The sequence below is a fragment of the Rhinolophus sinicus genome, linkage group LG07, assembly GCF_036562045.2.
Source record: "Rhinolophus sinicus isolate RSC01 linkage group LG07, ASM3656204v1, whole genome shotgun sequence".
Lineage (NCBI taxonomy): Eukaryota > Metazoa > Chordata > Mammalia > Chiroptera > Rhinolophidae > Rhinolophus > Rhinolophus sinicus.
Genome location: NC_133757.1, coordinates 18,063,909 through 18,135,997, shown reverse-complemented (window position 1 = coordinate 18,135,997; position 72,089 = coordinate 18,063,909). Strand labels below are relative to the sequence as shown.

The 72,089-nt window shown below is 38.0% G+C and overlaps 1 protein-coding gene across 1 annotated transcript; it reads right to left on the bottom strand.

Annotated features, from left to right (window-relative positions):
- Positions 1-22,194: 22,194 nt before the first annotated feature.
- LOC141572785 (uncharacterized) lies at positions 22,195-64,802 on the bottom strand. Its single transcript, XM_074338667.1, has 3 exons — positions 64,727-64,802; positions 35,063-35,768; positions 22,195-22,863 (listed from the first exon to the last, which is right to left on the bottom strand). The coding sequence occupies exons 1-3, from the start codon at positions 64,800-64,802 to the stop codon at positions 22,770-22,772; spliced, it is 876 nt and encodes a 291-aa protein (XP_074194768.1). The 3' UTR covers positions 22,195-22,769.
- Positions 64,803-72,089: the final 7,287 nt, after the last annotated feature.

The following is a 72,089-nucleotide window of genomic DNA, read 5'->3' as shown; positions in this document are numbered from 1 at the left end:
ACGCTTCTTTATAAACAAAAATTCAAATGGGATTCTCAATGATTTAAACAAACATGAGACATTGTCATTTTACTAGTAGTCAGATAGTTTCAAATTAAAACAGCATGATGTCATTTTATAACAAATAAATTGGCAAAATATATTTCTCAATGATGACACTCCATGAAGGGACAAAACTTATCCTGACCCTATTGGAGAGCTGGGATTGCAAGGCAACTGATAAAAACAAAAACAAAAACAACACACACACACACACACACACACACACACACACATAAATGCTTTTCTTGCTTCTCCTCTCTCCTCCGATGGGGTCTTACCCTCATCTTCACACTGGATGCTGCAGTTTAAGTGGAGAACACTCACAACGATAAAACCTTAGTGCCTGGGAGAGATCCAGTGAACATTCATCAGAAGAGGAAATCCTGCAGAGCATCTGATAGAATTCTAATCTGGAAGTGACCAGCTTTCTTGCTTAATTCTACCCCATCAGAATGTCCACATCAGTCTGTGGATCCTTCTAATCTTATGTTGTCAAATGCAGTCTCGGAGTATCAATGTCTTCTTGGAACCCCCACCATATTCCAGATCTTCCACATTTATCTCTCCCACAAAGCTCCCCTGGCCCTCCCACACTTTGCCTCAGGCAGGTTGAGGGACCCATCTAAGGATGCCCTGCTATAAAGTCGTAGGGCTCAGATTTGAACAAAGTTCTCTCCAACTGACTTCAAAGTCCATCCATGCTCTTAATTTCCTCAAATAGAAATAACTCTCTGACTCTTCCCCAGTAGGAGGTGGAGTTGCAAATCCTAATCCAAATCATCGAGGTGCAGCGTCCACACCCTTAATGACTTCATTCCTGGGGCTTGCAGTCAGCATGTTGGGGTGGGTGGTCCACCTACTTTCACATAGGGCCCCCTTGTCAGCCCAGATTCATTGAAACAGTGAAGCTAAGTGAGGAATACTGTGGAGAAGATTTGAAAAATAAAAATAATCTGGGCACCACACAGTAATGATCAACTGGTGGCTTTATTGGCAGCTTCAAACCAACGTTTTGGACGTGTCCCAAGCAAGCAATTACTATAAAGTGAGATTCAAAATTCAATCAAATTTATGAGGCAGTTTACACTTTAACTTCTCTGTGGTATGGTTGTGTGAAAAAAGCACGACAAAAACAGCTTCATTTATTTCTGGCAAATGTTAGCTTTTTCTCATGGAAGGCACAAGATGCTAGAAGATCCTTCTTCAACAGAAATTCCAATTCCTTCTCTGCTTAGAGTAACTAACTTATTCCACTGGGCCTAACCCAGGGTCAAAGCACATTTTAAATCACAATCTACACAAGTTATTTTCATCTGTATGCACCTCATAAGGTTGTCAACTATGACTTTTTTTCAGATTAAAAAACAACTAAATTGAGGATTTCAACAATGTACTTAGAAACATCATTTGGAATTTGGTAATGTCACTACCATCAGATTTAGCTGTTTCATGGGAAAAAGACAGAGCAGAAAATTTGCATAATACTATTCACATAATCCTCACCAATCCTCCAGCACCATTTCTCTTAATCCTTACTGTAACACCCCATGCATCTATTAATTAACCTTTAGAAGAATTAGAGTGGCCCAAGGATATTTTTAAATTAAAATTTTATGGATCAAACCGGCCTTCTCAGTGGAGAATTGTAGCTTAGTATTCCAACTGTACTGTTTCCTTTCCACTTTTCTCCAAAGCCTTCTCGCTCCTTATAGTCCAGTTCACAGGTTCCCTTCCACTCTCTGGAAGGAATTCCCTCCTCTTCTACAGCATTTATAATCTGCCTTGCTTCAGAGACACTTACTCTAACAGACTGTAAATTCCATGGGAATGTATTCATCTTTGTGGCCTCCACCATGTCTAGAAAGAAACTACTAATTATATTGAAATGTAATTATATTGAGACAGAAGTAATTAAATATAATCTCACTAAATGAGAATATGTTCAACACGCAGTACAGTGATAGCCAGCAACATTTAGGACATCAAACAAAACCTAAACAGTGAATAATAAAAGCACAAGCTTTAATATCAGGCACCTTAGACTTAGGTTCCAGCTTTGACAATAGTTTACATTCTATAAGTCTTGGGGTTTTTGTTTTTTTATTTATTTTATTTTTTTTAGGATGTGAGAAGGGCTTTATTTTGTTGCACTCATGTGCGGTAACTTTTACAAAAAGGGGTTGAAAGACATTTGAAGGAAACAAATATGCAAAATTTCATAACTTGAATAGGTATTTTCTTTTTCCTACTCAGGTTTTTTCTTAAACTATAAAATGAGGGATATTAGTGAACATAGCTCTTAGGGTTGTTGCGAAGAAATGCAATGCATACCATATAATAAAATGACTAATACATATGTTTATTATTTATTTTTATTGAATTAAATTAATCAGCATATTCACATAGATATATTTTGGATATATCTTCTCAGATCGACCTATTTGGATATTATCATTATATTATTATTATTATTATTATTATTATTATTTTGTAATTATTATTATTGTTATTTTGTAAGTGGGGGAATTTTACTGTTTCAGCTCATTCAAATTTATTACAAATTTTACAAAAAAATAAAAAGATAGAGAATAAGAGAATGATCAATACAATGTTATTTAGAACAAAGTCACAACATGGGAGTCTCCAAGTTAGTTAGGTGAACGTTTGGGGGAAATATTTTGTTTTTAATTTTGTAAACAGCCTCCCCCAAGTCCTGACTCTATTCAATCTGTTTCTACATTACATTGTGATCACATTTGGGTAAATGGTTCGCACTTAGCAGTCAATATGTTTAAGCTTACCACATTCTTAAAAGAATATATAGGGGTACAGCTTCCTGATGAGAACTACATTCAATAGGATATGAAAGTACACATGTGAACTAATACATATTAATAAAGGCGATGTGTCGGCGGACTCATTCCAAGGCCCTGAGACAGCAGGACCTTTTCCTCCCAATTAGTATCTCTAACGGGCAGCAGAAGTCCCTGCCTTCTTTCCAGTCACAGCCACTTCCACTGAACTTCTCCCCAGGCTGCTAGCAGCTCAGCCAAAGACAAAAGCTTGGATGTCATCAAATATTCTACACACACCAGTCACCTCTTGAATAAACCCCTGTCTCTGTGAATGAGCCTCCCTGGGGAGTAAATCAGACAAAGTATTTGAGGGAAAAGTCTATTTTAAGCATCCTTGGGGAGGTAAAAATGAGAAAGAATGGAAGGGGACTTTTACTTGGGAACTTTGCAGAAAATACATGCACAACTTTGAAAACTGAAGCCAGAGTCTTTCAAAGCTGCTGGTCCTCTTTACACACGTATTTAATTTACTGACTTTTTACTTTGCACATGTTCAGCACTTTTCCACCTCCCTGACCAGGCATTGAAATCAACACTTTCTACCACAGCAAAAGTCAGCACAGGAGAAAAGAACTTAGAGGGGACATACAGCTTACCTCTTCCTACAGACTGTTTGCATTGCTTATAAAAGTTGTGAAACATGGGGTTAAGGCCTGGAACACTTTAAAGGAACCACTAGAGATACATAACCCAGATATACAAAAGGAATCACAAAATCACCTGGATATCTTCATTTACATTTTTTTATTGTGGTCAGAACATTGAACGTGAGACCGACACTCTTGACAAATGTTTATGGGTACAATACAGCATGGTTGACTATAAGGAAAATGTTCTACAGCAGATTTCTAGAACTTATTCATTTGTGTAAGTTAAACTTTATACCTGCTATAATCAGTAACTCCTTACTTCTGGGAAATGTAAATCAAAACCACAATGAGAGATTACCTCACACTTGTTAGGATGGCTATTATTTAAAAGAAAGTGAGAGAGAGAGAGAGAGAGAGGGAGACCGAGTGCTGGTGAGGATGTGGAAAAACTGGAACTCTTACACACCATTGGTGGGAATACAAAATGGTGGAGCTGTTGTGGGAAACAGTATGAAGGTTTCTCAAGAATTAAACAGAGAACTACCATATGATCCATCAATCCGACTTCTGGGTATTTATTCAAAACAATTGAAATCAGTGTCTTGAAAAGACATTAACATTCTCATGGTCATTGCAGCATTATTGCAATAGCCAAGATATGAAAACAACCTAGACATCCATCAACAGATGAATGGATAAAGAAACTATGGTATATCCATACAATTGAATGTATTCATATATTTTTTTCAACACCTGCTACAGTAACCTGTACTGTAAAACCTCCTTAAAACCTGCTTTAAAAGCCCCCAACCCTATACAACTGCATAGCAATCACAACTTTAGGTACCAATGAGAAATAATACTGGAAACGGAGCCCATCATCCCTATTGTCTTCTTTTCCTGTGCTTCCCCCCCGAGACACTTCTTAGAGCATGAGGGCAGAAAAAAGATTTAGAACACAGGAAAATCTTTTAAGTTCATGAGGAAATAGGAAAGAAGAATTCTTGAAATCTCAATCATTTCTATCCAGCACATTAAATGAAAATGTAATACTCGACCCATATATATATATTTTTTCCACTGTTCAACATACTTCTAGGTCTAGCAACAGACAACCTGCAAGCATAATACTTACATATATTGAAAGCCCTTTATTTTATTTTTTAACTTAAGTGGTTGTGTCTGACGCTTACTAATCATTACCCAAATTTAGTGCTGACCTACCAAGAAAGATACATGAGTTTGAACTTAGGGGATACAAAAGAAAGGGGGCGGTAATGGGTTTCCTTTTAGTCAAAGTGCTGATAGTTGTTTAAAGAACACTATTGGACCATTTATTTTAATAGCTTTTCATTTCCTATTTCAGTTTGTAATGCCTATGGGACATAGGAAATAAGTGCTATTCTAGACAAGTTTAATTTGATAAACATTGATCCATTTGCTCTTACTCTGATTGGAGCCGAAATAAACTTTTCTCCTTCCCTGTTTTTATTCCCCATCATCCCAGATGGATGTCCTGAGCCGACCTATCACTATTGGTCACAAAATCCTTTTAGTAAAATTACTGCCAGGCTCTTGGGCATCTCACTTTTCTACTTCAGCAAAGAGCAAAAAAGTGAGGACTCATCTTGCTTCCTCTTGCGTGGAAAACAAACAACAAACCTATTTTATGAAAGAGGGAAATTTAACTCTTTTGAGGAAACTATATATCTATTGGTTAAAGGGTATGAAACAGTTTTCTGATAGGTCTCCCTTCAAATCATGGGCTGGCCACTTACTAACTCCATGACTATGAGCAAGTGACTTCGTTTTACCAGACCAGTTCTTACATCCATAATATGAAATTAATAATAGTACTGTACACACACACACACACACACACACACACACACACACCCCTCCTTCAGGCTAATGCCATATTGTCTTGGTAATGAATACAAAATGGTCTACAATCCACAGTCTACATCCTCTGTGTTGGGGGTGGGGGTGGGAATGAGTAAAGAGTATAAATAAAATATAAATAACTTAATAAATGTTGAGGATGAATTAAGGTACATAAGAGTTCATCATACTTTTCTGGATAAATATGAAATATTCTATTATTAAAATACACAGAAAGAAAACAAAACTCTTGGTGTATTAGACCCTAGGAATGTGGGAGAAGTGGGAAGTTCACATGAGCTTGATTTATCTCCTGTGCATACATTTCTTGTATTTTGTCTAGAAATAGCCTATCCTCGTTTTGCAAAAAGTTGAACTCAATATATATATATATATATTTAAATATAATGACCCTATACCTCGTATACGTATAGTCATCCTGTAAACTGTCAGGCATAGTACTGTTTCATCTTCCTGTCTGTCTATCTCATACTGAAGGGATCCCTAAGTTGATTTTAATATGTTTCATAGTTTGTTGAGTTATAAGGGGAGGAATATAGGAAGCAGGCTCAATGCACATCTCCGTACGCCTAACGGGTCCTTTTCTCACAGCCCAGGAAGGAGCTCTGATTTAGAAATCATCTCCAGGCTTGGCTTAGTACTTGTCCCACTGTAATCTCTCCTTTACCATTTTCCATAGCACAGTAATTGAATAGCTACAGAAAGAATCCTTTAAACCTAGCCACTGAGAAGATGGCATGAGAGGAGTGGGCCCAGGGACAGATATCTGAAACATATCTTAAGAGTCTTTGTCACACTACCTGGAAGGAGCAAATAGACTAGATAGGAATATCATGCATGCAAATTATATTAAAATAATTACAAGTTCCCATTAAGTAACAAAAACAACAAATTTAAATTATTAAAAAAGAAAAGAAAAGATTGTTGGTTACTGGTCTACTCAGCCAATGCTCACAGCAAAGTGAAATTTTTTCCGTCTTTCAGAAGGGCGATCTGAACAGGAGACAAGAGCCATAAAACTGATAAACGCCTGATTCAATAACCCCAGTATTAGCAATTTATCCTAATAAAAAAATTTAAAACAAACAAAAATAGCAAAACATAGGTAATTCAAGTTCTAGTAGGAATTTGTAAGGTAAATTTCAGTGTATCAGCTCACTAGACCGTGTGTAACCATAACAAATGATGAGGCTTCTGAAGCCTATGTTGATGCTTAGAGAAGTTGATATGAAATCATCGGAGCAGGAAGAGCCATTAGAAATAGCCAAGTTCATCATACTTTTGGAAGCTTTGTATCAGTTTTGGAGCTTGCTAATCTTGAGGCCTGGAATCTCAATTGTTCATTCGCACCATGCCAGAATCTAGGTCTGATTCCCATGCCTGGCTCTCCAAGGCCAGCTCATTGCCAACTCATTATCAGATGGGGTTTCATATCAGCAGATAGGCTATTGCTGTCCTTATAGAAGTCTAACTAAAGGGACTCGTACAGTCTCGTTTGGTCCTGACCAGGAGGAATTCAAAAGAATAATTCTTTTATTACTGCTGGCAGAACCAGGCTCTGCTAACCCCAGCCACTTTTCCCCTGCCAGCCTCCCTGCTTGCCGAAATGACTAATAAAGGGGATGTCAAAGAAAAAATGTACCAGATGGAGTTACACAAGCAAGGAAGACTTTATTCAAGACTATTACAATAGAGGAGAGAGAATAAACTCAACTCTCTGCTGAAATGAAAAGCAGATGCGTTTTTAATCACCAGGTGAGCTAGTGGGAAACTATTGGAGGGCATTAGGGAACAGTTTGGTCAATGTGATTAGGCCATCTCTGTTTGCTAAATGGTGCTCATCAAAGTTAGGCTCCTCCCCTCCCACAGAGATTGGGAGCTAAGGCTGCTATCTTTCTTATTATATCTCAAAGGTATAGCTCCTGTCCTTGAGAAAGATATTCCTGGTTATACGACTGGCAATACTGAGAGAAGATTTACATCTTAAAGACACAGAGAAAGCATTTGAAATTCTAAGTTTTCAAAAGTAAATGCTCTAAGAAAATGGAGTTCAGGGATCTATAATCAGAAAGAAACTGATCTGAAGGTTAGCCCAGCTGAAGGGAATGTTAAGGTACGAGGAGGAGTCCTGGTCAGGAGGGTATATCCATGAAATAGCATCTGGCTGAGGTCATGTTTATTCAGAAATCAGAAAAAAAATTCTATCTTGCTGGATTGCCTTTATCAATAATGGTACAGTATTATCACCAATTTCATTATTTTATTTTAATGTCTGAATAGATATAATGTATTTTGCATGATCAACTCCTTATCAATTATATCTGTCATAGGTCATGTGAAAGCAGACTATGGGAAGCTGACTCTACAACAGAGATTTGTGTGCAGGAAATTTACTGGGGAGCATTCTTAGGATCATATTCTAAGCAGGAGTAAAGAAAGAAGGGTTGGGCAAAAGGAGAAGTGAAAATGCGATGAAAGTCTCAGACCCAGGAGGAGTTTTGGCGCTAAGAAGTCCCTGTGCAGTTGTCCCTTATTCGGATGAGGTGCCCAGGTCTTCATATGTTTACTTGATGAGTCATTGCATATGGACTCCCCCCTGCCTCTCCAGAAGGGAACATAGTCTTGTGTGAGGCAGTTCTCTTCACCTGAGGACAACTAGAGGGGGAACTCAACTGCAAGCTGCTTATCCAATTTAAACATCCCATTCAGACTCTCCTTATCACGGTTATAAATTATGCTTTATAATTTTTACATATGCATCACCTGAAGCTCTTGTGTTTATTTGTGTAAACGTTTGTTGTGTCTCTCCTTCCATCTAGAATGTCTCCATGAAGACAAAAACCTTGTCTGTCTTATTTATCCATTTGTATTTCCAACACTTAGCATGGCCCCTGGGTTATAGTGAATAGTAACACTTGCTGAACAGATCAATAAATGAATGTGCCAAACGCTTTCTGTGTGTTAACAATCAGAAAGCTCTGTGAGAGACGTTTGGCCCAAACTCCACACGATACTAGTCCCATCGATGGAAATCTCTGATTGTGAAGAAGTCTGTCTCCTGAAGCTGGTCTCTACTGTATCTTCCTTTAGGAAGTCATATCCATTAGGACAGAGATTTTGTGTGCATTTTTTTCTTCTGTGGCACTTAGGCCAATGCCTGACATTTAGGTGATGTTATGTAAGTATTTATTTAATGAATAAATGAAGGAATAAGATAGTAAACAATCTTAACTGCCCCTTGGAGCCACGTGACATAAATCTGATACTCTTCCATATGACTGCCATTTAGTCCCTGAAGCATCTGGCCTGCTCCTACTTAATCTCTCCAAGACAATACTTGTTAGGTCTTTTCATCATTTCTCAGATAACTTGTTTCCAACCCCCTTCAACATCCTGGCCTGTCTCCTCTGGTCTAAAATCAAGGTGCTCCACATATAACTCAAATTATATGAATTTATATTTCCCTCCACAACTAAGATAGAAGATCCTTGAGAGCTGAGGCTGTGCCATATTCTTCTCTCTAATCTCCACCCTACTGTGTATAGTACTTTGCAACATACATGTAGTAAGTGCTTAATAGCTATTTGGAAATGAAATTGTTAGCCATTTTCAGGATCGCAAGTTGATAAAGTGAAGTCTAAGCTGATTAAGTTGCCATGACTAAATCTCTGCCCCTTTCCATCTTTCAGTCGTCATCTTTTTTTTCTCTCTATCTCTTTTTTTTCTCTGTGGAATTTGGCCCAAGAAAATGTCTGCCCCCCCCGAATCTAATTAAAGTCTTCTAATAATCATAATAATTGTCTGAATATACACCATACCTTAGATTCTAATAGTAAGCACTTTCTTAAAACCAAGGTGATTTTCTGCCCACAAATCTTTCAATTTGTACAGTAAATAATAAAATCCATAAGAGAAAATTGGAAAAAAATCAATGGATAAGGTTAGAGAATATGGGAGCAAGGGCATGGATTTGCTGCAAATAAGGTGTAAATAAAACAGAAGAACAGAGACTGGAGAAAGTTAGAATCTACAGTTTAATTACTAATACTCAGCATATTTAATGCAAGTAGCGTCATTGCAACACCTCTGGAAATAATTTACACAATTCATTAGTCCATAGAAATCTACCATCTACCAGCTGTTTATGTCCCATAATTATCACTAAATCTTTTTTTTTTTTCACCTAGTCCCTCCTGTTTGTGTATGTATTCATTCACACTGACTTTGTGTTAGAAACTAGGTTTAGTAGCCTGCATCCAATGGTAGATAAGACAGACAAAACTCTGAACTCTTAGGATTTCATTGGAGCGTAGAGATGTAAGTTAAACACAAAAGTATACAATCAGTTAAATGGTGTAATTACACAGCAGTGATGCATCCTTCTGGTTAGTGTCAGGCATATATTGTCTTGAACTAGCATCAATCTGTCATTTATTGAGTGCCCACTGTATACCTAGCTCTTTGGATCCTGGCTCACGAAAGTCATACATCCTTAGCAAGTAATTATTAGTTTTTCCATTTTATAGGAGAGGATATTGATTCTCAGAATGTAATGAATAATGTTGATACATGCAACCATCTAAAATGCATTGAACTTTAATGATATGGAAGACTCTGATATACACGTTTTCCATTACCCTCATGGCCATTCCATAAGGTGAAGAGGCTCAGAGAGGTTAAAAGACTTTTCCAAGTCACACAGACAGCACTTAGAAGAGGTAGAATTTAGTCTACTGCAAGACCCCATGATCTGAATCCGAGCTGAGGCTAGAGAGGTAACATGATAGACCCAGGATCATACACCTGATAAGTGACACAGAAGATGTAACACAGCATGTTTGATTCCAAAATGCATGTTCTTACTACTAAACATGAAGATTTATTTCCTCCAAGTTCCAAATTGGGGACTGAAGATAACTTGATTTGGGCCTAAACTTCTCCATTATAGAGCCAGCCTTGGCCTTCAGGCAGTTGAGGAAATAGGTATGGCTGCACCCTGCCCAGTCACTCCTCTCCACCAGGATAACTGTTCCTATCTTTTCTGCCAATAATTTTGCCCCCCTCCCCTTCCTTCTGTTCCTTCTGGAAAACTCCCCTTCTCTGCTGAGCCTCCACCCATTATTCCACAACGCTCAAGAGCTCTCCCAACTCTGCACCTGCTCAGCACTCATTGACTCCATGGGCGCTTCATTAACCTGCACCTTTGACGTGCTGCTCTGAGAATGTTCCTATGTCATTTCCACGTGCGTGTGCTCTTTCTCCTCAATTCAGCATAATGTTCCTGCAAGGCAGGCAAAGAGCCCTTCTTGGTTTTTGCAGGAGACTCCACAGAGCCTGGTTCAATTTCTGTCCACAGTGGGGTTAATGAAATCAACCCACCCTTCTCCACCCTGGACTTACTGATGCACATTGCGTGACTGAAGGTCAGAGGACACGGAGACAAGGAGACTAATCACTGGCAGTTGTTCTTGTGGAAGAAACAACTTGGACAGGAAATAATGTCAAAAGTGGTGCATCTATTGGGAAGAGTTGAACAATATCTCAAGGGAGTGTGTAAGAGAGAGAGAGAATCCTTCCATGTTAAGGGTAGAGGATATATGGAGGCAAAGGGAAGATAGCATCTACGTTGAAGTTTAAAGAGTGGTAGTAAGCGGGCATTTAGAGAAGGAAGGGTATTGACATGAACAGAGCAACAGAAACAACGTCCCCAGTGAGGTCATTGAAACCAGGCATGAAGAAGGGGGAATGGGTTATGACACTGGCTGCAGCAATTACGTACAAAGGAGCAATAATAAACATCCTTCAAACAAATGGTGTCTGCAGACCTGTGAGAGTGGAAGCTAGACAGCCATGGACTGAGGGGAAGACTGGAGATGAGAAGAAGGACAAATGAATGATTACTTGTCTTCTTCAAGAAAATTGAATACGTAAGAATTAACGAGAAAGGGAGGCTAGGCCTGTCTGCCTGTGGGCTGGGCTGGCATGTGAACACATTGTGGTTACCCACTACATATCTAAAAATTCACTATCAGGGAACAAGAAAAAGGCTACTTTGTTTTGCTTTGTTTTTACTCACTTTGTTTATTTCTAAGACAGAGGAATATTGAGCATATCAGTAGGCACAGGGGGAAAAAAGAAATAAGTGATACAAATGTGAGAAGAGAAAATCAGACAAGAATGGTTGGAGAACTTCAAGTATTCAAGGAAAGGAGTTTGTCTTGGAAAAAGGGGAAATCAATTTTTTTTCTTGTTAAAGAGACAATTAAATGGCCAAAAGACATACAAATATAAAGGAGGCAGCTATCTATCGTGAAGTGCTCAGCTCCTTGGATAAGGACAGGTGGAAATAATATCCAGCCTGGGTCTCCCTCAATAAGCATAGATAGAATGTCTAGCAAGTTCCTGACATCTGAAGAAGCATCTTAATGTAAGGTGGGCCCTTCCTGATAGAGATGCCTCAAACACATTGATTATCTCAGGATGAAGGAGTCTGCAGCATGGCAAGGGCCCTGGAATAACCTAAGGAAGCCTGGACTTGGTTCCCAATTGGATCACTCATTTGTGTCATGACTGAACAATATAGTTTCCTTCTCAGGCCCTCAGTTTCTTTATCTGTCAAATGGGAAACCAAACCAGATCAGTAGTTTCCAAATGTCTGTAGGTCCATACAGGGCTCTGATGATACATCCTTTATTTTTTATTTATTTTAATTTAAGCTTAATACACTGCAAAGTACACATAAAATAGTGTGCAGCTTGCTGAATTTTCAGAAAATGAACTGATGTGTTTAACATCACTTGGATCCTAGAAATTGTGCCCTCCCTCACTCCCTTCCAGAAACTCCCCATCGATCCCTTGAAGATAACTTGCTGCCCTGTCTCCTACCAGCAGAGATTAGCTTCACCTGTTTATATCATTTCTATAAATGGAATTATTCAGCATGAACTATTTTGTGTCTGGCTTCTTTCACTCACCATTAAGTTTGTAAGATTTATCCTTATTGCAGAGTGTAATCTTGAAGGGTTCAATGATGCATGTTTTAAATATAAAAAAAAAAGTAAGAAAATGAAGTATGTTTTTCATAAAGCTAAATTTATTCAAAATAAACCATTTGTCCTTTCATTTGACATTATGTGCTTTCATCTTTTTGGTGATAAAAATATTCTTTCTTTTTTTTAATCCATTGTTAACTGCTGGAAATTTGATTTTGGTGTTTGGTTTATTTTTTGTTTTGTTTTCATTTTAATATGCTAACTTAGCAAATTCAGCCCTAAATTTTATCATTTAAAACAAATTGACTGGACCTTGAAATCCCCAAGCTTGGGTTCCATGGGTTTAGAAGCCCCTAAGTTTGTTGGTTCTGTGACTGCCAACCAAGCTGGAGGCTTTGGGCTTTGGTTAGCATCTAGGATGGCCAACCCATGTGGACAGATTCTCAGAGGTGCTCACAAAAATCATAGTTACAAATTACTGATGTTTCTTGAGGGGGATAAAGGGAGGTAAACATTTTTCTTATGCTTGTAATCCACATGCATAAATAGGAAATAACAATATTAATTTCCTTGAGTATCATGTCATATTATGTCTTATTAGAAACCCTGTAGAATTGCCAGAAGGGTAGACTAGGAGGAAATACATCACCCACATGTAGGAAAGGCCAAGAGAACAGAGATATCCAGCATGAGATTTCTGTGCCCCAGTGGATTTCTGGAAAAGGGAAAAGGTGCCCTGGGCTGGTAGTGCTCAAGGAAAGCCTCATCTCCAGAACTAGACTTTATAGAAAATGTAGAGACTCCTAGCAGGCATTCAACTAACAAAAATGATTCCTTGGAAGAGAAGATAAAAATCAATCATTCTAGTCAGAGTTGAAATAGCATGCATCATTGCAAAGAAAAATTACATACATATATGCGCACGCACACACACAAGAAAAAAGAAAAGAGAAAGGGATTCCAGAACATTTATTTTCTAAAGGATAATTTTCTGGTTAAAGTAATGGGATCTGTGGTTGAATTTTTGTTAAGATCTATTCAAGAGAGCAAGAGAGGCTCTTCCTACTGGCAGAATTCAGAATTCTCTTCCCCAAGGGAGCTCAGTAACATATTCAGGCTCTTTCCCTTGAAGAAAGCCATGATGGAACAATTCTATTTTTAAACAAAATCAACTTCAGGCTTTGTTTTTCATTACTAGCTGTGAAAAGATGTAGCACCCAAATTATTGCAAATAAATGGTACCCTCTTACAACTTAAATAAGAAACATTGTAAATACAGCTTTTCCGAAACCTATATGTTCTATAAGGTATGATAGACACACACAAACTTCTATAATGTACATAACATATAGTCTTTATGTTTGTTTCTAAAAGAAAAAAACTTGGTTGTTTCTAGCTGGTTAGCACTCAGTGCTTCTCAACCTCTGTTCTGCAACATCTCCCTCTCCTATTTGGTGAATTCTCGGCGAAAGGTAAGTCCAATTTTCCTCTGGCCCCCTGCCCCAATGAGAGACAAGGAGGCCATATTGTTCCTCCTCCACCTCCAGGAAAAGCCCAAATGTGGGTTGGTGACCCCGTCTTGGCCAATTGAATTCTCTTTTTCAGGACTTTGAATCTTGATCAAATGATACGAAAATTAAGGAAATATTTGAAGCTTAGAGGTGCATTACCCATATTGTTGCTTTGGTAGAATCTTAATTATGGTCCCTGCTGCCGTATCCCCAGGGCTAAGGATAGTTTTCCAATAAATCTCTCTCTCACCTTTTAATAATATTTATTTATTTACCCATTTTATTTTAAACAATGATAAATAGAGTTTATTTCTGTGGCTTTCGCACAAGAGCAGTTTATGAGGCATGAGTTGGTGACTATACATGTACCCTAATACATTTTAATTTTTCTAAGGTAAAGAATTCATTTTTCTTTTGTATATTTTCATTGTATCAAGGGAATAAGGCAGGTGTTTGACAAAACAATTAGTTTTCACTTCCTGACATTGCCGAAAGGCAGAGAAAATTATCAGATGACCTCACAGCTCACGAATTCAAAGCTAAGTGCAGTTTACTTACAGAGGCAAATAGAAGCATCTTAAAATCCCCCAGATTGGGTATGGTTGCAAATAATATACTTTTGATATTGAAGTGCATGAATAGAAATAAAAATGCTATGTTTCTACTTTAGGATATACTAATCTTGATGCCCTTATTTTAATTTTTATAGTCACTGTGAGAATTCCCTTTTAATTAATGAACATTGTTTAACATACTAGCAATGAGGGAAAATTTCTTCTAATTAGGATCAGATATGGCTCAGATACACATGTCTTCTAATTCCATATGCCATAGGGCAGAGGGTGGAATCCAAGAGGGCGGCGGGGCGTGTGGACCTGTCTTTGCCTTTATATACAGGAGACATTTCATCCAGAGCTGGCCAACGACTTGACTGTGGGAATTTAGTCCCCTCCCTGCCTTTGAACACTTGACACAGGGTGCCTGAAACTCTGCTATTCCTTGACCCCTGAGAAAACTTTAACAGGGTCCTGAATTTGACCACTTGTGGCTGCAAATGCACTTCCCTTCGTAATAGAACCATGGCTGCCCTTTTCCCCCTCCGCTCCCCAGAATTTCTCCAACACATCCAGCCCACCTGGAGTCTGTTTGAATCTGAAAATGACTAATGCCCACATGACAATGGCTTTGATTGGAGGGAAGCAGAGAGAGAGAGAGAGAGAGAGAGAGAGAGAGAGAGAGAGAGAGAGAGAGAGACACTGCCTGAGGTTAAATGCTGACTGTACCACTCAGTAGCTATGTGACCTTCTAGGAGTCACTTAGTTTCTCTAAACCTCAATTTCCACATACGTAAAATAGAATTATTATACCATCGCATCATAGTTCTGTTAAGTGAAATGACAAATGCGTAGCCCTAGAAGAGAGCCTGGCACATATAAAATGCTCATAAATGTTCATTCTTATTCTGTTTTGACACATAAACTTTCTAGAGATCTTGATAGCAATGCTTACAGTGTTCCCAGTGGGCTCAAATGACCCTAATCCCAGCAGTGTCACCCTTTATTTTGTTGTTGTTAATGAAGGTGACACAGGTAACCCCAACTTCCATACCAAATTCTCTTGGAAAGAGGTTGTACCAATTCATCCACACTCTCCTTTGCCTGGGTGCTGCTGAGTCCAGGGCTGCAAAGGGGTAGGCAGTGTAGCTCATGGTTCCCCTGAGAAGGGAAAGAGATCACAGCATGCCCAGTGAGGTGGCCAGCAACACAAACATTCAGAGACAGAGAAATTGCATTGAAAAGTGAGATGGGCAGTGGTAATCTAGACTGGTGATCACTTCAGAGAAATCCATCTAAAAGCAGAGTGACCTGCTAAATGGGAGGAACATGGGCTTGTGCCATTTGAGAGTGAGCGAACCTAGATATTTAGACAGATGGCTGGCACCAAGGTGGCTTAGTTAGAAATAGAATCTGAGCACTAGCAGAGTGCTAAGAGTCTACTCTACTATTTTGAATCAGTGGTCCTTGGAAACACAAGGAAAAAGAAAAGAAATCTATTAATCCATCCACCTACTGATCTGGCTGAGGTTATTTTTTTTTGTATGTATTTTTTAATAGGATTATCCTACTTGTACAATCTAGTTTGCTGCTATTTATGCTGACATATTTGACAATTGTGGTCCTGGGTGATAAATACAGATTGGTTTCTTCCATTTTCTGGGCTTACAGCTAGACCGAGGAATACATCACCATCTTTGCTACGGTGGTGGGCAAAGGTGTACTTTTGTTTGTTCACTTTTTTTTAAATCATCCAAATTAAAGATGCAAGTAAGACTTAATGAGGGTTTAAAAATATATCCATATAATAGAATATTTTGCAGCCATTAAAAACGATGGGGTATCATGAGCATCAAAAAGATGAAATACTTTGGTGTAAATCCAACAAAATACATACAAAAGCTATATGAAGAAAACTACAAAACTCTGAAGAAATCAAAGAACTAGATAAACTGATAGTCCATGTTTATCGTTAGGAAGACTCAATAGTGCTAAGATGTCAGTTTTTCGCAACATGATCTATAGGTTCAATGCAATCCCAATCAAAACCCAGTAAGTTATTTTGTGGATATCAACAAATTCACTCTAAAGTTTATCTGGAGAGGCAAGAGACCCAGGATAGCCAATACAAGGAGAAGAACAAAGTTGGAGGACTGACACTACTTGACTTTAAAATGTACGCTAAAGGATTGTAATCAAGGCAGAGTGATATTGGCAAAAGAAGAGACAGATAAATCATGGAAAAGAATAGAGGGTCCAGAAATAGACCCATATAAATATGATCAACTGATCTTTGACAAAAGAGAAAGATAATTCAGTGGACAAAGGGTGGTCTTTTTAAGAAGTGGAATTGGAACAAATGGACATCCACATGCAAAGCGATTAATCTAAACATGGACTTTACACTTTTCACAAAAATAATCTCAAAATGGATCAGGAGACATAAATGTAAACACAAAATTATAAATTTCCTAGCAGATAATGTAGAAGAAAATATAAATGAATGAATTATACAGCAACTTTTTAGGCACTACACCCAAGAAGTGATCCATGAAGAGCTTGATCCACTTTGAATGACAGTTGGCAGTTGTTTTTGTTTGTTTGTTTTCATTTTTGTTTCTGGTTTTTGTTCTTTTTTTTATTATTTTTTGTTTTTTAATAAAACTGAGCATATTCATTTCATATGATTCAGCAATCACATTCTTTCCTTGTTAATTATGCAAATGAAAATTTAGGTCCGCCTATAAATCGGCACATGAATGTTTATAGCAGCTTTGTTCATAATGGTCAAAACTTGAAGCAATCCAGATGCCCTTCAGTAGGTGAGTGGATGAATAAACTGTGGTACATCCTGACAATAGAATGTTATTCAGCATTAAAAAGAAATGAACTTAAAAAAAAAAGAAATGAGCTATTAAGCCAAAATTAAGAAGGCAATAAAAGATCAGTGGTTGCCAGGAGTTCTGGGGAGGAAGGGATGAATAGGTGGGACACGGGATCTTTCAGGCAGGGAAACCACTCTATATGATGCTGTAATGGTGAATGTATGTCATTATACAGTTATTAAAATCATGATGAGTGACCCCTGATGTAAACCACTGGCTTTGGTTGCTAATCACGTGTTATGGCAATGTTGGTTGATGGATTGTAACAAATGGACCTCACTGTTGTGGGATGTTGAATCTGGGAAGGCTGTGTGTAAGAAGGAGAGTGGTTATGGGGTACTCTGTTCTTTCTGCTTAATTTTCCTGAGACCGTAAAACTGCTCTAAAAATTAAATCTACTACTTAAAATAAAAACAATGAGGTCAATCTCTATGGATGGATGGAAAAAATGACTGAAATCTATTATCAGGAAAAAAAGGCAAGCTGCATACTATACATTATATGAACTGATTTCTGTGTGTGTGTGTGTGTGTGTGTGTAAGCTTTATTGTACAAATATGTCCACAATCATCCCATATGTTCCTGAAAGCACGAAAAGAAAACTGGAAGCATATATACTAGTTGATGGTTGTTGTCTATAGCTAGTGGCTTAACAATGGCTGACTGTAATTTCAGATTTTGTAATTTATTACATATTGCTTGATGTTTAATATATTAAGTATCCTTCGCTTTTTTTCTTAGTCAGAAAAATGTGTGATGACAAGAAAAATACTTGTAAGAAGGTTTTTTAAACAGAAAGCAGGTTTACAATCAATTAAGCCAGGCAGATAGAGGAGACACCAGAGTTGTCCTCAAGCTGGGTCAGGACAGGAAGCTGTTCTCTGTGTAAAACTTCTCCCATGGAGGCCCCATCAGTAGCAAGCTCTCCACCATGACAGCCAACAGCCCTTGAAACCAGCTTATCTGACCAGGCAGGAGAGAACTGTGGGCAAAGAGAGGGGCTGATAGGAAGCACAGCTTCTCTCTTGTATTCATGGATCTGACGTACAATGTTCTGAAGTGATTATGAGTGATGCACTATCACCATAACGCAATCACACTGAAGCACTGACAGTTTTACTGTCACTGGCCGGGGTGACATGGCTTCCAAGGGGCTGCTCCAAACGTTCAGCTTCTAGTGGGCATGCAATCTGTGGAATGAGTTTTATTCTTGGATCATACTCAGCAGTTACAAGAGAAAAGAATAAGGAGTGAAAAGTTTACCAGACAATATGTAAAAGTGTTTTAGTTATGTTTCCATATTTACAGTCTAACCCCCCCCCCCCCAATAATGGGAAGTACAGCATAGGGAATAGGGAATATCGTCAATAATATTGTGATAACTATATACGGTGTCAGGTTCTGGACTTATGGGGGGATCACTTCATAAATTATATAAAGGTCCATGCACTATGTTTACATCTGAAACTAATATAATATTAAATGTCAACTGTAATTGAAAAAAAATTTTTAAGTATTGGGGAAGAAGGGAAGAACAGGAAACAGAAGAGTATACACACACACACACACACACACACACACACACACACACATATATATATATATATATAGAGAGAGAGAGAGAGAGAGAGAGAGAGAGACAGAGAGAGAGAGACAGAGAGAGACAGAGAGAGACAGAGAGAGAGAGACAGAGAGATATCTATAGCCAGATAGATAGATAGATAGATAGATAGATAGATAGATAGATAGAAAGATTTTAATATAGCAATGTGTCAATGCTCTTTGAAGGTGGGTCTGATCTCTCTTCGGAGAGAATTCTGATGCCCCGGATCTTTAAGTTCCTTTCCAAACTATTCTCAAGGGGGCAGAGGAACAGACCCAGCATCCACTGAGCAGAACTTTACTGAGAGGCTCCTGATTGTGAGGGCCACTGGTCGCTGTGGTCACAAACATAAAGAAGCTAAGCACTGAAACTCCCAGGAGACAGGAGTCTTTACTCTGTTGCATCCCTGGGACTTCCAGCAGGAGAATTGCAAGCTGAGCTTCCTTTACAAGAGGGGAGATAAGAGGTCCCCACTGGCCCTCAACCCTCATGGATGTTCTATTTAATACCGCACATAAGACCCAAACGGGCCCTGAAGTCCAAACAATACCTTATGAGGTACTGCCTTATGAGGAACAAAGACCCCTGGGATGAAACACGGCTACTGAGGTTGAAAGAGACCTCTATTCCCAGCCGCACCCTGCTTGCCAGGCCTGCCCTTTTGACTTCTGACAGTCATTTGCTTTTTATGAGACTTATGACCACTTACGTTGCTCTGCCTCTGGAATTTGTGTTCCTCTGGCACCTGTCCTCCTGTTTGGGCCCATTTGGTCTGCCCTGTGCTGGTTGTGACCTATGGCTCTGCTCTTAGAACGGGTACCTGTTCCCTCAGGTCCTGCTCCAGGGCACCGAGTGAGCCTGCCATCTCTGCAGTACTTATACCCTTTACTGAAAGGGTTTTCAAGACCTATGACCCTCTGGGTTTGACTGACACCTCGACTCTGGGAGTGACCAGCTGCTTTTGTGAAGGGTTTCATGGACCCAGCATGCTCAGAGCTAATTCCTTAGAGTGGCCATTTCCGCCTCCCTCCTCTTCTGTGGTAGAACTGAGTACATGCATGAGAAATCTGCTTCAGATTTCCCTAATACTCCAGGAAACACGTGCAATGGGCAAATGGCCCCAAGGTCCCACATTTTTTGCAGGGGACAACACTTTAGTGGAGGGATGCCATCACTTTGCTGTGGATCCTTCTCTGCTGGAAGCCGGGTATCTACAAATCCTACCCACAGAATCCAACAAACTCACAGTATTTAGGCCACAGAAAACGTGAATGCCTCTTGCGGCTGACCCGACAAAGAAAAGGGAAGCTATTGTTATTTTCAAGCAGTTCACAACTTTCAGACTCAGGATGACCATGCTTGTGAATGTTTTAAAGTGTGAAGAGTAGAGAAGGCTGATCATCCATCTCTTCCACTCCTACTCCCATAGCTTCTCCCTTCCCTGCTTTTTCATAAGGTAATTCGTATTTATTATTTTTGTCTGTGTTAGGACCATAGTTAGTGGTGTAAAGATCTGGTTTTGCCGATTATTGAAATGATACCAGGGGCTAGGGAAGAACTGCCACTCCTTTGTACCAGAGCCCACCACCATGAGAACCTGCCCACAGATATGGGCACCCTCACCACTGGGACCGAGGGGTCATCTTGGTGGGTGACTTTTCATCCTTCCTAACAGGCATGTGAGATAACACGAGTAGCAGTTTCTCGTCTGCACAAACAGAAACCTGAGACATCACAGAATTCTGGATAGTGTGTTGGAAGTGTGCCAGGCCTGATAAGGCTACTGTTTTCCTGGGCTGGAGATGAAGCACATATGGAATGACGTTGTGTCTGTGCTTAACCTTTCATATTGGCTTTTGAGAATTCTACTGTGGCTAAGCAACCAGAAGTTTCTGTTTGGTTTTATTTTGATGTAACAGTCAACCATATGCTACTGCCTCAAATCAGTCAGTCCCCATAGCTGACAACAGAGGTTTTATCCATTTCACAAGGGGGGTATTGGCCCATGATGGAGGAATGCAGCTGGTTCTCTATTTGTGGCAACGCCTTTGGGGAGATGTGGGATGCTTCTTTTAAAAATGGTCACTTCTGTATTGGCAAAATTCCTTCCATCAGCCTTGCTACAGATTTATGAAGCTACTCCTCTCCAACTGTGTGATTTGCATAATTAACAAAGTTGAAACAGGTCTTTAAGTACAGTCTAATACCTAAGACACTAAGACTCCTTGGGAATATTGGTGTGGGGACAGGGAAAGCAATTATATTCAGGTTAAGCTGTCGGACGAGAAATATCTTATTGCGTATGGGTCATGATCCATTTGTTAAATTTACTTGACAAAATTAATTTGTGAAAAATATAGGTTCCTCGTCCCCTATTTTGGCAATTAGTTCTGTAAGTCTGCAGAAAATGGGGATACCGCCCACTTAACAAGTACCCCATATGATAGTGGAGACTTCATGCTGTCAGAGTCATTCTGTACTAAGCAAGGGAGCCCCAAATTACATTAATGAGAAATTTAAATTTCTAACTCTGGATTCAAGTACACTAAACGTTTTCTTCCTGACACTGAAGGACAGCAATTTCCTGATATTTGAATTTCCCTGATCAAGGAAAATCCTTGATATGAGAGGAAAGAGGCAGCTCAAGCTCTTGGAGAACCCAGTTTGCAACAGTAAATGAAACAAACCCAAACCTCTTGTTGATCACAGCAGTCACCAGTATACACTATTTTAAATATGAATCTGTGAAGTGCAGGCGCGCGCGCGCGCACACACACACATATCCTCTTGCTCTTTTCAGCTTTGGAGATACAATAGGATGACCTATATGTCCTGTTAACTCTGCCCACTTAGCAAAGGAAGAAAGGGGTGAAAAAACTACCCTAACACTTGTAAAAGCATTTCCTGCTGTGGGAATCTGGAAGTGTGGCCTTCTCCCATCTTTCCATTTCTCAAAGAGAATAGTTCTGAAGCTCCTGAAAACTAGCTACATATCAGGGATTACAACGGAGGTTCGTTAAGAAAATTATAGTGTATTCATTCAACAGAATATCATATTGCAACCATTATAAGACTTATAAATAACTGGTAATGGCATGGCAAAGACAATAAAATGTTCAGTAAGAGAACAAAATGCTGAACTGCAGAACCATGTGTTGCATAATTTCAACAATTACACATAAACACATAATCATATATGTGGAAACACAACCAAGGTATAAGGTATACAAATATAATTTTATTTATCTTTTTTTTTTTTTTACAGATGGATGGGTTACAGTCTTTAGATTTTTGTTCTAGGCCTTTTTTTTTTCTTCTAAAATTTGATGCATCTCTATTTCTGTTCAGAATTAAAAGTCATTCAAGGCGATAAGGGGCAAAATTATTTCCAAGTTAAACAAAATAACGTCAAGCATGTTAAGAAACATGCTTTTCCAATTATGGCTCTAAGATCTGTGCATACTCACTATGTGTGGGGAGAGCTGCTGTTAGTAATAATCACACCTGCCTCCAGGGACCATCAGGGATGGTTTCATAACCGATGCCACAATGAGCCCTGAGCATGTTCAGGAACCCCTGGCGCCAAGACCTGTTCCATGCAGTCAATCCAGATCAGAACCCTAAAGACAGAGCAGGCAAAGGGGCTGAGAAGATGACTTGATTGCTGTTAAGAAACTTGTGATTATATATATATATATTTTATAGTAGTCTTCAATATCCAGAACACCTCTGGGGTTCAGTGTAGTGGTGGATCCAGCATTGAAAAAGAAACCAGCAGGTGGAAGTTACTGAAGGGTTCAGATTTCAGCCCAGCACAAGGAAGAACTTGCTGATATTATCGGAGCCCCTGAGGGTGGTTTCCCAGCCAGTCAGAGCTCAGTCTCAAACCGGAGGATCCTTTGTTCAGCGTGTTGGTGAGGGATGGCCTCCTGCAACAAGGAAAGGCTGCATTAGATGACATGTAAGCTTCCTACCCAGTTCTGGGACCCCAAGGTTTCAGATTCAGAGTTGGGATTTTATTTGACCAAGCAGGCAGCACAAGCATGACTATTCCCATCATACAGATGAGAAATTTGAGGCTCAGAGACATTAACTGAATGCCCAAAGTCAGACAGCTAGAGTGACAGAACCACTAACTCCAAACCAGTGAAAGCTGTGAGCTCTGGTAGATGCACTCAAACAACAGGCTGTAGGTACAAAGCCAGGATACCCGTAACTCTAACTAGGATTCAGGCTGACAGACCCTTGAGTGGTAAACTGGAAGGAAAATGGCAACTTCCCCTCAACTTTTGGCCTTTGTGACTGGATTACCCTCTGCAGGGAACACCTTCTTGTTTCATCCACAGGGAAAAGAGTCACATAGTCCAACCAACAGTCCAATCCGAAGCTTTGTTCTCTGAGAGGCAGTTCGAGCTCCCTCAGGGACTCAGGAAGCTGCTCCACGCAGCAGCCCACCTTGTCTTGACTGGGTCTGAGGGGTGTGTGTGTGAGCTGCTGAAACAGGAAGGGACAGGCCAGGCACCTCCGCTTGGATGAAGAAATGCTTGATTCCCTGAGTGAGAACGTGAGCCTGCCATAAGGGGAGCAGAAACCTTCTGCCTCGGGTTCCAGGAAAACTGCTGTACTCCCAGCTGTGTGGTTCCCGAGAAAATATGTGAGACATTCCTGCCAAAGAAAACCACGGCACAGTAGAGAACTGGGAGGAGGGGTGGTCTTTCCCATCCTTGGTTTCTGGCAGTTTGGCCCCAATCTGTAGTTGTCACTGCAGCTCTGCCACAAAGAGAAATTAGGGGAAAGGAAAGAAAAGAGAGAAAAAATATGCAGGTGAAATAAAACTGGGAGCATGAGACAGGTTTTCTTTTTCTTCAGAGAACTATTGTGGCATTAATAGTTGTACGAAAAGGGTAATCAGTATTCCAATTTCCATGACTGGTGATTTCACTCAACTGAGGTGTAGGAAGAAATAAAAAGCTTTCCAATTAACATTTATTGAGCACATATCATGTACCAGGCACTGTGCTAGAGTATTTTCCATGTGGTGATTCAAGTCAGCCTTTTGAAGATCTTATGAGGTAACTGTTATCATTATGCTTATTTTATAGATAAGAAAACCTACACAGAAGTTTCAGTAACCTCCCGAAGGTTACCATTTAGTAAGCAATAGAGCTGAAATTCAAGTTCAAGCAGTCTCACTCAGAACCCCTGCTGCACTAGAGTACAGTATAATGCTTATAGTTCAGGTGACTTGCCTCAAAGTCACGTAACTAATTAATGAAGGACAAATCAGAACTAAAACCCCAATCGTCTCCATCAGGTCTGATGATCTTCCCACAGCCTAAATAGAATGTCCTGGACCAGGGCTCACAAATCATGTATCTCATGAAACTGCTTGACTCACAGAAACTTCCTGAACAAACTCTCTTAGAAAAGACTGACATAGATATTGAACCAAAGTTTCACTGGACACCTACAGTGAGTCAGGCCGCTCTCATAGCTTATGGATTCCTCACAACCAATTTGGGCAATGGTATGTTTATCTCCTTATTTATGGGAGGTAAGTGCCATAGTGGAGGTCGCACAGTCAGCTAACAGCAGAGGGGGAATAGAAAGCAAGTCTCCTGACTCTGAGTCCAGGCCTCGCCACCTCACACCTCAGTTTACCTCCTGAAATGAAGAGAGAGTTCTTGAAACAATGCAATAGATAAAACCATTTAAACTTTAATCTTAGCCACTGTGACCTTAGTAGAATGCTGTTAAAATTTTCCTCTAAATGTCTTAGCCTTTAACAACTAATTAAATGAAGCTCATAAATGGGATAAACTTGACTCTACATTAATGAGGTGTTTTACTCTCCCTCGTATAATTTTATTGATGTCTGCAATCACTTTTCACAAAGGTAATGTCCTTCTCAAGGAAGCAGGTTGGCTTCTCTAAGGTTTGGTCTCCATGCTACCTTCTTATTGACTATGAGGAACCCAAAACCCACAGGCCAGGTAAAACTGATGGAGGCAAGCCTTTCCAATAAAAAGAGAGCAGATTCATATTTTAATCAAAAAGAGCCTTTGGATATAGAGATAGAGATAGAGATAGAATGAATGAATATGTATCATACAAGCAGCTGATGTGGCAGGAAGGAACTTAACTAGCCCTTGGCACTCAATGAATTGCCAGCTTCACGGAGATGCTTTCAGTGATGCTCTGAAAGTCAGCGGCCCAAGGAATTCTGTAACACCAAGACAGTATAAAACAGCGGTCTGTTTTCAGAAGAATTAGACTTGAACCTGAAGCCAACTACTCACGCTAAAATGGCAAGGGATTCACTGGACAGAGACCCTGGGGATACAGAGGTGCCAGCTCTCGGAAAAACCTCACCATACATTCCGAAATAGAAAATAATGTCTCCTGAGATTCCGTTACAATGTCTCAGTGAGAGAAAGTCCCTGCCATTACCTAAATAGCCTGAGTACATTTAGTAGTTGACTATTATTACTAGAAACCCACCAATTCAATCAAAAGTTGTGCTTTCTATAGAGTCGGTTAAGCTGGTTTCTTAATTAGGTTATTCCATTAGCCACATTCATAACTTCCAGTGGGAGTGGAGCACTAAAAGTCATTACGGTGAGGAATTGGTCAAATCATTGACAATCAGGATGAATCCTCTACATTTATGAAAATCCAACAAGCAGTGCAGTGATGGTATGGGCACTTTTTAATGTGTACTTACTTTTAAAAAATAAAAATAGCATAATGGGACGAAAAGATGTACAGGAGTCTTTGGAGAAAAAAATAGTTAAAAAAAAAGTCTTATAAGAGTTAACTTTCTTCTTTCAGAATAGCTCTGAAAAAGCTGTTAAGGTTAAATCCATGAGACATGCATTGACCTAACTTTCATACACAGCCCCTCACATTTATACATATATACCAAGTTCACCATAGAGCATGATGATGTCATTCCTTCTATCCCATATCCTCACACTTCCTAGGGTAACAATATTGGACTAAAAGAAAACGAAAACTGACTTGTCATAATACACCCTGTCAGCCACACTGATTCAAGAAAATGACAGAATCACTCATTTCCATCTTGTGTGGAAGCAGCAACATAGCAAATGTCAAGGAGAAGCTCTGTCACAACTATACTAATGAAATTTTACTGGGATGATATAGGAGAGCAAATGCTTAAGATTTAAGGCAGGACTTTATTGGTTTGGGATTTCAGATTCTTTAGTCTAGTCAGAGATGGGATTCTCAAAAGGAAAAAGGAAATCAAACATGATATTTAAAGACTGTTAGACTGAGTCCCAAATGACACAGAGATGGGAGAGACTGAAAAAGAAGAATGACTGGTCACATCTTGTTAAATGTATTAAGAATCACTAATGTGGACCTAATTCTCATAATAGTCCTGGCCCGGTATACAGGCCAGCTCAAATACCATTCTCAAATCATTCCTTCTGTCTCCCAGGAGGGTTAACAGTTCCCCACCCATCTTTGTCTTCATAGTACTTTGCATAAATGTTTATTATACCTGTTGTACACTTATCACTCTAAATTGCAATGTTTCTGTTTGTACAGCCGTCCATCCTCATCAGTATATGCAACCTCAAGGGCAAAGGCTGCATCTTAGCGTGTAGCACAATCATTTAAAATGTTTTAATAGTTTTGTTACAGAAGGAATACCTACACAAATGGCAAAAAAATTCAAAACGGCAGTATAGACAAATATAAAAATATGGTTAACACCCTCCAGAGGGTATTATGCTAAGTGAAATAAGTCACACTGAGATAGACAAATACCATACGAGTATGATCTCACTTACAGGTTGAATCTAAAGAACAAAATAAAGGAACAAACAAAACAGAAACAGACTCATAATAGATACAGAGAACTAATTGATGGTTACTAGATGGGAGGTGGTTTGGGAGCTGGGTAAGAAAGGTGAAGGAATTAAGATGTACAAATTGGTAATTACAAAAGAGTCACAGGCATGTAAAGTATAGTATGGGGAATATAGTCAATAATATTGTAAAAACTATGTATGGTGTCAGGTGGGTACTAGACTTATGGGGGGATCACTTCATAAATTATATACATATCTAACCACTACACTATACACCTGAAACTAATATAAAATAGTATTGAATGTCAACTTTAATTAAAAAAATAGTCACAGGTATATAAAGTACAGAATAGGGAATATGGTCAATAATATTGTAATAACTATGTACAGTGTCAGATGGGTAATCGATTTATTGGGGTTATCACTTAGTGAGGTATATAAATGTCTAATCACTATTTGTTTTGTATACCTGAGACTAGTAAATGGATTTTGAAAAATAAATTAAAAAGGTGGTTAAAATTTTCCACCCCATGATCTAAGCCAGGGGTCAGCAAACTTTTCTTTTTTCTTTTTTTTTTAAATTAATTAATTAATTTATTTATTTTAATTTATTTTTTAAATTTATTGGGGTGACAATTGTTAGTAAAATTACATAGATTTCAGGTGTACAGTTCTGTATTACATCATCTATCAATCCCATTGTGTGTTCACCACCCAGAGTCATTTCTCCTTCCATCGTGTAAAGGGCCAGATAGGAAATATTTTACTCCTTGCAGGAAATATGGTTTCTCTTATAACTAGTCAACTTTGCTGTTCATCACAAAACAGCTTTAGATGTTAAGTAAAAACAAATAAATGTGGCTGCATTCTAATAAGACTTTATTTACAAAAACAGGTAGCAAATCAAATTTGTCTCATGGAACAAGGTTTGCCCACCCCTATACTAGACCACAGCCTCACATCCCCAATTAACAACTGTTAAAAGTTTCTGATAAAATGTATTGTTAGTTGAGTAAATCCTTTATGCAGCCTCAGCTAACCAAAATGTACCTTGTAAAGACATAAAAAATATAGGATAGGTGACCTGTGCTAGTTTCTTCAAAGAGGGAAAAATTCCTAAAAAAAAAATAAAAATAAAAAATAAGCAAATGTGCCCATGTCTTTGGTGTCATCATATCTACTCCTCAGCACATGAACTCTAAAGTACAATTCTCACCAGAAATGAAATGGCCAGTTCTAGTTGGATGCCCAGATGAGCCAGGAAAGTTATCTAACCTACTGGAGAGTTACATCATAAGCTCTAATACAAGGACCCTGGGCTTTCATGGACTGACCTAGAAATCGAACCACTAGGGTGAATACTGTATCAAAAGTAAAACCCTTTCTGAGCCAAAAAGAAAAAAAAAAAGTTTGAAATACCCTCTCTTTGTAAAGTCAGGAGCCTCATGCACATGCCTTAGAAAGGGAACTGTGGGGGCTACTGCTGACCCCTGTGCCCGGCAATCTGGCACACATTTCATAGGTCCTTTAAGAGTATGGTGTGATATCTGAGAATACAACATTCAGAACTTATACCAAAGATTAAACAAACAAACAAACAAACAAAAAACATCAGTAGGAAAGGTTCTATGAATGTAAGATCAATTTCTACTCTGGAACTTTTCAAAACATTGAAGAATTACAAATTCTCCATTGTCACTGGCTTTCCTTGGTTTCTCACTGTCCCTATGATTCTCTTTTTGGATCTCTGGGTCTCCATGTTTCTGAGGTAGCCTCTCTCTCTCCCTTGTTTTCTCTCTTTTGTTCCCTCCTCCTCTCTTGCTTCTCCTTCACCTTTCTTTGTGTTGTACTCCTTTTGTCTTTCTCTTTCTCAATCTCTCTGTATTTCAGTCTCTGTCTGTCTCCTCTCTCCCCCTTTGTCCTATGATGACTTCCATCTAAGCCATTCAATCAGTAAACTTCTTTTCCATGGCCATGCAAGACCATCTACTGACTCACCATCATGAGGGAGGAGTTACACGTAGACTATGAGTGCTTGACTCATTATGTATGTACACATATGACCAAGAGTGTGCATGTGTATGTAGTTGTGTGCGTAAATGAATAGATATAAATGATAGAGAGAGAGAGAGAGATGATAGAGAGATATAAATGATTGCTAGATGAGAGAGAGAGAGAGAGAGAGAGATGAATAGCAAGATCATGCTAATGGCTGAGATTTAAATTGACATATGTATGTTCTCTTTGTTGGAATTATAGGTAGGTCACCAGAATGTATAGTATATAGTATATATGAGAGTATATAGTATATAGTATGTAGTCTTGTTGGTGCAAGCATCTCCATATCTGTCTCTTCTTTAATTAAACAAAAACAAAAACAAAAAAAGAGTGATGAAAAGGCCCGGAAGCATCTGCTATTACACATTCAAAAGAAAAAAGACAGTGATCTTACCACCTTTGTCATCAAATCTATCTACTAACATTAGTAATTAGAGAAATTTTTAAGTTAAATTTAAGTGCCTAGAGTTAAATAGAATGAAGTTTAATTCATAATATGTTTGTTAACTTTAAATAAGTTTTAAAAAAGTAATACAAGTAGTATATATTGATATAAGAAACATCAGAAAATACGATTTAAATGAAAAAATTATCATAGTCAATGGTAAAATTTGAGCCCTACCTTTCCAGATTTTTTCACATTTTTTTTCTTGTAGCCTTTCTTCTAATAACTGCCTTCCAATCACACTACTAAACCACCAGTTAGTTTCATTTCCCACTAAACAAATGTAGGTGATAATGATATCTGTCCTTATCTCTTAGGAATATGATGAGAATAAAACTGAAGTAATGTGACAAAATTCTTCAAAAGGGAAACATTTTGAAAATCTAAAAGGTACATTATTGATCTCAAGCAGTACAGAAAGCATTCAGTAGATCTCAGCAGAAACAGAGACTTAAAACCTTTTATGTACATGTAAAAGCAGGGTTTCCCACAAGAGCATCCACGCTCTTTCATCCCCACCTAAGTTTTGAAATAAGCTCTGTTCTTTTATTATAAACCTGTACAGGAAGGTTTCACCTTTGTTTCTTGCCAAGTGTTTGAGTATTGCATCCAACTGGTCTGAGTGGAACTGTGCTGCGGGGTGGCCATTACATTCTGAGGTTCCAGCTCACAATGGCCACACCTCTTCCGGGCTCTCACCTTTGGCCACTGCAGGGATGTTGTTTGGCCAGTTTTCCCTCTAGAGACATAGGTGCATCATTCACAATTTCTAGATGAAAGGCACAGCATAGAGTCAGGCCACATAATGGGCATAAAAACTTACAGACATAAAGCAAAGTGGCTGGGCAGCCTGTCCGAGGATGTCTCTGGCAGAGTTCACTAAATAAGAGTTCTTTTTTTGAAAACTGTATGAGAAATAAGTCAGTATAGAAAGAAGGAACAACATCTAAGATGAGATTTAAATGAGCGACTATGGAGATTTAAGTGTACAATTATATCTTTAAGGGATGTCACAGATTTTGTTTTCCTACATAGATTTTCAGTTTCTCATCAGGCAGGCAATATACCCATAATCATCCAAAACAGATGTCACAGATGAGGGAATTTTAATCTCTTGTCTCTCCACACTTGCTCTTACAGTTCTTTCACCTACCAGGTACTTATGATCATCTCAAAACTCCCCTTTTAAAGTCTGTTCTAATATCTGTGGTCTAATTTAAGCATCACGCTTGCCATTGTGAAAGTTGGCCTAAGGGGAACCATTTTAGGATGGAGCCAGTACAGTCTTTCCAGAGGAACTGCATTGCCCGTCTTGTTTCTTAAACCTTTGGACTGGGCTAAACCACAATTGTTTTACAAACAATTGTTTATAAAGTCAGCAAGAAAGGGAGCACCCTGATCACAATGATTGATGATTACGGACCTTCTATATGAAGATGCAATGAGTAATCAATCATGTATAGCCAAGAGCAGCTCAGATTGTCAGCACCAACAAAAACCTTTTTCTTTTTTTCACGTAATTATTACTTTTCTTTCCTCATAAAAACCCCTTATTTTCACCCTGTAACCGGGACACTATTCACTGAATCTGTGCTCCCGAATTGCAGTTCTTTGATCCCAAATACACACTTTGCCTCTTAAATAGGGTTCTTGTTTTTTTAGGTTAACGCAAGCCTTTCTAACCATCCCAGCTGGAAGGTTCCCATCTCACCTTTACTTCTGTAGCAATTTTGCCATCTGGATGACATGCATCTTCTATTGCCTCATGTGAATGTTCATAATTTTTCACACTACTTCACACACACCCCTTAGAAGGTGCCTGGAACATATTAGGTGCTTAGCAAACATCTGTAGAATTAAAGGGAATATGATAACTTATATAAGGTTATTTGTGTTGTCCCTCCTTAAATGTTAGCAATTATTACTCCTTAGGACTCCTTAAATGTTAGCAATTATTAATACAATAAATAAATGACAACAGTCCATATATTTTTGCATTGAATTCTATGGTTTTACACTCAATTCTATTTTATTTGCACCTTTTTAAAACAGATGTGACTCATTCCCAAAGTCTATATTTAATTATATTTTCTAAAAGGTACCAGCAGATTTCAAAAAAAGGTTTAATTTCTGTTCTCAGATTATGCATTTTGTACCCAAAGATTGCATGTTTGCCAACACAGAGAGGATATGAAACAAATTAATGTGCCATTGTATCTTACTATTTTTTTTTTTGCTATTTTTTTTTTTATTAGTTTCAGGTGCACAAGACAAAGCAAAACTTAGACGTTTATCATTTATATCACTTCCAAGTCAATAGCATAGATCAATGAATCATCCTTACTTCCTGGAACTTTACTTACAAGTACAAATTGTTCAACACTCTGAAGTTGAAGACACTAATACAATAGGTCAGACCTGGCTGGGGCTTCAGAGCAGCTCCTTACTATGTGCCGTCAGAAAACAGAAAGCAGAGTCTCCCTGCTTTTAGCACCGCTAGTAAGGAGATCTGAGTTGCAAACGCAGGCCCATCTGCCTCCACATCTGATGCTTTTTTCCACTACAGTATTTGGTCTTCCCTGCCATGCGGCATTTGCATTCTTGATTAGGATCAGAGCCTTGAGCAGAAAAGGTTTTCTAAAGAAAGGCAATTCTAGTAAAACTTAAAAAATGAGGTAAAAAAACAAAAAAGCCTGTACAGTGATGACCAATGCTGGTTTCATAGCCAATGCTGAAATATAATCAGATTTTGTTAGCTCAGAAAGATATTAACTAAGACCAGATCTTGAAATCTGCAGATGACCTTGTGCTGAGTGAATCACCAGAGTGAGAGGAGAGGAGAATATGAGAATGTGGAGAGAATAGGAGAACAGAGCAATTACCGTTAGAGCTAAAGAATGAACTATGACGGGCACATGTTCAAAACATTTCTTTTTCACAAGGAGATGGGGTTTCCATAACCAGGATTTGCCACCTCCCACCCTCCTTTGATATCCATCCAAGATGAATAATTTTACCAAAATATCTTAAAAGGTTCTGATTTCTAAGTTCTATGTTAAAATCTACAAGGCAAGTGTAGATTTTGGAGTCAGATCAAAGCAGGTTACAAATAGTGCTCTGCCTCATCATCCAAAACAGCTTGGCAGCTTGGGCAAGTCACTTATCCTTTCTGAACCTCAGTTTCCTGTTTTGTGTAATGAGAGTGAAAATCTGACCCTGACAAGGGTACTGTAAAATTTTTTTTAAATGATAAATATAATGCGTTTTTTTAAAAAAAAGTTGGCCAAATTTAATTATCAAGATTGTGTTGATATATCTCAGGTCTAAAAATAGCTGAAGGAGAACACATGCATGTCAAACATGCAATCACGCAGTTTGATAAATGCAGCACTGACTCTGTCATAATGACAAAAGCTAAGTAATACACTTGTACACTCCAGATGACTGTCTATGAGCCACATTGTCAGTAAGAAAGAGTCTGGAGGTGAGAATCCAAACATTTAACATTTAATATTTAATTAAATATTCAGCAAAAAAAAAAAAGGAACAGACGTAAATACTTACCATCTACCTAATGAGAAGTTCATAAGGATTAATGAGTTAATTCGGGTTAGCATTTTGGAATTCAATGAAAGAAAGAATAATACACACACACACACACACACACACACACACACGACAAGACACTAAATATCATCATATAAAATTAGATCATGTATAAAATGAGTGGTGCTCCTAACACAGTATCCGTACTCTGCATCCTTCATGCCAGAGGATTCCTCATTTGGTCCAGATCTTGCAAAGTTTCCCATCAAGAAAGGCTGTCCTGTATAACAAGGCTGCAAATATCAGTACCTGAATCTAAATAATGGCTCACAAATTTGGGGAATTCCTTTGATCTCTCTCTCTCTCTCTCTCTCTCTCTCTCTCTCTCTCTCACACACACACACACACACACACACACACACACACCAGGGAAAGGCCTAATCACATGCAAGGCAAAAATTACATCTTCAAATGCTGTCCAAGAGCATCAGCAAAAGATTCAGGAAGGAGGAAGGAAGGAGAGGGGAAGGAGGCCTGGAAACCATTCAGAAGTCTCGAAAAGTTAGATGGGCAGCCTAGAATTACCATGAATTCATACCTCTAAATTCAGGTGTTATTATAATCATGAGTCTTTCTTAGCCATGGCTTTACTAAAGATCAGATTCATCCAAAGGATGTGTAACCCCTGTGCCCTACTGCTTTCTGGGGGAGGAAATCAAAGTGGCAAATCATGAGTTTCTAATTTTGTCTTCAGATCTGGGGTTGATGAACTGTTCCCTTTAAGAATCTGAGAGAAAGAAAAATGTTGGGAATGGCAGTGACTCACACACACACACACGTACAGGTGTATAGGATGCTACAACAACAGTGCCCTTTTATGGGTATCAAGATATGTGATTCTGCAGTTAATCCCGATTGGCATTGATCCCATTTGCAGATGACGACAGTCAGACTAAGATTATTATATCAACTTGCCAAAGGCATATGAAACTAAATAGAACTAGAACTCAAATCTCCACTCTGCTTTTCATTTGATCAAGTTACCTCCATCTAGAAGTTTCTTCTGATTCCCCACACTCCAGTTCACAAAAATAACTTTAAACTTTACCTTCTCTATGATGCTCAGACAGATAAATTTAGCTAGGTGATATTGATTAGCTCTTTTTTGACACGTACATGCATAGTGAAAAAGTACTGTGTGTGTGTGTGTGTGTGTGGTTGGCACTAAGAAATAGGAGACTTTAGATGAGACAAAGCTCTCTAGTTAGGAAACTTTGGGTGCACAAATATTGATAGTCACCACCCTTATTACTACAATAAGTAGCCTTAGTAGACCTACTACATGCCATCCATCCAAACTTTGACCCACACTCTCCCTATTCAGCTTGTAAGCATAAGGACATGTGTGTCCATACAGAGTGCATGTACACACATGTTCCTACACACACACATGCATGTGTCCACCCTCCTCAACCTGGCAATACTTTTCAGTCACTTCTTAAATGAATGAGTATCTGGTTTGCCAAAGATGTATTTTTCTCTTTTCTCATTTTGTCCAAAATGTTTCAAGGGATAATTCGCAGCTTGGATAACAGTATATATTTTTAGTCCAAAGTCCTTCGTTTCCTAGTACCTACCTATTTGAAGTGTTTGAAACTTCTCTTTAAAGCTGGAAATTGTGAGTTAACTACTTGAAGACATAAAAAAGTTTTAAAAATTCAAATTTAAATGAGATGAATGATTTTAGTGATAATGCTGTTTCAGTAAACTTGCATATGAACAACATACAAACCAGAACCCTATAAATATGTCCTCTTAGACTTACTAGAACCACCCATACACTTTGTAGCAAGGAAATGGGAAATCACTCCAGGAATGCCAGACTGCCTTAAAAGTTAACCCTCTCACCCCCACATTCCAGATACTTGATAACATCCTACTCTGCCTGGTTTTCCACTCTACCAACCATGGTGCCAGGAAGTAGGATTTACATGTTCAATTGGAAGATTCTTTCGGGGTTGGGGGTTGGAGAAGAAGATGGAGGTCCCAGAGTAATGCAGGCACCTCTTGGAGGTGACATGATTCCTGGGAAAGGTGAGCAGCGGCTTCATTTTACACACCTCCCAAGTCAGAAGCCTTAGACACCCTTCTCCCTCTGACCCTCCAGCCCACTGGAACATCGGACACCCCTCATCCCTCACCTCTTTGACCCCGCCCCATCACCACTTCTCTACTCACAGTGCTGCTGTGGTCAGACCAATGGAGCGGTTGTCGTAAGTGGAAGTCCTTGTCACAGCTAACATGCTGTTTGTCACCCTCAGCTCCTCCATCCCAGCAGCCTGTGGCGTTTTCTTACTCTTGCTCGGGAATTCTAGGCTTCCGCTGCCCAAAGCCCCCGGGGCTTCCACTGCTCCACTGCTGCTCACCTCTGGCAGCGCGCAGTGCTGGCGGCGCTCTGTAAAGGGAAGGGAGTAGCAGGAGCCGGTCCTCGCAGCTTCTGGTGAGGGGTCCCCGGGGTCAGGGTCGGGCCCTGGGACCACAGGCCCCCGCAGGAGCCGCCGCTGCAGGTGCGGGGGGCGGGGGGGGGGGGGTGGAGGACCGAGAATCTGAGGAGCGCGCTCAGCCGGGCTGGGGAACCGCCGCCAGCGCCAACTTTTCCCATCGCGGGAGCGCAGAGGGAGTCCCGGGCTAGAGGTGGGGGCGCGGGGCTCTCTGCTGGCCCGATGTGGAGGACAGGCGCTCAGGACCCCAACTCCATTCAAGTTGGGCCGAGATGGGGCGGGCAGAGGCAGCGTCGCGCAGAAGGCGGCCGCTGCCACAGACCCAGGCGCCGCCACGCGGGCTGGAGCTGGAGTCTCAGACACCCGGAACGTGGCCGCTGGAGGAGCCGGGAGCCGCCTGTGCTCAGGTTCCTTGCACCGCTCTCTCCTTTGCACGGCTCCGGCTGTGATAGGAGTGCAACAGCCAAGGATCTTCCTCTCCTGCTCTCTGCCTCTGGCTTTGTTCTACTTCTGACCTCCCCACCAGGAGACCAGATTTCCTCTGCCGCCAGGACTCTCGTGACTGTCCTTGGGAGAAGGATTGAGGGATTCCTAATCTTTCCCTCTTAGTCTCTGTGAATTGGCACCTTGATCTAACCCACAGCACAGGCAGTGCGTACTAGCCTGAGAGAGATGCCAGAGGATAGTAGAGGAGACCGCGTGGGGTGGTGTGTGGCAGATACAGATAGACTCTATCTATCTATCTATCTATCTATCTATCTATCTATCTATCTATCTATCTATCTATCTATCATCTATCTATCTATCATCTATCGATCGATCTAGATATTTGTATATAGATATCTGCATATAGATCTAGTTGTCTGTATATAGAGATCTATAGACATATCTAAGATCTCTCTTTCTCTCCAATGGTGATGATCCTATGTGTTAGGGCTTCCTCCATCAGTCACAGGGCTTTGATCCCCTTTCCTGACCTTTTAGAACACTCATTCTGTCTAAAGCCAGTCTCCTTGCATAATCTCATTTGAAAGAGCACTTTGCTGCTACCCATGCACTAAGGAGGAGAGGCAGACTTTAGAACAGAGAGCTCCAATCCCATCCCCATCCCCCAAAACTGATTTTATTTGCAATGGAATATAAAGAAATTGAAGCCGAAGGGTACTCCGAAAAATAGTGAAAGTTATGGTCAAACGCAACTGGGAGGAGATTGATAGCTTCGCTGGTGATAGACTAATCCAAGTTCCTGAGGTCAGTGTCTGATATAAAAAATAACCCAATGGAAATTCTGGGGTTGACAAGTACATACAATTAAAATAAAAATTCACTAGAGGGCTCAATTGTAGATTTCAACTATGGGAAGAAAGCATTCGAGAACTAGATGAATCTGTGGAGATTATGCAATCCAAAGAACAGAGAGAAAAAGAAGGAAGAAAAATGAACAGAGCCTTAGAAAAGCCTTATTAAACTCTCCAACATGTATGTAATGGGAGAACCAGAAGGAGAGGAATCAGAGAAAGGAGGAGGTAAAATATTCAACGAAACAATGGCAGACATCTTCACATTTATCGAAAAACTTTACACATCCAGGAAGTTCAACCTGATTAGATTTTCCACAATATCTCTTTCATGGTGAAGTCTTAAAATGCATTAGTAGACCAAAATATTCTTGAAATGACCTAACGTATTTATCTGAGTTTTGTCATTTCACACATTAGTCTTGAGATGAACCGTCCTCAATCAATCCTGCGAGATCTCTAAAATACTAGTTCAGGTTAAAAACAACAAGATGTATCCAATTCACAAAGCTAACTCTGAATGAAAGTCATAAATGGAAGGAATGAGTTGGAGAGCCCAAATTGTTCATTATGATTTCTTTGGCATCGTCAGCTGAAGGAAGGTCAGCAAGAGAAGTGAACATCTTTCCAAATGTTTCTCTTAAGGAATAGTGACAGGGCATATGAGAAGAAGTTATTAGTTCTTTCTATCTATTATCTAAGAGCTTATTCAAACATGCCTGAGGTTAATTGAATGGAAATTCAGTAGATTTGGGGACCATGCTATTCTAACAGAATATATCTGTATAAATTGAATAGTGGCCATTGCAGTGGAAGAGAAGTGAGCCTCTTTCTCATCGCACTGTAGGTTTTGAATCAAAGTAGGTCACAACTGGGGGAGGGGAATTCAATGTGAAATTAGGTTTAATCTTTTGATTAAACTTGGATTGGACATTCTAATTTCTGATTTGATATTGTTTTATGACTTGAATTAGGATTTCCTGTTACCAAAAAGTGAACATAAATGTCATGAACCTGGGGAATTTTTACTCAGGGCCAGAGAAAAATCTTCTCCTAAACATTTTAAAGGAACAGTGAGAGATAAAAATAAAATTGTGTTTTGATTATGTTATGTGTCACTCTTAATCAGTACACTGATTTCATACATGTTGCATCTTAGGTGAATTTGCTTCAAATGCAGGATGTCTAATGAGCCAGATCTGAGCTAATAACAAGTCTATGCATGGACAGGTACCAGATTTTCAAGGATACATCAGCTGTGAGTTTAATTTTTAGAATTTTTTGTAATGATATGGAGTAATTTTGCAATGGCAATTCAGCATAATGAATAAAAATTTTTCTGCCTTTCATTCCAGTTCTTTTTTGAAGTCTTAAGCCTGCCACACATTCGTTCTGTTATCTGAAACATATTGTACAATCCACAGGACTGTGTAATGAATGGCTGGTCTGGGTGATTTTTAATATCGATGGGATGCAGCTCTGCAGAATTGTCTCGGGGTATTAATGTCTGAATGAAATGTGAATTACTGTTTCTGTCCACTTACTTGTAATGCGGCCTCTGGCAAGTTGTTACTCCTCTAAATTTCATTGTCTTGTACTTACAACTGCCCACCTTTCATACAGAGCATGTCCAGACTCAAAACTATTAATACTGGAATATTTGAAAAGTTTAAAATACTCTGGAAATGCAGGATATGATGGTAATTTTAGAAGATATTCAGTGTTGTATGAACATTGACAAAAACATTCAATGGTGAAAGGGAATTTTAAAGGTTATCAGGTATATCTGCTCCCTCTTCCTCACCCCATTCTTAACCTTAACCAGATGCTGTTATTTTCTTACATATACTAGGCACAGATATTTATTTTTAAAAACACAAACCAAAAAAACCCACAGAGATACCGATTCATTTTATTTTAAATAAGAGAGGTTCAAAAACCAAACAGCAGTATTTTTATTATCAGTGAAGTTATCAAAGGAAAAGAATTACTCCAAATATTACTATTTAGAGTGAGAAATCACCACATTAAACAAGTTATTTTTATTTTTCAATACTCTATCTTCATTTCTCAGTATTGTACCTTACCTTTAGTAAGAAAACTTCATAAATAAATTTCTCCCTCTTCTGTAAATATTAATTGGTCACCTAAAACTGAATGTAGTAAATATTAATGTGAGGAAATAAAACAAAGGGAAGGATACTGTTTGCAGACAACTAGACAAAAGGAGTAAGACAGATACATAGTTTTAAAAGACAGATAAATAAAAGGTAAAAGTAGAAAACAGTTTCAGGAATCAACAAAGGAAAATCTCCTGACTTGTCCGCCTTTATGTCATTGATGTAGCTAGCACTTCTTCTGAGACATTAACATGGTTGGGGATAATTGTTTCAAACTCTGTGAAATCTGACTGAGAAAATATTTATTCATTTAGTAAATATGTACTCATACTTTGAAGAGTTAGCTGCACTCTGTAAAGAGCAGCAGTAGCAGTATCGTTTGTAAGAAATGATACAGCCAAAGACAGAATGTGGCTGTTGGGAAATGTCACCGCCTAGATTTATTTTTCTCCTCTAAAAGATGTGTGGGAAATCACATCTTTCAAACTGAAAATAAAAATGTCCAGATACAGAACTTTACTTTTTGCAATAGCGTTATCTTTAAAAGCCTCAATTTGAGTTTCCATAGTTTACCAAATTGCAGAGTGAATAAACTAGATCTCATCTACCTTAGGCCTAACACTGTAATTATTCCATGGCTTTAAATATAAGTATATGGGTTAATATGTAGCTGAATAATGTTTTAAAGCATCAAAATAAAAATCTTAGAGGTTTTATTTATTTTTTATGGCTCATAATTACCAGTTTCTTTTTTTAATAATGGAAAGAAAAATACTTTAAAAGTCAATAGCTTAATAATGACATTCATAATCTTTGTTGCACTTTTAATGTTTAATTCATGTTGTGTAGCACATGCTTTTGCATTAGCCAAGAGAGCAATGAAGAGGGTCTGGTCACAGCAAGAATAACAATAGCAGACACTCTGTGTCTTTAAGTTTTGCCAAGCAAACTTGTTGGGATTTCAAGTTCTTGCCGTAGCTCCTCCCATTTCCTAGTAGAGGGTTGGTTTACTGTGTGGTTCTCTTTAGCAGGTATGCTTTTATTTAAGACTTTTTTAAATTAAAAAATATAGCTAACATTCAATATTATACTAGTTTCATGGGTACACCATAGTTATTCAACATTTATATACCTAAAGAAGTGATAACCATGACAAATCCAGCAACCATCTGACACCATACTGTACTATCATAATATTATTGACTATATTCCCCATGCTGTTCATTATACCCCCATGACTTATCTGTTTTTGTTTTCTTAATTAAAGTTTATTGGGGTTACAATTTTAGTAAAGTTACATAGATCAAGTGTACAATTCTGTAATACATCACCTATCTATATGTATATCACATTGTATGTATTCACCATAAAGAGTCAGTTCTCCTTCCATCACCATATATTTGACCCCCTTTACCCTTTTATACCTGGACTTGGACCTCTTATTTCCCTTCGCCTTTACCCCCTTTTTAAATATCAATTTAAATTCAGTTGCCATTTAATATTATTTTATATTAATTTCAGGTGTACAACATAGTGGCTAGACATTTTTATAATTTAAGAGAGAGCTCCCTGACTAGTCTAGTACTCATTTAGCACTATACATAGTTATTATCACGTCATTGACGATATTCCCTATGCTTTACTTTACATCCCCATGACTATTTTGTCACTACCGACTTGTACTTTTTTATCCCTTCACTTTCTTTCACCCACACCCCAATCCCCCTCCCATCTGACAACCATCAAAATGTTTTGTGTACCTGTGAGTTTGTTTCTGTTTGTTTGTTGTATATTTTGTTCTTTAGATTTCACATAGAAGTGAAATTACACTGCATCTGTTTTTCTCTGTCTGACATACTCCACTCAGCACAATACCCTCCAGGTCCATTCATGCCACTGCAGATGGCAAAAACCCATTCCCTTCCATGGCCAAGCAATATCCCATTGTATATATGTACTATCTCCTCTTTATCCATTCTTCCATCAGTGGACACCCAGATTATCTTCACATCCTGGACATTGTAAATAACACTGCAATGAACATATGGATGCACACGTCCCCTTGAAGTAGCATTTTGGGGTTTCTTTAGATAAATACACTGAAGTGGGATTACTGGGTCCTTCATTGTCTCTTCTTATAGCCTTTGTTTTAAAGCCTATTTTGTCTGGTATAAGTTTTGCTACCCCAGCTTTTTTTTTCTTTTTTTTTTTTTTCCCATTTTCATGAAGTATCTTTTTCATCCTTTTAATTTCTGACTGTGTGTGTCTTTCAATCTGAAGTGAGTGTTTTATAGGCAGCATACGTAAGGATGTTGTATTCTTATCCATTCAGCCCTCCTATCTCTTTTGGTTGGAGCATTTAATCCATTTACATTGAAAGTAATTGTTGATAGATGTGTCTCTATTGCCACTTTATTATTCATAATTTTGATTTTTATTTGTTTCTGTCTTAAAGAAGCCTCTCTAACATTCCCTGTAATACTGGTTTGGTGGTGATGAACTCCTTTAGCTGTTTCTTATCTGGGAAGCTCTTTATCTGTCCTTTGAATTTAAATGGTAGCTTTGCTGGGTAGACTAGTCTTGGTTGTAAGTCCTTGCTTTTCATCACATTTAATATTTTGTGCATGTTGGGCCAAGCAGGGACCCAGGGAGTCACTAGAGTGGGAAGAGTTGTGGTCAACAGGTTAATGTAGACTCTGGTTTGGTGCCAGTGCTGAGCCTGAAACGACTCAGCAAAAGTCTCAGAGCACACTGAGGCCAGTTGATACCCTCCTGGGGCCCATGGACTCCAACAGTTTTCTAAAAAAGAGTGCAATACAGGAGGGGTTGGCTGCTCAAGGAGAAAGTGTCTCCGGCACTACATAAATTGGATAAGGCATGGTCTCAGCTGAGTCAGCAGGGCAGAGCCATGGAGCTTACCAGGCTAATCAGGCTCAGTTTTGGCCTGTGGGGGCGGGCTCAACATAGGACAGATGGCAGCCACCTGCCAGCTGCACGGGAGAAGGACCCTTCACCAGGAAAATGCTGACCATCCTCCAGTCCTTCCCCTATAGCCACACACCTCAGTCTGCCCCTTGTGTGTCTCCAAGGCCCTCTGAATCACTGTCCCACTGCTGGAGCACAAGGTGAGTGCCTGTGAGCGAGTGAGTCTGTGTGTGAGTCGTTTAAGAGGACATCTGGGTTTCCCTCAGCCTCTGTCCCTCCCAAATGGTTGGAATCCCCACTGTTTTTCACAGCCAGATGTTTTGGGGGCCCCTCTTCCCAGCACCAATACTCTGGGCTGGGGAGCTTGGTGTAGAGGGCTGGGGTCCCTTGTTTTTCCAGGGGGAACTTGTGCTGCTGTGATATCCCTCCTGATTCTCAACTGCTACATGCAGGTTAAGGCCCTTTCTGTGTCTCTGCCCCTCCTACCAGTCTCGACATGGCTTCTCTCTATATTTTCAGTTATAGGACTTCTGTTCGGCTAGACTTCAGATGGTTCTCCAGGTTGATTGTTCTATAATGTAGTTGTAATTTCAATGTTTTCACGGAAAGAAGAAAGCACAGTGTTTATCTACTCTGCCACCTTGGATCTCCTATTACATGTTTTAAAGTATAACATACCATTAATTCTTTCACTCATACATTAGGACCAAGCAAAAACCCTCCCAGTGATAGAAGGAGTTCTGTATTATAAAGATTCCTTGATTATTCATCCTCCCCAGAAGAAAATATCATAAAATAAAGTAGAAATTTCTCAGCTATTCTACAAATTTGGGTATTAGAAAATAGAAATCCATTATGTAGTGGCTTCAAATAATAGCACATAAATTAACAGTCAGCATTCAACATACAGAGGGTGTCAAAAACATGTATACACATTTTAAGAAAGGAAAAAAAACTGTATTAAAATTGTTATAATATATACTGATAAAAGATGAGTACAAATACAAGTTTGACTTCTGCAATTATAAGAGGCGCTCAAAGTGGTTACCATCAGCATCCAGACACGTCTGATTATGGCGAACTACTGCTTGAGCATAGATAACATCGCTAAAAATGTGTATACATTTTTTTGGCACCCCTAGTATATTGTGTAAAGCCATTTAGTAATTAGCTGTTTAGGAAGGAGTGTGGACAAAGACAGTGTGACAAGAAAACATGGAGTAGTTCTACTTCTGACCCGATGGAGATATTGGTTCTGGACTAGCCAACCTGCCATAAAAAAATCAAAGCACACAAAATACCTGAGGTAATAGGACCCTCAGTTTATTGATTACCTCATTTTCCATAAATATACATATTTATTTAATTGTCTCTTCCTTTCCTTACAAGGGCCAAAATGAAAATGTGCAGATGTTCCAATTTGACATTGTTTTACTTCAACTAATGACAATCCAGCTGTCCTCTTACTCTAGTAATAGAGAATCATTAGTAACCCTAAAGTAAAGGGACGAGTGATATGGAAACCATCAATAGTAGTGATAATCATTGCAATGTAAAACTGCTCTACATGGCTTTCAAGGGTCATCTAATACCTCCATCATTTTCCATGTGGGAATGATTCCTATTAACTTTTGGTCTACACTTGTAAAAAGACAAGTGACTATATGCTTCCCAAGTGCATTGCTTTGAGGCCTATATTTTCTGTAATACTTCATCATTCTACGATTTTACCTGAAAAGACATTAGATATACATCATCACTAAAGGAAGATTTGGTATATTGCCCAGTCTGACTGGATATGACTACTTTCATCTCTTTGAATTCTATATATCATCTTTCACATTTTAAAACACTTTTCACATTTTAAGTAGTTTGGTGCAAAAGTAATTGCAGTTTAAAAGGTTAAAAAACTTGCAAAAACCATAATTACTTTTGCACCAACCTATAGAACAGAGATGGCCACAGACGGTAAAAGGCTGGGTCAGTAAGCAAGGAACACCTCATCCTAAGGATTGGGAGGAAATAGGTAGAAGAGCCATCTGTCAGTAAGTAAATATAATAGAAGAGATTTAACTACAGAGGCATAGTTTGGTTTAGATCACTCCTAAGGGTCTTCCTCAAAGATTTTCTGCTAGGAGTGCTTCCTAAAGACCAATGTACTTACCATAATTTAGAAGAAAAGTGAGCAGGATCCTAGAAAAGAGCTATTATTTGCTTAGCAAGCATATGTCTTTGAGCTTAATTAAACCTCCATTTGTTCAACTGCAAAGTTAAACTTGGAGGTATGGGAAGTAACATTGAGGTATAATAAAATTGGGGTTATGGGTCTCTTTATTTCTTTCAAATTTGTGGAAGTCAAGATGAGTGGTATAATGTGTTTCAAAGATATTGAGGATTTCTGGTGTAGGCATGTAGCTTGTCCTTGAATTTTCAATCCAGAAAGGATTTGAGATCACTTAATACAATGCTGTCATTCAGGGATGAGAACATCATTGCTTAGAAAGAAAGGCTAAATGACTTGGCCCAGCTCATATGTTTTAGGGGCACAACCAGGAGTAAAATTCAGACTGATTCTTGGGCTCGAGCCCTTGTTACCATATCACAACTAGCCTGCATATTTAGGAACAATCAAGTCCTTTGTCTTCTATCCTTACTAGGGAAAAAAAATGTACCTCTTAGTCATTCATTGAAATGGTTGAACTTAAATTTATGTCTACAGTCTTTTTTTTTTTTTTTCAACCGTTCCTGAATTCAGTTCTCCAGGGGAAGGAGGTAAATTAGGGTTTCCCAATGCAGCTGGCTAGTTAATATAATTTAAAACTTCCTTATTTGTATTCCTGTCTGTGTCATATTTAATTGAAATAAATCAAAGGATGTATTTAGCATATAACAGGAAGTTTATCAAGTAAGAGATTGCTATCAGTGACATAAAAACAAAGCAAAAACCATATCTTTTCTACATCTTGCTATTCCTTCTACTCCAGGGCCCTTAGGGCTTGTGGCTGCTGAAGAAGAAAAAAATGTTGCAATGGAAATAATAATGAACTAACAATAGTAATCAAAATGGAAGATATATTCTAAGACCTACTTTTTTGGTAGCATTGTTCTTAATTTCTGTACTGATTTATGCCAAGTAAAGATTATACTTACTACTTAAGTTACAAATACATTTTCTCCTTTTGAAGAAAGATTCTGAGTGTACGGTGTAAATATCACCATTGTTTAAATGTCACCCAGTTTGATTTTGCATGTGGGATTTGGGCAGCTAAATGCATGGCCACTATGACTTCATTTCTCCCATCAAGAACAAAATAAGGAGTTGAAAGCAAGACTGGCCTTTTTTGTGAAATACAGCCTTTTGGAAAATGGGCCCATTTGCACCTATCTTTCTAGGAATCCCTGCCGCTTTTTATGTTAGACTATTACTTTTGCCAACAAAAACATGAACCTGTGACAAATGTAGATATTTGGCATTTATAATTGGGCATTATTGTTATGAGTCAAACTTCATAGCCCAGCCTTCATTTGTTGCCCTTTCCAAACCAGATAAGTTGGCAAATTAGGCAAATTATTCTTTCCCATGCAGTTATTTTCAAGTATTAGAATAGAATAAATATCAAGACTCAACTATATGTCATGCCCCATTCTAGGACTAGGGATACATGAGTAAATAAAAAAGATAATATTTCTGCTGTCACATAGCTTACATTCTAGTCAGGAGGTGTCAAAGAGTAAATGAGTAAACTGGTGATTAAACTTGTAATACATTTGATCAAAGAAAAGGCTTGGATAGGTGAAAGGAGGCGTGGTGGCCAGGGAAGGCTTCTATGAGGAGATGTCATTTAAGCTTAGATAGGAACAATGCTAAGTGAAATAAGCCAGAAAAAAGAAAGGCAAGTGTTGTATGACGTAGCTTATATGTATGTGTGAAATTTAAAAACTCCAAATTCAGAACAACAAGAGAGTAGAATGATGGTTGCCAGGGGCTGCAATGAGGGGGAAATGACAAGTTGTTGGTCAAGGGTACAAAGTTTCAGTTAGAAGATGAGTAAGTTCTGGGGATATAATACACAGCATGATGGTTATAGTTAATAATACTGTACTGTAGACTCAAAATTTGCTAAGAGATTAGATCTTAGGTGTTCTTCCCACACACAAAAGTAGTAGTAACTGTGAGGTGGTGAATATGTTAACTAACGATTATGGTAATCATTTCACAATGTATATGCATATTATATTATCACATTGTGCATCTTTAAAAAGTCACATTGTGCAACCTAAATATATGCAAAGTCTATTTGTCAGTCACACTGGAAAGCATTCATAAATAATAATAATAATAATAAAGAACAAGAGGTAGAGCAAGCTATGTGACAGAGAAGAGTGTTTCAGAACACTCTTCAAGCAAGTACAAGGATCCGAAGAAGGAAACAAGCTTCACATCTTAGAGAAGAAAGGAGAACAGTGTGGATGGTACAGAGGAAAAACAGGAAGAAGGGTGTGAGACAATAGTAGAAAAACGTTCAGAAGACAAATCACATCGGTCTTTGTAGGCTAAGGCAAGAACACAACAAATTCTACCTGCAAAGAACTTAAAATTTGGTGGTGGGTTTTATTTTAAGTGTAACCCCCCCAAAAAAAAAAAAATAATTTTTGAAAAATCAACTAGGGATTGGATCGTTACAACTTATATTAAAAACAATCACTTAAGTTTTACAGTTCATTCTGACAGTGATTTATGGCCTAGTTTAAACCAGATCATATAATAGGCAGGCACAACCTTGTAAATGAAAGTTTGGAACAAGGTTCCTACTTTGAAGACATCAAAACCTGGTTAGATAATAAAACAAAACTAAACAACAACACACAAAAAAAAACACCCACACAAAAAACCTGGTTAGGATGTTACTTTGTAAATATCATGGTGGAGATAGGCACAGCGACTTATGGTAGACACAGACCAGAGCAGCTACTGTGTTTCCCCGAAAACAAGACTTACCCAGACAATCAACTCTAATGTGTCTTTTGGAGCAAAAATTAATATAAGACCCAGTATTATGTTATGTAATGTTATATATTAATTTGTGCTCCAAAAGACGCATTAGAGCTGATTGTCCCGCTAGGTCTTATTTTCGGGGAAACACGGTATTACAGTCAGGTTTCCTGGAGGAGGAAGCCTCAGCTCACTCTTGAAGATAGAAAAGAGGCAAAGGGCATAGGAATGGGGCCGGACAGCTTAATTAATAACAGCGTTATAAATCAGCATTAGGCGACCTGCAAAATTCAGTACTCCTAAGTAAAAAGTGAAAAGTATAGTTAGATGCTTCTAACCATCTCCCCAACCCTGTGTTCCACGTAGTAGGCGCATGTCTCCATCTATTCTTATAGGTTCAACTCAAATCTTTCTCTCTCCATGAAGCACTTTCAGACACCCACATAAAGAAATGTTAGCACCTCTCTTAAGCTCATAACAAATCACCAACAAATGTCAAATGCTTCATGGGTAGGATCCATGTCTAATTTATCTCTATTCTTACTGGGAGGCCCAATAGGGGTTTGCACATAGTAGATGGTCAAAAACATTTATTGAATAGATGACTTAAACTCATCTGTCACCTGAACCACCTTTAAATTTATTATCAATATCATCTTTTATCTCAAAATTATTTTCACTAAGTTGGACTCAGTGCTACAAATAGTTCCCCAACCTAACTAGGCTACTATGACTTTTATTTGGAACACACCATTTTCATTAACCCCTTTCAGTTCCAACAATAGTGTCCCTACTCATTCTTTCTGGTAACTGGTATTTGGGACCTAGAATCTTAGAAAGGGGCTGGGTATTAAAAATCATCTATTTCAGTGATCTCATACCTGGTTGCACATTTAAATCACTTGCACACTTTTTAAAAACAACTCTCTGGGATTCACCCTCTAGAAAGCCTGATTTAATTGGTCTGAGATGGGGCCTGGACACTGAACCATGATTTAACAACATTGAACTTCATTATGTTGCATATCATGAAATTCATTATCTATGAGAAATGAAGAAAGTCTAAGTCAGAAAGGCCAAGTGACCTGCCCAAGAGTCACAGAAATAATCTAATTGGGGTAAAGCTATACCTGGAGCCCAACCCTTTCTTTCTTCTCAGATTCTGGAGTACAAGCATTGTCAGTCATGCTTTATGAACGCCCCTGCCTCCGGCCCCTGCTCCCCACATACACAGAACACTTCCCCTGAGAATAAACACACGTTCTGAAAGTGATGCTTGATTTTCATTAAGCCAGCCTAGGTTTGAGGGACAGCATTTGTTTTCATGACAGAATCGAACTCCATTTCAGAGTTCAGAGACACACTCACTTATCCAGAATCGATAGCAAGCTGGAAGTAATTCCAGAGGTAAGCACAATAGGAAATCTTTATAGAGATAACCCTGTACTGTATTTTTTTTTCTTTTCTTGAGGTTGTTGTGAGAATTAAATGAGATAAGGCATTTAGCAAAGCTCTTGGATCATAGTTTGTCTCCATTAGTTATGACAATAACTCATCATCATCTTGGCTTACTGCTGACGTGGCAATACTGCAGATACAATAGATGGAGTAGGGAAGGAAACCACATCCATCATGAATCTTAAGTGACTCTGTCATCATTGTATGTGAATAGTTTTATCTCATTCTCATATTAGCCGTGTGAATTAGGCATTATTTCTGTAGTTTATAGATGAGAAACTTGAAACGCAGAGAGACTGAGTTACTTGCTCAGAATTATACAGCTGGCAAGGGATGGAGTCTAGTGTTGAGCTGTGGTCTAACTGCCCTCCAAAGTACGTGTGATTTTTGACCATACAAGATTTCCTCATTTTTGTTATAACATTTTACAAAACAAGTTCGATTAAATGCATGGGAGACTATCAGTTAGAAATGAGGACTCTCATTGTTGCAAACCTGACAGTTTGAAGTTAATAAGAAAAGATCCTTCTGATCATCCACAAAAGGAGCATTTCTGCTATCTGGGCCTGAATGTGTCACAAACATAAGATATGAAGCCTCTACGTAAACCAGGTTGGTGCCTTGGTCTCCACACACAACATGTACGTCACTGTCTCTTTGCCTTTGGTCACACTGTTCACACCAATTGCAATGCCACTTGTCCTCCTCTGCCTCTCAAATATCCCTCATTATTTCAGGACCAACTTAAGTCCTACCTTGACTCTTCTAGCCTAGTCTGTTCTCAGAATTCCTATTCTAAGTATGGTTGGAACCATAAAGATTAGTGCCTCTGTTTGGGAAATCCTCTTTTGTTCAAACTAACTGACTAGTCAAATCTGATTAAACAAGTAAGAGGAAAGAATTAGAAAAACAAAAGGATATCTTCTGTAATCCAAGGATTTGTGAATTTTATGAAGGATTTAAACCAAGATCAGAGAGGCTTCAAGAATCTAAGCTGCTTCTTCCTTTCTCTTTCTTTCTCTTTTCCTCCCTTTGTTCCTTATCTTTATTCTTTCCTTACACATGTTTTTTCCTGTGGAACATCATAAATCTGACGTGGCCTGGACTCTCTAAAGTATACATGTCCTTTAAGTTCAAGTTCCAATGTAGACTCACATAATTCAAATTTTGGGAGAAAGAGACTCATACTGACCTAGCTTTGTTCAGGTGTCCAATTCTGTGATCCACTCACAGGTGTAGTGAGGTTGTGAATGGTTTAATCTACTTCACCGTTTGGTAAACACTGCCTGTTCTACTTTTTAATATATAATAATTAGTACTGACTGTGCATAAACATAGAGCTCTTTATGGAAAAGATTTCTGTGCATATTTGGGTAAGTTCAGCCTGCCTGTTCTAGGGTGAGGTGATCATTTTTACCTTCCATACTAATAACAAAGAGAGCTGTTAAAATATATAGGAAATAGACTTAGCATGATGCCTAATTCAAACCTGGCCATGTCTTAAATAAGACATATGAATTTTATATATAAAGCAAACATAAGTATTCCTCGTCATGAGAGAGGGTGGACAGCTCCCACTTGTGGTTGGCAGACTTCTTAGATGGCTCCCCGTTTCCCAGCCCTTTTGGAGGCAGAACCTGTGAATCCAATGGGACAGTTACTTTCTTGATTATGTTGATTCGGTTGTGCAAACAGCAATGGGAAAGTCATTCCCATGATTATTTTATATTATATAAGACCTCCTTGTAGCCAACTGGAGAGGAATTAAGAAGCCAGAGACATGCAATCCTGCTGACTGGAAGAAAGCAAATAGCCTTCTTGTGAACTGCCTATGGAGCCGTGAGGCAAGCAATTGAGGTCAGCTTCTAGAAGCTGAGAGCTAGCTAGCCGTGACGGACAGCTAGCAAGAAAACAGGGTCTCAGTAATACAAGACAATGAATTTTGCCAGCAATCTGTGAGTTTGGAAAAGGATCCTGAGCCTCAGATGAGAATCGAATCCAGGGCCAACATCTTGATTTCAGCCTGGAGATACCTTGAGCAGAATACCCAGCTAATCTGCACCTAGACTCCTAATCCAAAGAAAATGTAAGACAATAAATGAGTATTGTTGAAATAACTTAGTTTGTGATAATTTGTTAGCCAGCTACAGAATGCTAACAAACCATTAAATAAGTAGTCAATACATTCATTTAGCAGTTTAATAAACATTTATTGGGAAACTACTACAGACTAAACAGCATAGTAGGTATTAGGGGACGCGAGTCAAACATGATCACTCCACTCCAATGCAAATCAGAAGAGATTTTCATTAGGAACTAATTCATCTGTTAAAAAATAAATAATTCCCCGAACTTCTCAAAACAGCACCATCAAGTAGATTCAGGTTACAAAAGAAGATAACTAGAATTTACTACATTCGGGCTTCAAAGAAGGTAAGGTTAACACAGAAAGGAAAATAATTCCTTCATATTTTAACTCTTCCTTTCCACTAATCTCCTCTCCTTTTCTTTCCAAGTTAGAAACAAAGGCAAGAATTCCGTGTTGTGAGAAAGATATTAGTAGGGCAAAGAGTGTCCCCATTTTCTGAGATGTCCAGACTTGTTAAAACATCCCTTCACCTCAGAAAAGTCTCTGACTCAGTTAGCTACAGATTCAGATTTGTGGTTGCAGACATCATCGTGAAGTCCCGCTTTCAGCCACACCAAGATTAGTAGACACAGTGAATAAATGGCATCCATTTACAGAATAAAGGGTTGAAACAACTCTTTATAATTTCTCCCACTTTAGCACAGGCAGAAAACAGCCCCTCTGAAACATTACCTTAACCATTACTCATATAACCTGGCATGCAATTTATCCCTTTGGAAGGTTTTCTTTCTTTGTTTGTTTGTTTGTTCATTTTTTCCCCTAACTCTTCCAGCTTCTTCATTTGGAGTGATTAGAGAAAATTTGTCTTTCTGTGAAGAGACTAATGGTACAAATTAAGACACTGATAAAGAGGAAGAGAATGAAAGAAAGGAAGAAAGGAGAGAAGCAGGGTGGGAGAGACAGGAGTAAGGGTGGAGAGAGAGAAAGAGAAACTGAAGAAACAGGGCCGATTGCTTCATTGAATAGCTTTTATATACGTGAGGCTCAGAGTGAAGAATTTATAGGACATGAAAGTTCTCTAAGTTTCTGTTTGCTGACATGGCACCCAGGCAGGAGAGCGGCCCCATCGTGGGCCTAGAAATTCATTTCAGTAATATAGTCCTTAAGGCAGATTGTCTCAACGAGTGACAGGTACCTAAATGGCTGATGTACAGGAGATGCAAGGACCACTTTGACAAACAGAAAGCATCATTTTAGAGTTTTAGCTATTAATAAATAAATCGACCCTTTTTAGCCTGCTGTAAAAATTGGGACCAGGGTAAGAAGCAAAATATAGCCTGCAAAACACTTACCCAGAAGAGTCCCTCCTGTTTCCCCATGTAAAATCTTATAAAGACATATTTTAATATTATATTTTTCCGCCATAGTCTATTACACTCAACCCAGGCAACCCCACCGATCAATGAAGCTGACATCCTTTTGCTTACTGTATTTAGAGAAATTAAACTGTCAGTCTTCATTTCTCCCGATGGCTGTACCAACATGTCCCATTTTTGTCTAAGAAGCGTTTTCTTATTTGAATTTAAAATCAGCCTGGTGGTTTCAGAATCCTTAGTTTCAGATTTCTATCTTCTGATGAGACTTAGGATACTGGAGTCCAAACCATCAATACAAATTTAGTCTGACCACGTCAGAAGGAAAAAAAAAAAAAAAAAGAGAGAAAAAAAAAAGAAAAGCGCTTTTCTTCCTTCCAGTCTTGAAATTCTCTAATTAGGAAGCTCAGAATTATTTCAGATCCAGAAATGACCTCATTGTTGCTGAGACAGGAGGGGAGAGGCCTGTGAACTGTGTCCCAGGATCTTAGCAAACAGCTGGGAGATGAAGAGAAAACTTCCCATCCATGAAATTGTCAATCCAATGACTTGCTATGCCACACAATGCTGGATTTATTTGAAATAAAACAACTTCAAATTACAAACTGAAACTATATGGAACACACCCTCTGTGAAACTAGGTTAGCCTGTGACTAAGAGCAGAGGCTTTGTGGTCAGGTGCATCTGGGTCCAAGTTCTGACTCTACCAGTTCTTGGGCAGATTATTATTGATCTGTAAGTTTCTAAGTTTTCTCCTCTGTAAATCATTGGCAGCAAAAACTATTTTAAAAAGTTGTTGTTTGGGTTTGGTGATGAATTTTTAGATATGATACCAAAGCATGATTCATGAAAGAAGTAATTGATAAGCTGGACTTCAATAAAATTACAAGTTTCTACTCTCAAAAGACCCTGTCAAGAGGGGGAGAGGAGAGGATACACAGGAAGTCTCTGTACTCTCTATTTTGCTCTAAACCTAAAACTACTCTAAAGAATGTGGTCTCTTTAAAAAAAAGAAGAAGAAAAAGAAAAAGAGTTTAGAGTTGTTATGAGAATTAAATAAGATGATATCCATGAGGTGCTCTGTGTAATTGTGGGTGTAGTATCAATGTTAAGAAAAATTATTATTATTGGCTTCCATCTCTTTTTAAATATGGTTTCAGTGTTTATCTTAATAGGTTAAAATAGATCATAGTAGATATTTGTTTTATAGGAAGCTGTTAGAAGAATACAATTCTTAACATTCAATCCCTAATGCCTATGTCGTTTCTGTTATCAGACAGTCATTTTGTCCGAAGCTCAGTTAGAATAAGAGCGTATAGGCCATGTATGACTTGAACTCCAATGGATTCACTTTGTTATTTACATCAAAAATCCAGAGAAATATTTCTAGGAGTGGCTTTCCTTTTCTCCCTCAGAGATTGTTGGGTCACATCACAGAACATGTCATTGGCCAGCAAGCTTATGAGTCTTAAATTACCATAGTTAAGGTCACCTCAGTGCATGTACACAGTGTAGACCCATAGTTCAATAGATGACTTTAGTTTTCAGTATTATCAATATAGTAGTCTCAGGCCTCTTCATTGGGAAAAAATAGTTTATTAGGTATCAGTCATTCCATCAGTCTTCCAGTTTGGGGAGCAAAGTTCTGTTTGTTTTCCACAGACACATGAAGAGTGTGAAGTCAGGAAGGAGACACTGGATCCCAGTTTGATGGCGTACATTGTCAAAAAGCCTTACTGTTGTCTCTCATTTGGTTCTGCACAGAATGTGTACATAGCTGCTCAATTACAGTAAGTCATCAACCACCAGGAATGCTCACTGCATTTACCATGGATAGAAGGAAACCTGGGATCCAACCAGGGTTGTTGCTGTCAGTGATATGATGAAACTTGTGCTTGTACGACTCTGGGCTCCATTAGCTACCTCCCAAACCATTCCATGTAAACATACAATCTTTAAACATCAAAAACAAAACCAGTATCAGATATTCAAATGAACCTTCAGAACAATTGTTGTGGCCCTATTCACGAGTCTAGCAGATGTTGTCCCTCATAAAATAATTATGTGAATTGTCAAAGCAGCTGGAACGGGAACATGAACAACAGGAAAGAGAGTATTCTATTTACTCTGTTTCAGAAAAGTGAGAAAAAAACTAAATTGTGAAATCCTTGTTAAAAAAAGGTTGTTTACACATTCTTTTACAAGTCCAGTTTTGGCCCATCAGTGATAATATTTTATTTTATCATTTTTTATTAAATTTATTGTGGTGACATTGGTTAGTAAAACTATATAGATTTCAAGTGTGTACATCATCTATGTATTGCATTGTGTTTTCACCAACCAAAATCAAATCTTCTGTCGCCATATATTTGACTCCCTCTATCCTCTCCTACCTCCCCATCTCACCACCACTCCCTTACCCTCTGGTAACCAGTAAATTGTTGTCTGTGTCTATGAGTCTTTGCGTGTTTGTTTGTCTTCTTCATTTGTTGCTTTCAGTTTTATATCCCACATATGAGTGAAATCACACTGTTCTTGACTTTTTCTGACTTACTTTGCTTAGCATGATAATCTCAAGATCCATCCATGCTGTTGCAAATGGCAGTATTTATTCTTTTCTTATGGCTGAGTAATATCTTAAATATACTTATTTATAAATTGCCTGTCCTTCATTACTTTAACCCAAGCTTAGTGGGCATGTGATCTGATTTTTAAAAAGAGGGCTGGTTTCCTTCCTTTTGAATTTGGGGGTAGGGATAAGATGAATTGCTAAACTTAACCATATTCAAACTTCATAGATTCCAGGTTATCAAAAAGTCATTTAACTTAAACATACAATTTAAGAGCAGAAACCCAGGTTAAAATCGTGCATTTTCATTTTAATTGCATTTGATTGTTCTTACAATGTTATTACTCTGATAAAAATTGTTTCATTTTGCCACTATGTAGAAAGAAATTCACCCACGGAAATGTGGCTTGAAATCAAGAATATCAAAGATTATTTTTTCTGAGTACCCAGCTGTTGGGCAACATTCCTTTCAGGAAGTTCAGTGTATTAGGCAGAGCCCAGATACTTAGAACTAGGGAGAAAGATGCTATGGAAAAAGCACTTAACTTGACCCTAAGCCATGTCATTAAAAATCACATGACCCTTGAGAAGTCTTATTACCCCCACCATAATGTTCCATTAAAGACATTATGCTACAAACTACTTAATGCTGCCATACCTCTGAACAAGCTGTTCACTTTGCAGGAAAATCATTTCTCCCTTTTCCCTAAGGTCCACTTAGTATATTCTTTCTCTTCCTTCAAGTCTTTGCTCAAGCAATCCCCCATTAGACCTTTACTGGCTCTTTTAGTTAGAGCTGACTATAAAATGTCTTCAATAATAATAATGACAACTCATTATGGTGGTAATAAGTTTCATTCATTAATCACATTCTTGTGTTTTTTTTTTTGTCTACATGCCTGCTGGCCCTATCAGATGTAAGTGTCTTAAAAATAGAAAGTGTGCCTTGCTTAATGTTGATTCTATACGATCCATATCACCCATCATGAATTTGCTAGTAGATATTTAATAAATAATGGTTGAATAATGATCTTCCTCAATACCACAAGATAATGTTGACTATTCTCTCCGTCTCACAGAATATTGGATCAGGGAAATTATGAATAATAAAATATGAATAATAATTTTAACAAATTATGCATATGTCAGAATTTATTATAATCTCCCAAAGAGACTCTTTGAGAGAAATCATATAATTGCTTGTCAACAGAATAAGAATATAGGTATTGTGAAAAACCTAATGCACAACCTCAAGCTGCTCATACAGGAACAAACAAACACTATATTCTAAAGCAAAAGAATGGAGATATACTTAGAACCAAAACCCAAATTTAAAATAATTGCAAATTATGGTCAAGACAGCACTGGGTCACCTTCTGTTAATGCTGGTCAGGATGGTTACCTAGGATTTTGGTGGCCTTAATAACCATCTGTGCCCATATGGACACAGCTGGGAGGTGAGAGGAGAGAACAAACTACCAAGATACAAGGGGATACATGGGAACAAGGGAGAACAAGACAAAACAAAAAACACAAAGTTATCTGAATCTTTGTCTTAGCATCACTGATTGTTCTCCCAAGATTTGCCTGAAGATTGTGATACCTTTAATAACCAAATGTTTGCAAATACAACTTATTTCTACAGTTTCCATTCTGAATTTATTGCAGATATATTTTATGGACAGGGAGAAAATATGGAAACAGGTAATGACTTTCTTTGGTAAGCTTGAGGAGAGGTACAATGTACTGCAACTAAAGTGGCTGGGTCATTTTTCCCTTGCCATTAATACTCCTGCTGGGATGAGGATAGGGTGGGAGAAACATATAATACATGTCAGTGCAATATATTGGTACTCATTGTTCTCTCCTGCTGGTCTAGAGAACATAATAAGGTCCATGAAACTCCCATCATCTAGCACAGAGGCTACCACATAATGGGTAACTAAGAAACATCCGATGCAATAAAAATGATTCAATGAATATCCTTTTTAAAAAATATTTTTATTAAAATATAGCTTGCATAAAATATTATATTAGTTTCAGGTGTACATCATAGTTATTCCACAGTACCCATCTGGCACTATACATAGTTATTACCATATTATTGATTATATTCCCTACGCTAAAGAAGTGATCACCACGATAAGTCCAGCAACCATCTGACACCATACCACAATATCACAGTGTTATTGACTATGTTTCCTATGCTGTACATTGCAGCTCCAAGACTTATCAGTTTTATACCTGGAACTTTGAAGCTCTTATTCCCCTTCACCTTTTCCCCTCTTTTTTATTTTTTCAATTATAGTTGACATTCAGTATTATTTTATATTAATTTCAGGTGTACAGCGTAGTTCTTAGACACTTACATAATTTACAAAGTGATCCCCCTGACTAGTCTAGTATCCATCTGGCACTATCCATAGTTATTGCCACATTATTAATTATGCTTTACTTTACATCCCCATGACTATTTTATAACTACAAATTTGTATTTCTTAATCCCTTCACCCCTTTCACCCATCCCCCCAACTACTTCCTATCTATCACCCCGATAAACCTAGCACCCATCTGACACCATAGTTATTATAATATTATTGACTATATTCCTTATGCTATTCCCTACATTTAATGACTATTCTTAATAGTAACATATTCAAAGGAAACTGAACCTCAGGTCTATTTAACGAGAAAGTCAGTGCACAGGTAAAGAAACAGGAGTTGAGAGGACAATATTATCCCCCAAAGCAAAGGTAATTAATGTATAGTATTTCATGGAAAACATTAAAAGTCATTTATTTTACTGTCTATGCATGTTGGGGAAGGGACATTGTTAGTGTTTTTCAATGATTTCATGTCTCTGCATCCTGAGACAGAGAAGTCAGGAAGAAGAGATGTTCGTTCAGCCCAGATTTTTGACAAGACTTTTATTTGAGAACTAGATAAGTTATTGATATTGTAGACTTGGCCAATTTCAGTATGAAGGAAGGGCACAAAGAAAATTAGGTTGTTATGGCAATGTGGTCCAGGCACTGTACTCCATTCTTTACCCATATTACCTCATGTAATCCTCATGACAATATTCGGGGTAGTTATAACTATCCTGACTTTATGGATGTAAAAACTGAGGCATAGATAGGTGAAGGGACTTAAGTACCCGATCTGTGACACAGCCTAGACTTGATCCCTTGATTTTCTGACACATAAAGCCATCCTCTTCTTTTAATCCCAGGTGCCTGAGATTTGCTGACTTTATGCACACAAATAAATCAATGAGACATTAATACGGATGTTAAGTAGCTGTCTGTCATGTCAGTAGTAGTGACACTGAAATAGAGCACTGATGTCCCAGCCATAATTAAGGTGCCAACCTTCCTTTAGCAAAACTTGTGAGAAAAATTAAATTTACCAATATTTATGTAATCATAGACTTAGATATTTTTTTACCTTGAAGGTAACTTTGAGGTTTTGTGATTCAACCTCTTCCTTTTACAGAAGAGAAAAATAATATCTGTGAGGTGAATTACCTTACCCAAAGTTACAAAGCAAGAGGGAAGATTAGACCTCAAGATGACTCTTTACAATACTGGTTCTCTTGCTGCTGTTCCATAATTCCCCTATTAGCCAGTCAGTTGCAGAATACAGAGACTATGAGAGAAAGACAAGTAGATCTGAGTGGCGTTTTCTGACTTCCATTACTTAAGTCTGGGAAAGATTATCAGGGATGTAAGATTCATGTAGCTAGAGCCTGGAGTTTTGGAGGATATGGGAAATATCATTAGTATTGGATACTGGATGATCCAATTGCTGGCTTCCCTTTTCCCTTATTCATGAAGCACATCAATAAAGAGTGGAATACATCATGAGTGTGAGACTAGGGTCTGACAACATTTAGAGCAAGCAAAAATCATGGTGGGGTTGCTGACTGTTGTGATAAGCACCTCACATTCATAGAACTGGTCTGTTCTAAGGCTTTCTAGGGTAGAAAATATAATATATTTAGGTATTACTCTAAGTACCACCCTTCCTATGGTATTTTCTAATGCTAATAGTTGAGTGAAAGAAATGAAAAGCTCTGTTATATCCTCTATGGAAAAGGAATTGAATAGATGATAGTACCTGTGTTTAGTCTATGTGGGGATTTGCGATCAGACTGCGGAGGTGTCCGTGAAGTCCCAGGTGATTGTCTTGCCCACAGCCTCATGTTTCAGTGCATCCAAAGGGAAACCAAGCCCTTTAACATGGCCACAGATGATGGCGTCAGGGCAAAACATGCACATCAGAGCAGAGCAAGGCCAATTGTCTCTCAGATGATGTTGCCTCAATCTTTCCTAAAGAAGGATGCTCCTTATCTGAGTAGCAATGTGACACAAGCACATTTTCTTTGTGGGAAGTATAAAAAAATATGTTCAAATACTTTCTCATTTCACAATGAGAAAATATATAATAAAGACTTTTAAGACAAGAACCAGCACAACAAAGCAGCTGCTACTATAAACCAGCTGACCACGACAAATGAATAGCAAGTATAGGTGGACATTCAAACTCTTCGCAGCCATCTTCAGTCTTCGAGACTTTTTAAGTCACATACTGCACACACAAAAAGAGTGGAGTTTTCTAAAGTGAAGTTGTTTGAGACAAATCACTTTTTACATCAGTATACAATATGAATACTAAAGATTTCATCCTAAGCCACAAGTACTTATTTACATAATATTAAAGTGATATTTTTAATCATCCTTGAGATGTATATTCATGATCGCTAATTTATTAAATTCACAGTAATAACTTACTGTGTTTTTTCATAGTACCATCATCAAAAGACTTATTTACAATAACATTCATGATTTGCCATTGTGGAGCCATATTGCTATGACCAACTACTAAATTTGTTTAAAATTTGTTGCTCTCTGTTTCATTTAATTTAAAAAATATATGATTTGATGTGATTAACTTTATAATCAAGATACTATGGTGCTAAGGAATGTGTGCTAAGGGTTCCAGAGAGAGAGAGATGTGCTGTGTTGAAATCTTGGCTTTTCTATATCATAGCTGTTCAAACTTGCACCATTCTCTTCTCAGTTTTCTCATCTGTGAAATGGAATAGTAATAGTATCTGCCTCACAGAATTAATATAATGATTAAAAGAAAATCTCAATAAAGATCACAACATTGAGCATTATTGGCACTTGATGAATTCCTTTTTTACTAACATCCCAAGCTAGTAAAACATCCCAACAATGATTGACATAAATTCACAATAATGCATCATTCCCAAAATGTTGGTTAGTTTTGTTTTGTTTAAAATAAAGTAACTGAGTATGTGTCATATTTAGAGATAAGTCCTCAAAGGTTAACTTACACTTTTTTGAGAGAGAATTATCAGGGAAATTCTTCACATTAAATTTTCCTATCTTTGATATTAAAAGATAAAGGAAAGAAAGTCACCAGTACTTTGGCTGTCATGAAAGAAGCAGGATTATTTCTTTGGGCTTTCTCCAAGGCTTGCTGTATCCCTCATGGTTAAAGGCAGTGACCAAAGCAACCTCAAGTTTATTTCTGTGAGTTCTTGTAATAACCCTCTCCATAAAAATATCCAAAAGAATGAAATATATATTAAGATATATATATGCATATATATACATATATACTTATACATGTATATACATATATATACATATATACATATATGCATATATACACATATGTATATGTGTGTGTGTGTGTATATATATATATATATATATATATATATATATATATATATATGTATGTATATCTTAAGTGCCTGCATAATGCAAGTAAAAGATACCTGGAGAGGACAATTTTCAGCAAAGTCTCAGAGTATACTAATGGTAAGATTTGGTTAGGAACCCTTCTCCAGCACAGAAAATATAGATGTCCTGCTATTATTCTTGGATTGAGAAAAAAGATCAGCAATCAAATCTATCTGAAACAAAGCTCTATTTATTGCTTGCTAAGCAAAGGACAACTTTGGTTGCAGGACTGTCATTTAGGAAAAAGCAGTGGGCCAATTTTATATAGTATTTTCAGGAAGCCTGGGTTCAGGGATTAGCTGACGTTTAGAAGCACAGTTGTGGATGGGTGGTTTAAAGATTGGCTTGACTTTTAGAAGCAGGGTGGAAATTAGGATGAAGAGAAGGAGACAGTGGTGTCATGTGCTGTAGGGCTGGCACCTATCTTTCATTAAAATTTTATTTTGTTCAGTACATCATTTTTTGTTGTTGTTGCATTACTTTTGATTTTTTAAGATATTGCTTTATAATATTATCTTGATTATCGAGTTACTTGGTGCCTCCTTAAATTTTGTGTTTGACGTGGGTGCCTCACTTGCCTCACCATCATCCTGCCCTATCTGAAGCGTGGGTACTGAAGTAGGGGTGCCATTGATTAAGAGGGGCTGGTTTATAACCAGTTGTTCTGTTACTTGGAATTAGGGTCAGTGAACAGTTGGTATGTTTCTTTGTTCGTTTGTTTTAGTTTTTTTTTTTTTTTTAATTTGAGAGGATCGTAGTGTTTTATTCTCATGATGTTACAATTACCTTTTAAATCTGAATGGTTATCTACTACCATGCTTCAATATTTCAAGCCAGGTATTAGAATATTCAAAAGAATGAACAGTGGGAGAGCACATTTATAATTCCTCTTCATTCTGCTCATTATCTATTCTAAACCTTTCTACTTGTTCTGTGCCATAGACTTACTCCCTCACATCCTGCTTTTGGAACAATTCAGAATGTCCTGCTTCCTCGGTCCCTGCTTATAATCCATCTATGTCTACAATGCCAAAGGCATAGAAATTTACACTTCTGTCTAAAGCTAATTATTCCAACAAGGCATTAGCTTCTCTTTTAATTTTGTTTTAGCTTCTCTTTTAATTTTGTTGTTCTTTCAACTACACTTAGGGCACAAGTACAGTTCTACAAGTCTCTAATATTATAAAAATAGCATTAATTAAACATCTCATAAATCTAGTTTTTAACCTTAACTTTTTTAAATTTCCACAATTTCTCTGTCTCACTTCCACATCCCCCCATGGTTCATTATAATCAGTTTCACCATCATTACCTACATTAACAGTTTCCCTTATCTTCACTTGCAGACATCATCAATAAACACTCCTACTCTGAATTCACTAGAAAATGTAAAATCTGTATAATACTGGAACTTTGTAGATTTGATAATCATTGGCCATTTATCTTTGACATGCTCTCCTTCCTTGACTTCTACACGTGATCTTAGCCAAAGGACCGAGACGCAATCTCCTTCCTTGACTTCTGTGGCCATCTGGATCTTCTTCTGATTTTCTAATTGTTCCTTTTTGTTTCACTTCCTACTTTCTATTTCTTTCTCAATCTTTTATTTTTATATATTTTAAATTCTCATTCCTAGCCCTCTTCCTCTGACTAAACACAGTATCCCTGGACAACCTTTAATATGACGATGCCTTAGAATTTGTTTATAATAATGACTCATCAACTTACCTCGCCAACTAAGACAGCTCCCTGGTGAATCACACTCATATACTCATTTGCACATTTCCCAGAAATTACAGGAGGTAGACAATTTGCTCACCCTTAAATTTAATAAGTTATTGAATCATCTAGCTTAAATTATCTCAGTTAAGATTACCACAAATTACTTTAAAATATCCCTGATCTTATATTTTACTATCATTTCCCACAGCCAAGTATTCATTAGGTACTATTGATTCAATCACCTTAATAGTGCTTCCTCTCTAGCTTTCTCTGCTCTCATTACTTCTCATTTGGCCTATTTAAGTAGCCTCTGGAGTTAGGTACCTGACTCCGGCTTCTCTACTCTTCCAATCAATCCTCCAGAGATCCAATAAGTGGTCTTTCTATAATGCAAATTTAATTACTTAGTTGTTTGATATATACTGGTGCTTTACATTTCCTTTAGGATACAGTACTAACATAAATAAGAAGGCCTTTCATGATCTACCCTCTCTCTCCTAATATATAAAATACGTTGACTAGTTTTAAGTATCCCTTGCTAACAACTTAGTGAAGATGCACATTGCCTACTTGTTAAAACTAACCAAAAATTATTTGTGGTCTCACGAGAACTCACAGACTCTTTTCTCAAATCACAGAGAAACATGCTATAGTCTCCGACATGGTAGGTGGATGGAATTGGTTAAGAAGACTAGAGGTCAGAGGATCCTGCAGAGTGAGCAGACCGAATAGACCCAGTTTTGGGGGTGATGAGGTAAAGGGTTAATTACTTTAACCAAGAGGCATATAGTTCAAAGGAATTTACATGATTGTTTCCCTATGAATGAAAAACAAAAATACTTGCAAATAAGTAAGTCTCTATTTTTTTTCTGAGTCATTCCTTAAAGTACAGTATATATTTATCTGTGTGGTATTGGGACAGAATGTAGAGAGGAGGAAGTGGAGGGAGGAAAGTGTAACTAGTATATACAATTAGTCGTCTGAATATTTTTAGAGTATGAGGTCCCCGAAATACTTGAGAAGGGCAGGCATATAGAAGAGAAGAGTACAGAGCTTCTCAATCTAAGCTTGATTTGAGTTTGGACTTACTTTTACTCTGAGCAAACCACTTCTCTTTCTGAACATTGTTTTTTGTCATGTATCAAATAAAATTAATAATAATACACACCACACAGGGATGTCCTGAGGTTTAAATGAGCAGATGATTATGAAAGTACTTTGTAATTTGTGAATTGCATTTATGTGGGGCTACTGACTTATGGAACCAAAGTGGGATTTTTGTTAAAGGTTCAGGGAATTTTAAGAATATATTTTTGTTCTGATGTTATAGTGAAAAGCCATGACAATAGGAACATAGTTGTCCTAAAATGGCAATGCACATATTTTACATATTTTGGGTTAGGGGAATTTTCTGGATAGTTCTTTAAGGCTGGTATGTACCATAATCATAATCACAGCTGTTGTCATCATCACTGTCGTAGTACCTCTTGTAGTAAGTGGATAGGACAGAAATCGTCTTAACCTTTAAATGGCAAAACAGATACTAATTTAAAGCTAATTATACTTTTTTGTTGACCAAACTGATACATAGAAATTTTAGGAAGTGAAATATCATCATAAAAGTTTATCAAAGATATTACCAGAACATACTACCTGTTTCCGCACAATTTTTTTCCTTTGATCACAGAATCAGAAGGAGAAGTAGAATTAGAACCCAAGTTCAGAATTTTGTTCATATCAGGCCACTTTTTTATAGTTATTGATTTTCCTTAGTACTCCCATCCTTCTTTTGTCCCAGCTCTTGGTTAATTTGGCATCAGAAAAGCAGAGACTCCCGCTGTCTACTGCTATTGCTGATTTCAGCAAAAATTACAGAGTTCAGCCTAGGGAAAAACTGAGCTGAAGAGAAAAAAAAATCTTTTTATGATATTTTTGTCTTTTTAATTCTCTTGTGGCTGGAATTAGGGGATTCCTGTCAGCACCTCCTCCATGACTTTGTCCAGTTGATTTTTAAATAACTCTAGGGATTGGTCTCTTGCCCCCGGGAACGCATTCTGTCATATCATAGAACTAAATGTTAGAAAGTTATTCTTGATATAATATCTCTGGGCTCAATTCTTGAGAAAATTTCACCTTTTTAAAGAAATCAATGGGAAACAAAAACAGAAAAGGAAGCATTTGGCAGATGGATGGGGTGAGGGCACAGCAGCATGGAAGTGTAGGGAGCCGTACTGACAAAGCACACACCAGGGAACAAAGGATGTGGGCAGAGCCAGACTACATCAGGCAAAGGTGGGCTGAAGAGAAAAAGAGCTCCTCTAAATGAACCTTGGAAAGTAGGACCATCAGTGGAATCAATGGAAAATTCTCTCCCGAATTCCTGACGCTCTCTGAGTGGAAATGATCCTCAAATCACTGTTTTTAGAAACATCTAGGGGTTTCTTGAATTCTCAGGTTAACTTCAAGTTAATATTTATAGGCCTGTTTATATATAACATGGGAAATATCAACTACGGGGGTCCTTGAAGTGGCAGCAGGTAAAACAACTTAACTCTCCTCTAGGTTTTAATAAAAACATTAGTTTCTCACACATTCCCACTCAATTCACTGTCTCGTCACATTTCCCTGACTATATTCTTTGAACCGTGAGTTCTCAAAGCTGTGGGTTTGAGAACGTAATGACATAAGAGCAGGCATACAGAACATGAAATAGCCCTTCTGGAACCAGATTCTCCCCTATCCTGCCTGTTTAGGTAGTCAAGGACAGTTTCTCCTGATAAATGTTAAAAGATACATGTGTCAGATAAAATTCTTAGGGTGCTTTTGGGAAATATCTGAAAAGGAGAGATATTCACAGTACTATTTTATCCTTATCAGCCAAAATTAGTCATGCTTTGATTCCAAGTTAAGTCTCATTATATTTTGTATACCTCTAAAGTTTCCAGATCCCAGAAAATACAAATCTAATGGATCACATCGTTTTTGGGACAAAACTGAAAAATTCCAATATAATGAACGGGACACTGAATTATCTGGCTCTTGTCTGTCTCTCCACTCTCCCCTCTAGCTGATCTTACCTGCTTTCTGGCCACACTGGCCAGTATGGACCTCTTCAAATGTGTCACTCCTTTGCATGGCCTCGGGGGTCTCCATATGCTACAGTTCTCTTGGATTTTACTGACTGCTTCTCTTTATCCTCTTTCTCTCCTACTTAGTTTTGGGAGCATTGCTTAATTGTCACATTCTTAAGAAAACCTTCCTGAATTTTCACACTCAGACTGGGTCATTTATTTTGTTATAAGTCCCCACCCAGCACTTTTCCTCCAAAGTAGGCATAATTAAAAACATATTTACAGTAGACAATGTATAAATATGCCCCTCATTGAACTGTAAGCTCCAGGAGGACCTAGATCTTGTCTCTTCCGTTCATTATCTCACACCTAGTGCCTGCTCAGCGCCCACTGCATTATGGACCCCTGCATGATTCTGCTGAATAAATAACTGTGTGGATTACAGCTTATAATAAAAATATGCCTACTTATGGCAAGGTGTGCACATCTGGGAATAATTAACTAGAGCTATTAACAACTACCTGTTTTAAAATGAGTAAACAAAGCCTTTCCCTACTAGGTTGCTCCTGCTTGAATCACCAAAGCACTGCTCCAAAGGGCAAACACACACTTCCCTCCACACAGATCAAACAACCCTATGTCATTTCACTTCTCCTCAACATTCTGTCATTCCTTCTATTTACGTTCTGTGCTTTTCTCAGGTCATACACACACACACACACACACACACACACACACACACACACACACACACATGTTTTTCCTGGTTTAAACTGTAAACCTGTTGAGAAAAGCATATACTTCCCCCCTCACAGCTGTTAGTGCATTGTTAAACAATGCTTACAATACTACTTAAGGATAACAACTGCAGCATATATCTCGGGAAATTTAAGAGGTTCTCAGAGGACTTTTATCTCATGTAGTAGGTAAAATTATGATATTTAAATCCAAGTTGAGAAATACATTACAAGGGTGAATAAATTCTCTGGTAAATGATAGGTAAAAATCACGTATTATTCAGAAGCTGTTTCATTCTAAGGTATGAAAAACAGGAAAAGATAATTAGAAATTCCAGTGGTTCATGTACCAATAAGCAATGCTAGAATTTTTTGGGGGAAACATGACTGTTTCAGATAATGTTCCATTATTAGGGGAAAGTGTATTAAAACATGAAAAGGGAGTGCACAGAGAGTGATTAGGTCTCCAAGAGGAAGACCAGATGGCTTAGAATGTATGTAAGTGGGAGCGTAGTTGTTATCATCATGCTCACGTTGAGTTGAGGAAGAGGTTCTAGGACAGACATTAGGACACTCAGAAAGGGACATATAAGAACAGCAACTTAGAGTTGCAACTTTTCTAGATGTCCTATGTTGGAAGTTCAGCAGTAGCTGTAACCATATACCCCAAACTAAAATGCCAAGACCAAATGGGCACTTTTCCCCATCATATACTCATATACACACACGGCAGATTCAGATTCATTAGTAAGCACCTTTAAGCTGGCACTGACATCATGGCTTTGCCACAGGGGCTGAGAGTGTTCAGAAAGTGCAAAATGTGCTCTGCCCAATCCAGGATGAAATAGAACCACCATCACTGTATATATTGCATTAAGTTGTTGGGTGTAATGTGATGAATGCCCAGTGAGTGACTCCCTAACTCACCTAGCACAGAACTGCAGAAGATTTCAAGTCAAGATCTATATCATAAAAGGATTCAGTCAGCCCCAACCTCAGGCTGCAGTGTTTTTATAGATACAGTCATTGCTATGTGGAAAGCCCGTTTAAATCTATAAAGTAAGTTAGTTTTGCTTCCTGTTTATTCTATGGCTTACTCTTCTTTTTTCTCACACATATAAACAAGAAAAATTCAATAACCCTGAAGTCAGTGTGCTGGAACTGGACCCAGAAGGAATATACTCAGTGAATGTTTAACTACTCACTTGTGTTGACTGTGGACTGTGCACTTTGAATTGTTTTTCTAATAATGGCCTGGTGGCATCTTTAATTATTAATTCACTCTTGGGTGGTCTTCACTTGCTATTGTGTGGAAGACACCAATTCCCCATAATAGTGGGGTCACTCAGAGATTCCCTCCATAGAGTTTTAGCAGTAAAGGAGACTAAAGAGACCATGCAGTCTGGATTCTGATAGCCTGGGGCTGGAATGATGGTCTCTAAGGGATCTGATCCAAGACTTTGGCCTTAGTAACGCCTGTCGCTCTACATTAGTTGGCACATTTGGTTTCAGGTTATACTGAATCACTTGAGGCAGTCTAACATTGAAAATAAATTATAGCATGATAAAGATGCAAGTGTTTCCAAGAGGCAAAAGCAGCCTTGATCTTTTCTCCTTCTTCAGATTGACTCTTGTCCAAATCTTACTGTAGACTGGGTTGCACCACAGATGTATAGATTGTATTGACAAGGGCAGTTTTCCTAGTCTCCATTACCAAGGTAAGGACTCTGATTGACCCAGTTTGGGTCTAATACAGTGGTAAACTAATTATTTAGTCTTTATTTTATTACTACCAGTAACATATTCACACTTCCACCCCATTGCTATGGCCACAGGGTTGGCAGAATAAGCACTTCCTTTTTCCCCCAGCTGAGTTTGGACTTTGCCAGGTGACGTGGCATAGCTAATGGAATACCAGCAGTTATGACACAGGAAGAGGATTGAAATGTGTTTGCATCTGTGGGCTTCTTCACTTGTGAGTTAATGACCCCCCCATGAGAAGAACATGTTCCATAGCTATTGTACTTTCAGCTGGAGTTCTGAACCAACACACTGGGAGTAGACGTGAATTGAAGCAATAGCCTGAAGCTCAGGCCGATCTAGATCAGCTGAACTCTAGTCAACTGACTGTTCCATGAACATAAGAACAGTGTTGTTTTTAAATTTTGAGGTAGATTGTTAGATAATAGTATTGTCATAATAATTGCCCAATACAGAAATCAGTACTGAAAGTTGTGTGATGCCCTAAGGAAACCTAACATACATTGCACTACACTGAGAAAAACAATAGATAATAAGAAAAGTGTTACAGGAGGTACAAAGACAGCAACACATTTGCAACAATGTGAAGAGAGAAAGTGTACCTTAGGAACATAAAGTATCATACAAGGGAGTTTCAAGGCAGAATATTGAAAAGGTAAGCTGTTTGTTGCTGAATTTGTTCAATTTCACCAAGGAAGAGATGAGCCCAGAAAAGTATCTTTGGTTTACAAGCAGAATCAAAAACAAATAGAACCTGGAAATATGAGAATTACAGTGTTATAAAATGAAAATTTTGTTTCCAAATATTTAAAAACTGTGAACATTTAAATGTTATAGACTTTAAGACCCAAAACAAATCCATATGATTTCTTATTTGGATTTCTGAACATGGATGCTACTTGTTCTGATTTTATGCCATTATGTTTTTGTAAGTAAATAATATATTCATTTAGACTCAACTCTGATATTTTCTTAAAGTTGTTCTTTAATCCAATTTTGTCTTCTGACAAATGTCTTTAACTCTTTTAAGTCGATGGGGAGCATTTATCTCAGTAGGTAATCTCTCCTAGTTAGCATTCAATATGTAGATCCTATAATTTTTACCCAACATGTCAATTTGTTTAAATCATTTGGTGTTGTACATGTTTTTGATGCAGTTACATAACCTTTTCGAGTATGGCTGATAGAATGTCTACATTATCTTTATTGCATAAGTCATAGCCATAATGGATCATTTATATTTCTAATTCCCATTTCTTTAAAGTACAATAAGAAATTAGGCACTTGTGAAAAAATCTGCAGGTGTAATCATAGGTTATTATTGGTGTTTTCAATTGTCTGGCTCATACATAATTCAAAACCTTTGTCTTTAGCAACTTGTCTTTATCATGTTTTTACAAAGCATAAAATAATTTTTATGCCAACAACTCTCTTTTCATACTTTTAAATCAGTAGTTTACAACATTAATTGAACTGCACAACTAAAATAAAAAGTGCATAATGGTTGTGTCAGGCAGACTCTAGGAAGTTCCACCTCAATTATCCCAATTTCCTGGTATTTATGTTCTTGTATAATCCCCCCACCCCTGCAATGTAGTCTAGTAACATGCCTGTAAGCACAGAATATGGTAAAGGTGATGTCGCTTCCATGATTAGCCTATGTAACATTGTGACTCCTGTTGTGCTAGCAGAATCTCTCTAAGCTCATTTACTTTGATGAGATGAGCTTCTATGTTGCAGAAATCCACAAGACAAGGGATTTAAAAAGAAACAAAAACTCATAGACAGGGACAACAGTTTAGTGGTTACCAGAGGGTAAGGGGAGAAGGGGATGTAGAAGAACGTAAAGAGGATCAAATATATGGTGATAGAAGAACTGACTCTGGATGGTGAACACGTAATGCAATATCTAGATGATGTATTATAGAATTGTACACTTGAAACCTGTGTAGTTTTATTGGCCACTCTCACCCCCATACATTGTAATCATAATTTTTTTTAAAAAGACAAGGGATTTAAGGAAGTATCCAGTCAGTAGTCAGCTGGGAACTGAGTTCCTTAGTCCAACAATACTCAAGGTACTATATTCTGCCAACAGCTCAACAAGTTTTGAAGCAGATTTGTCCCCAGTTAGGCTTTCAGATGAGACCTCAGCCTTGGCAAACAACTACACTGTAACTTTGTAACAGACTCTGAAGCACAGGATCCAGCTAAGCCATGCCAAGACTCCTGGCATCCAGAAAGTGTAGCATAATAATTGTGTGATTTTTTTTTTAAGCTGCTAAAAAAGAGAAAAAAAATCCAGGTCACTGCTGTAAAGACCAAGAATCAGGGCAACAACACAATCAATAATGTGGCTGTCATACTCTTGCTCATATCTCTGAAAATATTAAGGTGGCGTCTTCTATGTTCCTTTAGCTGGACAAATGTATCCAACTAGGTTTTAGAAATATTGAAGATATAATCTTACAGAAGCCTGGCATGCATATAATCTAGAAAGGCATATCTGAAAGGAATTGTGGTTGTGGTTTTTGGTATACAGGATAGACTAAATTATCTGTGCAAATAGACAATGATTCAAATCTTTAAACCTTGTGTACAAAAGCAACAACAAAAACAAAAAACAACCTGACTAACTTCAAAATGCAATTGGCAAATAGGCTACAAATAAAAGATTACGCACAAATTTCTCCCAGTCACACCCACTACTCAAAGTTTATCCTGTCTGCTGTGCCCCCTGAAGCCTGTACACTCTTTGCTTTAACTGGATTCCAATTCCTGGCAGCCTTGTACTGCGACGATCAGCACCTTGCATGATTGATTCCTGCTCCTATAAGGCTCAAATGCTAGGAAATGGCGTGGTTAAGTTACACGCTGCCAACAAGGAGACTGTTGTAAGACCGAAAAACAGGATGACTTACCACTTAATTGTGTTCATGTACATGGCTTGGCGCTCTAGAGAGAGCTTTAATAAAAAATGAGTTCTGATCATCAAAGTGCAAAGAAAGGATAATGTAATCAGGTATTTTTTTTTTTTTTCCCCCTCAATCGTTAAATTTGAAAAGTGTGGCATCTGTGAGAAGAGCCTCATCCATGCTTCATGTTTCCAGGTCACTTCATTGCATATGAAGGACTGCTCCGCTCTTGGAGGCAGCCATGAGGTTGAGCATGCAGAACCATCTGGCAGGCAGTGGTGACGTCTCTGCACCAGTGCGCGGCTGCCTGGAAGCTCAGTCTTTGTGACTCAGACACTCACTCACAGGGCTCTGCAAACTTAGACACACACAGTGTTCTGCAGATTGAGCCCACAAACTCCAGGTGGATTCAGTGTGCAAACCTTAGTGAAGTTAAGAAGGGCTTTACCTTAGGGGAAACAAAAGGGCTGCATAGAAGCAGGAAAGCTGAGCTGCTGGTTAAGTTAGGAAAACTCAAACTTTCTTAACTAAAGAGGCAGGGCCTTGCTTCTAAGAGCCACTAGACTCTTTCTCATAGTTCAGAATGTTTAGCAAAACTATCATCTGCAGTAGCATGGAAAATAGGTTATCTATCTAAATCACTCTTGGATCTAAACAAGGAAATTCTAGGCCAGATTTCAAAAGTGCCAAGTGGTGTCTTTGAGCTTCTTCTAATGAGGTATGGACAGAGAGACATGACCTGAAAAATAAAACAAACAAATGAAACAAACATAAATAGAAAAGTAAAACCTCAGTTTTCAAGAAAATTACTAGAAATGTAAAGAATCCAGGAATAACTGGGTTTGAAAATAGTGAAATTTTTCTCGTTAGTTGTCCTTCCAGGTTACCAAGTATTATGAAATGAAGGAAAATTATTTTAAAATGTCTAATAGACAGCCAAGTCATTACAAGAAGGTAAGGAAAAAATAATAACAAAAGTATCTAGAAGGTAAAGGAAAAAATAAAGCTGTTAGTATTCATAGATGACTTGTGAACCAAAAACATAAAACAATTACAGAAACATAGAATTAACATGCACTTAAGTTTGTTGGCTATAAGATTAATACATAAAAAAATTGGATTTCTATGTTACACTAAAATAAATGGAAGGTGCAATTAAGAAAATATCACTAACTATAACATCAAAAATGAGCAAGTGACTAAAGAGTAAATTTAAAGATAGATATACAAGACCACTGAACTGAAAGCTACAAAATTTAATTGACGTATATAAAGTCCTAAATGGAAGTTTAGACCATGTTCGTAGGGCGAAAGAGTCAGTGATATAAAAGTCACTTTTCCTTTCCAAATTAATCTATGAATTAAATATGGTCACACAATCCAAAGCATATGTTTGTTCACCTGTTCATTATTATTGTTAAAAATAAACCACGTTGGATAAGTTAGATAATCTATTTGAAAAGCATATTGGAATCCATTCATTCATGTATATGTAAATGAATGGATTAATCATATATATATATGGATTAATCATATATATGGATTAATCATATACATATTATTAATTACACATCTGAGTAACGGTTTAAAACAATATAACTTTAGGTTTGTAGGAGAAATAGAATAACATTTTCATTATGTTGAACTAAGTCAATATTTCTTATAAAGGCCACAAAAACATAAATCCAAAAGAAAATAAGTTATAATAGTATATAAAAATTAATAGCTTTTGTTTATTCAAAGGCACCAATAACAGGGTGAAATGGCAATCCACAGTTTGAAAAATCTGACAGAAGACTTGTACTCTAAATCGATAAACAATACTTACAAACCAACAAGACTATATTAAAAAAATAGACCATCCAATAGAAAAATAAAAAAACATCTTGAACAAACACTTTGTTAGTGAAAATACACAAATGATGAATAAAAATCTGAAAAAAATCACAACTTCTT

What these genes read in the sequence shown, in the direction of transcription:
- LOC141572785 (XM_074338667.1), bottom strand. Translation starts at nt 64,802, where the DNA reads ATGGAGACCCCCGAGGCCATGCAAAGGAGTGACACATTTGAAGAGGTC. An exon ending in CCAGTGTGGCCAGAAAGCAG is followed by an intron (nt 35,769 to 64,726) that starts GTAAGATCAGCT and finishes CTCCTATCACAG; the next exon opens with CCGGAGCCGTGCAAAGGAGA. An exon ending in GGTCTGACCACAGCAGCACT is followed by an intron (nt 22,864 to 35,062) that starts GTGAGTAGAGAA and finishes TCCTTGTTGCAG; the next exon opens with GAGGCCATCCCTCACCAACA.